At 35.3% G+C, this 68,265-nt stretch overlaps 8 protein-coding genes and 1 long non-coding RNA gene across 12 annotated transcripts; 4 read left to right on the top strand and 5 right to left on the bottom strand.

Moving 5' to 3' along the window:
* Positions 1–3,465: 3,465 nt before the first annotated feature.
* Positions 3,466–5,360, bottom strand: LOC112283930 (rab GTPase-activating protein 22). The gene is made up of 2 exons (XM_024523351.3): positions 4,903–5,360; positions 3,466–4,764 (listed from the first exon to the last, which is right to left on the bottom strand). Exons 1-2 carry the CDS (start codon positions 5,194–5,196, stop codon positions 3,889–3,891), a joined length of 1,170 nt encoding a protein of 389 aa, XP_024379119.1. The 5' UTR covers positions 5,197–5,360; the 3' UTR covers positions 3,466–3,888.
* Positions 5,361–5,575: 215 nt separating this feature from the next.
* LOC112283944 (bet1-like SNARE 1-1) lies at positions 5,576–7,708 on the top strand. Of its 2 annotated transcripts, none has more exons than XM_024523362.3 (5): positions 5,576–5,809; positions 5,962–6,112; positions 6,713–6,769; positions 6,993–7,052; positions 7,234–7,708. In XM_024523362.3, the coding sequence occupies exons 1-5, from the start codon at positions 5,796–5,798 to the stop codon at positions 7,321–7,323; spliced, it is 372 nt and encodes a 123-aa protein (XP_024379130.1). In that variant the 5' UTR covers positions 5,576–5,795; the 3' UTR covers positions 7,324–7,708. The 2 variants fall into 2 exon arrangements, with proteins under 2 accessions (XP_024379130.1, XP_024379137.1); XM_024523369.3 differs by having other exon boundaries at positions 5,971–6,112.
* Positions 7,709–8,597: 889 nt separating this feature from the next.
* Positions 8,598–11,733, top strand: LOC112285219 (uncharacterized). Its single transcript, XM_073532517.2, has 8 exons — positions 8,598–8,727; positions 8,903–9,202; positions 9,423–9,475; positions 9,787–9,879; positions 9,992–10,215; positions 10,355–10,421; positions 10,775–10,899; positions 11,144–11,733. Exons 1-8 carry the CDS (start codon positions 8,598–8,600, stop codon positions 11,169–11,171), a joined length of 1,020 nt encoding a protein of 339 aa, XP_073388618.1. The 3' UTR covers positions 11,172–11,733.
* Positions 11,734–14,779: 3,046 nt separating this feature from the next.
* LOC112287709 (uncharacterized) lies at positions 14,780–18,941 on the bottom strand. Its single transcript, XM_024531022.3, has 7 exons — positions 17,647–18,941; positions 17,345–17,503; positions 16,949–17,149; positions 16,539–16,793; positions 15,766–16,274; positions 15,372–15,638; positions 14,780–15,237 (listed from the first exon to the last, which is right to left on the bottom strand). The coding sequence occupies exons 1-7, from the start codon at positions 18,689–18,691 to the stop codon at positions 15,148–15,150; spliced, it is 2,526 nt and encodes an 841-aa protein (XP_024386790.1). The 5' UTR covers positions 18,692–18,941; the 3' UTR covers positions 14,780–15,147.
* An 11,187-nt stretch (positions 18,942–30,128) lies between these two features.
* Positions 30,129–36,855, bottom strand: LOC112291289 (DNA replication licensing factor MCM5). The gene is made up of 19 exons (XM_024538476.3): positions 36,399–36,855; positions 36,178–36,292; positions 35,704–35,847; positions 35,274–35,453; positions 35,038–35,136; positions 34,653–34,789; positions 34,433–34,538; positions 34,082–34,216; positions 33,777–33,854; positions 33,324–33,428; positions 33,065–33,156; positions 32,784–32,916; positions 32,537–32,632; positions 32,282–32,373; positions 31,888–31,978; positions 31,642–31,748; positions 31,380–31,509; positions 30,863–30,964; positions 30,129–30,623 (listed from the first exon to the last, which is right to left on the bottom strand). Exons 1-19 carry the CDS (start codon positions 36,554–36,556, stop codon positions 30,540–30,542), a joined length of 2,184 nt encoding a protein of 727 aa, XP_024394244.1. The 5' UTR covers positions 36,557–36,855; the 3' UTR covers positions 30,129–30,539.
* A 150-nt stretch (positions 36,856–37,005) lies between these two features.
* Positions 37,006–37,833, top strand: LOC112291296 (uncharacterized). The gene is made up of 2 exons (XR_002972397.3): positions 37,006–37,274; positions 37,601–37,833. It is a non-coding gene; the product is annotated as an uncharacterized LOC112291296 (long non-coding RNA).
* Positions 37,834–46,303: 8,470 nt separating this feature from the next.
* LOC112285886 (gamma aminobutyrate transaminase 1, mitochondrial) lies at positions 46,304–51,807 on the bottom strand. Its single transcript, XM_073537163.2, has 19 exons — positions 51,696–51,807; positions 51,406–51,530; positions 50,991–51,075; positions 50,803–50,875; positions 50,565–50,662; positions 50,136–50,228; positions 49,896–49,969; positions 49,557–49,595; positions 49,310–49,398; positions 48,917–48,993; positions 48,684–48,758; positions 48,206–48,253; positions 48,002–48,085; positions 47,672–47,759; positions 47,435–47,513; positions 47,162–47,252; positions 46,920–46,998; positions 46,689–46,804; positions 46,304–46,586 (listed from the first exon to the last, which is right to left on the bottom strand). Exons 2-19 carry the CDS (start codon positions 51,522–51,524, stop codon positions 46,512–46,514), a joined length of 1,482 nt encoding a protein of 493 aa, XP_073393264.1. The 5' UTR covers positions 51,525–51,530; positions 51,696–51,807; the 3' UTR covers positions 46,304–46,511.
* A 2,204-nt stretch (positions 51,808–54,011) lies between these two features.
* LOC112294083 (glutathione S-transferase 2) lies at positions 54,012–57,040 on the top strand. 3 transcript variants are annotated; one of them, XM_024544348.3, is made up of 11 exons: positions 54,012–54,197; positions 54,551–54,621; positions 54,818–54,905; positions 55,024–55,080; positions 55,205–55,290; positions 55,596–55,670; positions 55,894–55,947; positions 56,072–56,147; positions 56,290–56,351; positions 56,456–56,512; positions 56,769–57,040. In XM_024544348.3, exons 2-11 carry the CDS (start codon positions 54,598–54,600, stop codon positions 56,865–56,867), a joined length of 678 nt encoding a protein of 225 aa, XP_024400116.1. In that variant the 5' UTR covers positions 54,012–54,197; positions 54,551–54,597; the 3' UTR covers positions 56,868–57,040. The 3 variants fall into 3 exon arrangements, with proteins under 3 accessions (XP_024400116.1, XP_024400037.1, XP_024400194.1); XM_024544269.3 differs by having other exon boundaries at positions 54,012–54,117; XM_024544426.3 differs by having other exon boundaries at positions 54,195–54,373.
* Positions 57,041–59,668: 2,628 nt separating this feature from the next.
* LOC149989948 (uncharacterized) lies at positions 59,669–60,012 on the bottom strand. Its single transcript, XM_090249111.1, has one exon. The coding sequence runs from the start codon at positions 59,990–59,992 to the stop codon at positions 59,669–59,671; it is 324 nt and encodes a 107-aa protein (XP_090105237.1). The 5' UTR covers positions 59,993–60,012.
* Positions 60,013–68,265: the final 8,253 nt, after the last annotated feature.

Raw genomic sequence — 68,265 nt, forward strand, 5'->3', positions numbered from 1 at the left:
CTTCATGTGTATTATTTCATCTTTGATTTCTTTTCAAATGAAGTATTCTTATATATAAATTATATTTCATATAAAAATAGGTTTTGATTTTTTTTAAGAAATACCATGCATCTTTGGTTGTTGCATATAATAGATGTTACCTTTATTTTATCAAATAAAAATATATCATAATATTTTTAATCAAAATAGCTTCTATAATAAATTATTTTGTTAGATGTACTTCATATTTATAGTAGAGTTTGAATTTTAAAATTTCTTCTTATAATTCTATGAGATGACATTTATTTTTATTATTTTTAAATATAAAATTTATATTTTTATATATATTAGATAATAATTTTTTAAAATATAATATCATTTTGTGTGTCTCCTTTTATAAGCATTAAAACTCTACTACTATATGTCATAAAAATAATTGGCACTTATAATTATCTAGATAAAAAGAATTAGATAGAGGTAAGTAATAATATATAACTTTGATAATATCTTTTGGAAAGGCTTTTTAGAAGCTTCATATACTTGGATTTGACTTTATATATGTTTTTAGGTGATTGATATATTAAAAACTTGGCCAACAAGTTGGTCATATGGTACACACATAAGAAACTTGTCTTGCAAATAAGAAATGTGTCCTATAAGTTGGACACATGTTGGAAGTCCTAAAGAACATTGCCATGTAGATCCTAGTTAGATAGTATATATGGATGCAAGAGTGAAGCCTTCTTCACTCTTGTGAATATTGTTTTTTGCTTTTAGTCTTGTTTTAAGAATCTCTAGTCTTTTTATATTTAACAATAGCCATTCTGGTTCTAATATTGTACTCTCTTTGAAAAAATATATACTAGTTTTTAGTGACAAAAGAGTGTATTAAGACTTTTATTGTTTGCAATTCATATCCTTGATACAATATTGTATAGATTTTATTATATTATATTATATTATATTTATTTATTTTCTTCTAAATTTGAATCTATATATGAATATTCATATATAATTTAAAAAATATATTTTATCCTTATTTTTGATCATTAATCATTTATTACTAATATTAAAAAGAATGCAAAAAAAATTATACTATTTTATATACAAAAATATAGAAAATATATTTATATTGATTTATAATTATAATTTTTTTAACTATAAGATTGAATAAAATAAAAAATATAATTGCTCAAAATTTATTATCTCATATTATTTTGATTAAGTCTTAGTTTTTTTTTTTTTTTTTTTTTTTTTAATTTAAAATTTAAAAGTTTTTGTAAAGTTAATAAAAAATTATAATTAATGATAAAAAAATTAATGTCTAAATTATCATATGAATTTAATATTTTTATTAAAGCTATTATTCTTGAAAAAAAATTAAGTATTAAATTAATTAATATATTTGAGTACAAACACTAAAACATTAATTAATGATATTAAGGATTTTTCTAAAAATTGCAATTAAGAATGTATATATAAAAATTATTTCATAATATTTTTTATATAATGTTATAATTTTTTTAATTATATAAGCAATTTTTTAAGAGTTATCTTATTTATATATATATTTATTTATTTATTTATGAATAATATCTAATATATATAAACTCATATAAAAAACTATTATATAACTAATTCATAACTCATATAAAAAAATATTATATCAGTTCAACTAAAAATACTATTGAATGCCTTTTAACTTTGATACAAAAATCATAATTATTTAAGGACTTGTACCTTGTACTACCTTAGCCAACCATATAACATTTCTTAAGATATTTAAGAGTGATTAATCAAAATAACTATTCAACATACAGTAATACCAAATAAGATAAAATAAAGATACAATATTAGTTTGTAATTTATTTAAAAAAAAAATACTATGAACATATAAACCATACTAAGTTTAAAGTGTCAAGTTTTTATATCTATAAATTTTAATTATTGAAATCAAACAAATAAACAAATAAACAACAAGATTCTAATAGATGCATTCTATCAATTCTTTTTGATAGATGAAACTTGGAAGATAATGTGTATATAATGGTATTTTTTATTACATAAAAATATCTTCAATTTCTACTATTTAATTTATATCCATAGAATATGTGTGTGTGTATATATATATATATATATATATATATATTTCATAATCACACAAATATGATGTTCTGAAAATTGCTACACAAATGGTAGCTACCATTATAGTTGTGGATTTATACATTTTTTATTTTATTTATTTATTTTTATTGCAATCTTTGTAAGAGATGTTAATATTCATATAATTTTATAATATTCAAAATATTTTTAAAAGAATAAAAAGCACTGAATTAAGACTTTAACCTTCATTTGCAATTTTCACCAACATTGATGTAGCAAATATATATATATTTTTTGACATATTAATTAATTAATTATTATTATTTTTTATGCATTGTATTTCACAACTAATTACATTTATGGTAATTTGAAGTAAAGACATGCAAGTATATAACAACATTGTATCAGGTTGCTCAAAGTGGAAATATAGTAAAGCCATTTATGATTAGGTGAACAACTAATGTCAAATTAAGTTTTTATTAATAAAGTCTAAACAATAAAACTCACATAACAAGTCACTCATAATGTCATTTTTTTACATAATTTGGTTTTTTGCAATTTGATGAGGAATTAAAAGGTTGAGGTAAAGTTATTATTTTTTCTAATAGATGTCTCTTGTCTAATTAGCATTTTACATATGATCTTTATCTATTAGTAATTGGAAAGCATCAATAAAAGTATTTTTAATTTAAATAATTTGTGCTTTTATATTATACAATTATTTTTAATCAAATCATTTTCATACCAAGTCTTAATTCTTCATGTAATATTATATATATATATATATATATATATTTGCATCTTAAGACACAACTATGAATTTCACAATTACAAGATGTAAGAGAAATTATATAAAAAAAAATATACACAATTTAAAAGAAGAAATTATGTGAAAAGAAATTTTATCTGATTCTTTATTTATTTAATTAAACATTAAAACCACACATCTTGTAGCTACAAATTCAATCATGGTTGCTACAATACTCAAATCATTGCTTCAACTCAAGTTATTGCCATGGTTTATTTCAGTTTTTTGCCTAAAAGCAATCTACTTTTTAAAAGATTTTAAATATTAACTGAATCTAATACTTCTGTCATGTTTATAAGACATTGAAATTCTTCACCGATTCAGTTACCACTATAGTCTTCAATACTGAAAGATACAACTACTTCATATTTAAATTATAATAACCCACTATTGAATTTAAAAAAGACAACATTCATCAAACTTTATTGCATATATACAATACACACACTTGTACGTAAACAATTGAACATTCCAATATTTTGCACAACCTGACGAAGTAATTGCAATATCAAAGCACACAACTTCGTCTAAATAACACAGCCTTACAACAAAAAAACTCAAAAAGAAATCCAAGGTTTCCAAAATTTAACCCTCATTTTATAAATGAAACCATTGTTTAAACATAACCCGTTGCAGGAACTCTAGAAAATTACACCACTTTACAGTCTCTCCGGAACAAAAGAAGCAGATCTTCAAACACCTAAAGTTGATGATCTGACAATAGACTCATCTTCACAGAAACAATACCAATCATGCTTAAAGTTCAGTGGACATGCTGTGGATAAGGTCATTTCCTGTTTTTTTAATTTTTATCCTGAACTCGCAAATGAGGGATTTACGCTACAACCTCGAGCATGTTGAGGGAGATGAGATGTGCAAAACTACTGAAACCACAAGAACGGATAAAAAAAGATGGGAAAACACAAATAAAATGTTGCAGAAGTGGTTCTTGTTTAAAGCATACAAAAAGAACAGATCAACTTACGGCTACACTTCGCTCAATCGTCCTTTGAAGCTTTGGATCGCACCAGCTGCAGCAATTCTCTGGCATCCGCAAGCAGCTCCCAGATATCGAGATGACCAGCCATGCCATTGCACTCCCTCACAAGATCATCCTTCTCGGTGTAATTGAGAATGTTTTTCCTCTTCGTGCGCACAGCAGCTGCAATGGTGTAGAGCAGCAAATCTCGTGAAGGTGGACCCAATTTATCCCTCATTTGGCTGTCACCACCGCCCTTTTTATTCTCAATGGCTGCCCAGTCAGCCCACATGACTTCCCACAAACAAAGTGTCTGCTCAAAGCTCAGCTCCCTTCGCATGAGCACCACCACCATTCGGTAGACAAATGGACAATCCTCGCACCCTAAACTCTTGAGATGCAGGTAAAGCTCAGGGTCGGCAGTCTTGATGATGGAACTGACCATGTTCAGCTGCCGACGAATGCCCACCTCATCGACGCGGAAGTTGTGACGTGCAAATTCCATGAACTTCACTAAGCACCAGAATGCTTCATAATCCTTGTCGAACAAGGCTACAAAGGGGGACAACAGATCACTCATCCCTTGACAATACCCCGTCTCAGGATCATACATGGTGTAAGCTTCCAGAATGAGCACTACCCGTGCCGCATGGTGTCTCATCGGTGGTTCCAGATGCTCGTCGTCCATGAGTCCCGCTTCTTTAGACAGCCGCTCTGCCTCTTGGGAAGTCACACTTGCCTGCGTCGCTGCATACGGAATCCACTCCGCGTTCATCCGCACTGCATCTAACTTAATGATCCGCCGCCATGTCTGGAAATTTTCTTCCTCATCAGGCACCTTCTCCCCTGCTTGTGTGCCATCCACTTGCTCGAAGTCACTAAGAGCCTCCTCACCCTGGTCATTAAGGGTTTTGGCTGCCTTAGCACACTGAGCACGCAGCTCCTCGTACTCCTCATGCTTTGTAAATTGCACAACCTCTCGCTCCGCCAAATTGCTGTCTAAATCATACACTCCAAGCAGGAATGGCCATACCTGAGCTCGGATGGCGGGCTCGACGCCTCCGGCACGCACCTTGTATATTATCTTCTCCCCGCCATCCAACAATTTACCCTCCTCCGAGTCGAAGCTGGCAATCCAGTTCTCATTACTCAGAGGCGAATGATACCGCTTCGGTGTAATTGCAAAAGGAAGATCGAACGGCAACCTCCCCTCGTTATAATAGATAAATCCTCCAACAGCCGCAGCAACGGCCACGCCCGCTACGGCCGTGACCACCCCAACTCCCACAGAGGAGACATATCGTTGAGAGCTTCCTGAGGACGGCATCTCCCCAAATGCAAACTCATACACCGGAACCCAACTCCTGCTCACACCAAATGTTGCTCCTCCTGCATCGATCGACCTGCTTTCCACGGAGACACACCCACCCAATGCTCATCATCGGGTTTTCAAGCTGCTCACGAGGAGGATCATCGTCGCAGCATCTTTCGCCACCAAATGGCAGATGGCAGTCAGAATTGCACCGGTACATCGTAAAAGAGATTGCTGTTCCGTCGTTACTGTCCAAGTCATCAGCCACGTTGGACGCCACGGATGCCGATAGATGCATTATTTTGCGTCATTTTGGTGGGTTCCGTTTCTTCTGCCACCCCTTTGCCTTGAAGGGCTACCAGCCTTATCACTCTAAAACTCATTTGCTTTGCCTTCCTGACTCTGCACTGCGTCTGTAGGTGTAACTTGATTGTCATTAACACATTTTGTTGACCTACTTTTGTTACTCGTGTTAAGTGAGTGATCGATCGGCAGGTCAATATTTATCAGGGAGCTGCTGTTGGGTCCAACCATTGACGAAGGAGTAGAGGAGAAAATATAGGGTTGGGTGGTGGTCGTCGTGGTTTTGCTGCTACACTGAACTCCAAGCAATCATGAATCCGCGAAGGTGGTTTTGCGTCCTTTGCTTTTCTTGTTTTTGACTGCTTCTTTGCCGTCTTGGGGTTGTTGTATTTGGAATCAAGTTATTACAACCATTGAAATAGTCGAATACGGCGGAATAGGGTTTGTTGGTCTTCCCAATATCTGACGTCTTGACAGGGATTATAGGGGTACTCGGAGCCAGCTACTTGAAATGGAAGAGGGAGGGCTTCGAACATCGGCACCCTATGCGTCCAGTGCTGAGATTGCGGAGCAGGAGAATGAGCGGAGTTTAGGAGAACTGGAAGATCGTGTGAAACTTTTTAAAAGGGTGAGAGGCTTTCTTTGTACATATACTCTGCACAGCGCCGAAGCATCGTTGCATTTGTCGGATCGAAGAAAAAAAGTATTTTCCGTTATCGTGTTTACAGAGTAATAATCGTACTTTACTTGAAATCGACATCTGAGGGGATCAAATGTGGCATTTGGAAAACATTACAGAATTTGAGATAAGGCATGTGCATAATTTCGGCGGAACTATTTCGGCTCTCGTTTGAAATCGCAGAAACAGATCATAATATTCAGCGAACAGGGAACTTAGAAGGGCAAGTCCATGACCATGTCCTGTGTATAGGAAAAGAATTGCGCAGGAGCCAAGAAAACGTATTGGTCCTCACTGTGAATGTAATCCTTGACCAACATAACATTTTGTGCTCTACCTGCAGTATTATGCCAGTCTAATGGCTACATTCTTGATCCAAATCGGATTGGACCTATAATTTTTTAGCTGCAGACTTCACCTAAACCGGTAGAGGACACTTGAAATCTGTCTGGATAGACAGTCTATGGGTAAATTTTGGATTTCTTTCTTTTGTTTGTAGTTACAACTTGTCCAAGTGGATTGAGGCTTTCAAGGTTATGTTGCTTGTAGTTGGCAGGTGATGTACAGGACGAGGTGGACAGCCACAACAAGCTACTGGAAGGAATGGTAATTCATTACTTGTTGAGTGTCAATCCAAATTTTTTTTGCCCCTTTCTTTCGCTATTGCATTCTCATGTTGCGGCTTGTGGAAATCACTTAATTTGGAATGATTTTAATGATATTTGGAGAAAAGCTGCTTCAGGATTGATAAATATATAGAGGAAGGCGTATGATTTTGGTTCTTGTATGTATACGGCTTTTAGGTTTATTTACATTCTCCGCTTTGCAGGGAAATGCTATGGATGCATCGAGGTCAATGATGGCTGGAACCATGGCTCGATTCACAAGGGTAAGGACTAATGCCTCCCCGAAACGCTGCTGCTACTGGAACCTTGAATAGGATAGCTGTTTCTGTGATAGTTAAGTCGTGTACGAATTTGTTCGAGGATCACTGTAATGTTCAACGGTTTGGCTTGATTTGATGTGTTAGCTTTTGTTGTGTTAACTAACCAGTCATTTTTGGTGTGCAGGTTTTTGAGACAAAGTCATCTCGCAATATTGCGACAATTGTTGCATCATGTGTGGTGATATTCCTACTTGTCTATTATTTAGCAAGATGAGTAACCGCCGTCAAGATTCAGATACTCTGTAACATATGGATTTGCACTAAGTGGTGTCCTCTAGTCCTTCCTGCCATAAAATATCGTACGTATATGATGAGCAATCACTGAACTTCAACTACAGAAACTACAATAGTTTTGGAGATAAGGGCAAGCCTCTGTCCATGTGCGCCTTGAGACAAGATCCTTCAATGATTTTGTGGGGCCCGCTCTGTAGCAATATTTGACTATTACTTGTATTATCCACTGAACAAAGTTTCCTTTGCGGTGCTTCAACTTTGATAGGACAACAAGAAATTCACGCTTTGTGCTGTATTCTCCCTCATATCTGTGAACGGCGATGGATTTTGTATTTGTTTTAATTTAATTTAATTTTTCTGAAACACGCAGAACTTGCTGATTTTTTTTTATACGTTTTATTTGCTGAACATGCAATCTTGTTTAGACCTATCCTTAGTAGTCTCATAGCTTGTATGAACCTATGTGACGTTTCTGAAATCAATGAATGGTTTCTAATTATCACAGTCGGATACAATCGTACTTTTGCCGCATTAACAAGAGCAAGAGTGTATTCCCGAAAGCCAATCCCCTTTTCCAATATGAATGAAACCAAGAACTGAAGCAAGAGCAAGTAATGGTGCAAGCAATGTCCGCTGCGGCGGAAGCTCCCATTCCTCATCAAACTCGCTCTGAGTTGAGAACTTCAGGCCGCTTTCTACATGCTGGAAACTACATGTAAGACCTCATTAAAATGGCGTTGCAGCATAGAGGGAACTGAACAGGCATCTTGAAAAGTAGCGGAATAATCACAAAGCATCATGCTTGATTCCTCTATGTGTCTTTTCCAAATGAATCCTTATGGCAGGAGCATAGCCTCGGGGATAGAATTCCAACTTCGTTTTTCATTTCATTAAACTTAAACCCAAAAGTCACATCACAGACAGCCGAAGGCATATTATTTGCTTGGGTACTTGGGGATATTCCGGAAAGGAGGATCTCGAGGACCAGCTGCAGGAAGAGGGTTGGAGAAGTGGTGGCGATGCAATGGAATATGGTCTCTGATTTGACAAACGGATCTGGCATGACCATCCGCCGTCGTCGTCGTCACAGCAGACCAGTGTAGTTTTTCATTTGCTTTGGAGGGTGCTTCTCTCTCTCCTACCAGCCAGTGCTGCATTGTTGCTGTTGGAGCTGGAAAGTATACAGCAAAGTCATCAAACGAAGATTTGTATAGAATTAGCCGAGTTGGGTGTGTGGAAGAGAAAGAGAGTTAAATGGCAGCGACGCTCTTCTCGGGAACTCTGTCGTTTCATGCTGAGGTGCAGCAACACCGATCTCATGTGAAGTACCAACAATTGAAGTATTCGCTTGAGACAATTGCTGGGGGGAAAATCAGTGACGATGGTGTTTTCGTCACCTTAAACTGCTTGCCTTTCTCCCTATCAGTAGATAACATCACCCAGCATACTCGAACTGTTCTCCTACTTAAGAGTAGAAACAGAGTGCAGCGCAGCGTTTGCGTTGCATCTCTCAAAGACCAGCAACAGGAGGTATTCCATCCCCTGGATAAGCAATTGAAACCCATCGAATTGCTTTCGCCAACTCCTTCTTGTGGAAACGGAATTGCAAAAGGGGAGGAGACTGCATTCTTCCAAATCTCCCCAGAGGACAGTGGATTTTCTCGCAGCAGAACCCGATGAAAATAGCGTCAGCTTGGAGGAAGAGGTCAAGTCCGAGGAGGCCATTTCGGGAACAATCGCAAGCACCGTCGTAGCCATTGTTGCGCTTCTCGCAGTCGTGGGAACTAGTGGAGCTCTGGGCGTTGTGTTCAAAGTACAAATAAATGACATTCTCACTCAATTCTCGGATTTTCTGGAAGGTTGGTAAAATCCTCTGAAGCATGCAGAAATGTTTTTGAACATCTCATTTTATTGTACTCAATTTTCTGTGTATGAGTTCGTTGAGATTGCCTCCCTACAATACAAAGTTGTCAGTACGTAGACTGCTTCAAATAACTTCTTTAATTCAGCATTCTTGAGAGTAAGTAGGATTATGATTTGATATTGTGCTGATTGTTCTACTGTGGCTTTGGAAACCAGGTTATGGTCCTGCTGGATATGCCCTCTTTGTGATTGCGTATGCAGTATTAGAGGTTTGCCTCCTTTCATCACCTTATGTATTTGCCGGTTGATACTCGTAGACATTTGGCCTATATTAAGGATACAAATATGCCCAAGATCGCAGGGTTGTTTCGAATGACCAGTTAGGAATATCACAGTTGCATCCAAAGAGAAGAATTGGGTTTGCTGCTGCGAGTTTTTGTGTGAAATTGCGACTTCCAAGTGTTTGGATTCAAATCTACAACAATTTTGCATCATTTATGATCGCTTCACCTAGTTTAAATGAAACTCATTGCTCAGTTTTGCTGAATAATGGTCTAGTCTGATTGTGGGCAAATCTCAGGTTCTTGACATTCCAGCTATTCCATTGACGATGTCAGCTGGGTTGCTGTTTGGTACTCTATACGGGACAATTCTGGTCTCCATTTCAGGCACGGTGTGCTGATTTGAATAAACCAAAACTGTTTCTATTAAGTGCATCTGCTCATGCAATCTTTTGTATTTGAATCACATTTTTGGTAACTGACTTTGTCTTAAACAAACTTCAGCTTGCAGCAACAGCTGCTTTTCTGATAGCGCGATATTTTGCGAGAGATCGTATTTTGAAGGTGGCACAAAATAATCCGAAGTTTCTGGCAATAGATAAGGCTGTTGGTGCAGATGGCTTCCGGGTGGTAACTCTGCTGCGGCTCAGTCCCTTGCTTCCTTTCTCTCTTGGAAACTACCTATATCGTCTCACGTCCATCGAATTAGGCCCCTATGTGCTTGGAAGGTACAGCATTTTAAGACATACCAACACCTAGGATTGTGGTTGTTTGCACTTTCCACTATCTGGGGTGTTCTGGTCAGTGCGTTTCTACTGTTCGCTGCACCACAGAATGTCCCTTAATTGTTTGTTCCGTGTTATGTAGCTGGTTGGGTATGTTGCCTGGGACATGGGTATACGTGAGCGCAGGTGCATTTGGAAGGGCTTTCATCGTAAGTTACAATTGTACATTATATTTGCAACATGTGTTTTTCTCAGCTGTTGTGTCTCTGCGTAGTGTGCATTGAGACATTTGCAAACGTTGTGTTGAGATAATTGCAGTTTGCCATTTGTTGAATAGAAGTTTTATTAGTTGAGGGTTTCTACTTCTAAGACTGTTGTAAAGCGACGATCTTACATGTAATCTGATTGGTAGTTGGAAGGTCAAACATGCTTGAAATGCCTCACCAGTTGTAGATTGTATCAGACTTGCTTCTGAAAGGGTCTGTTCGATGATTTGTAAAATTTCGACTTGAATGTCGTTTTTCTTTTTTTTCCCTTTCTTTCTTTCTTTTTTCTTTTTCAGAGGAAGCCTTTCCAGAAGCAAGGATCAGAGGCAGCCTTCCCAGAAGGTCCAGAAAGTTACTGGACACTAGGATTAGGCTTGGTGGCCACCATTTTGCAGCGTTGTATGTTGGTAAACTATCCAAGGTTTGCCGCTTTCTCTCTCTCTCTCTCTCTTTTTTTCATTTTCATTTTTTTTTTTTTTTTTTTTTTTTTTTTCCATTAATGAGCTACTGGACATGAAGAACCTTTTTGGTCAAAACCTGAGGCAAACTTGCCACACCTGCTGTAGTTTTGTGTCACTGTCCATAAGGAATTTTTGCAGTGGCTGATTTTATGTATATTGTACATTCTTACATTCGATCCTATGTGACTCTGCATGTAATGGCAGGACGCAATGGACATGGAAGATGTTTTAGGCCGACTGTCATGTGGAGTCTGTACAGTGCTACTCAGTCCTAGCAAGGTGGAGCTTATCGAAAGGGGCGTCAGGCTAATACTTATCAAGCTGACACTATTGAAATAGTCACAGTGTACATATATTCATTTGTGATTCTTCTCACATATGAAACTTGGAACTAGATGGTAAAGCAATAGTTTTGTGGTAGACCAACAGTCTTTATCAGTCGAGCTGACTTCTACAATATGATCTTACAATTTTGCATGTTAAATTCGAGTCATCGTAAGTACAACTGTAATTTAACGACGTTCATGTCGATGTAGGGTTATGACTGCCATGCAGAGTTGGATTCTACTTATAAGTTGCGACATGAGTCATAGGTGGAGTTGGCAAGATGGAGCACGTAGTTCGGTATGATTTTTGGCTGTTAGGGTGCTTGTTCTCATCGGCCCTTTCAAATACTTGGAAGGATTTCAGTGTATTGTGTTGAAGCATTTGCAACCCTCTTGGTTGGGAGCAGCTGAGACAGATGCAAGCTGCTTTCAGGAATCTTACTCGTTTTATGGGGCAGCTTTGAAGGATGTGACCCGTTGATTCTCATCACCTACTTGTGCTGTCTTCTGTCAGGGTTGTAAAGCTTCAACAAGACATCTGCCCATGCACATCAGTAGGTGTTTTTTTTTCTCTGTCGTTATCTTGCTCTGGGTTTCGCTTTTCTTTTGTTGAAGCTGGTTCTGACTGCTTGGTATCTTCTCAGGTACTGGAAAAAGAATCTTCGTTTTCTAACGGATACTCTCTTGTGAGTTGTCTTAAGTTTTTATTTTTGGTTGACAACTATTATGAGAAAACCTTTACTACAATAAGTCTCTTCTCCCAAGCTTGGTGGAGTCGTTACTGACCGAATAATCCCTACGAAGCTCTAAAAGAATCAAAATGCACGATTATTATAAAACTTGATCTTGCTTAACGGGAAGAGTTTACATATTGAGCTAGGCCTCAAACATAATGAGTTCTTCATGCTTGATGAAACTTATGTTCTATTGGTTAAGAAATAATGTATCTTGAATTAGAAAACTTTTAAAATACAGTAACAACTTGAGGAGTATTGTACATACAAAGAGATATTTATTTGGAGCACATTGTAACAAACATTTATACAAGACAAAGATTTAAACTAAGGATGTGTTTTAAATTCTAAGATTGTAAAACAATAATGTGTTTAAATTGGTATTATATTATAAGATAAGATTGGTGCAAAGAGGATATTAAAAAATGATGTCAATAATGCAAAATTTGATTTTTTTTTCTTTCTTGAAACTAAACATTTATATAATAAAATTAAGGAGGTGTTAAAGCCACACTCTAATTTTGTTAAAACCACAACCCTATTTTTCCACTAAATGGTTCAAATTGTATTAGTCCCATGTCCTTGACTCCACCATCCTATCCCGACCCTCCCTATCCAAATGCCACCCCAAACCCACTCCAAACCTGCCCTAACTCCACTCCATTCCTATCCTTGTCTCTATAGTCAATATTATTTTATGGTTGTCCTTGAAGTTCAAATTTTTCACATCTATTGTAAATCTATATAATTGGATGTGAACAAGAATTTTTCTCTACTTAACTTGATGGTTGCATAACACAATCAAGTTTCATTAGAATTTCTATTGACTTTGGCTTTGAAATTAAAGAATTTCCATGGACTAGTTGTTATCAATTTTTTTTTCTTTTTTTCTTTTTTCTTTTTTTTATCTTTCTATTAAAACATGAACACCATAATTTAAAAATCTAATAATCTTGAATTATTATTAAATTATAAATTTAATTTTGAATATATAAAATATTAAATCAAATCAAAATATATATTTTGCAAACTAATAAAAATGTACAATATCATTTAAATGTTAGATAGGTTACTTGATTTATCTAAATTACTAATTTTTAGATTTCTATTTTTTTCAAAAAATATTAGAAGATTTTATCATATTTTTTTACAATTATGCATAAAATATTGAATTTTAATTAATGTTTTTTCAATCTTGAATAATATTGTAATTTTTTTTTTCACAAAACTTCAATTTTAAAACGAAATCCTCTTTAGAAGCTCCACATTTTAAGTACTTAAAAATAGTCATTATCCAAAACATTTTATGTAATTTCTGAAAGCTATTGGAAAAAAAGCTACTGGGTATGGAGTGGGGATGGGGGGTTGGAGACAAGGATGGAATCAGGGATGGTGAGGACAGGGTGGAATTGGAGTGGAGTTGAGACAGGGGGATCAGGGACATGGGACTAGTACAATTTGAATCATTTAGTGGGAAAGGGAGATGTGGCTTTAACAACTTCTTAATTTTATTTTCTTAAAACACTATTTATTTTTATTTTTATCAAATTCACTATATTAAATTATAAGTGAAAGTTTAATTTATAATCAATTACTATTGCATAAACATCTTTCATTTACTCTTTTCTTTGTCATTATTTTCAGCTAATTTTACCCTTGTCAATTATCTATTTTATCCATTTATGGCTAAAAAATAAATTATCACAAATAATTCTTACATTACTTTATTACATTTTACATATACCTCTAACAACTATATTTGGGCTAATTCTTTTTCTTTTTCTTTTAGAACAATGAGAATTTGTCCAAAATGTATGTATATATATATATATATATATATAATTTATTCTAAAAAACTTTTTATAATTTAAATTTATTTTGTAATTTTTTCTTATATTGTAATGATACATAATATGAAATAAGAATAAACAGAATTTCTACAACTTTTGGAATTCAAACCTAAAACCTCACATGCCATACTAGTCTCCCTTGTCTCACACTCCAAAGCTTCCATTTCCTTTTCATCACTCTAAAAATTCAAAACAAGTGATACTAGGCCCACTGACTACCTCTCTACAAGAGCAAAACCATCCATCTAAATGACATCATCTAAATGACATTCATCCACAATGATATGTGGTGGTTCTATGTATCTATTGGTGGTTCTATGTATCAACATGGCATAGTAAAACCTTATCAGTGCTTTGTCCTTAATAGAATTAGCTCCTGAAAATGAGATCTTGACTTCTTATCATCCGTTGTTTGAGGTCGGGGCAAGGATCCATGGTCCTCGGAATTGTTCTTCCAGATCAACAATGCGAGTGAAGGATTGAAGGAACAAGCATGAACACAATTTTGAAGCCAAGCAGACGATCAATTCGAGATCGCATGCACATCTAGTGGACATGAAGTGTAAGTATGGGACTACAAAATTGCGTTTCTGTGAAGGTGTTGTCATCTGCTTGTGGTTTGAACACTTCATATCAGCGTTTGGTGCATTATAATGTTGAACATATATTTTGTAACTCAAAGCAACCAAAAGTGACATTTCACATGGAGCATCTCTACAAAGCTTCTTGACTGCTTGGAATATAAGCATACACCTTGACTTCATCCCTAAACAATCTGAGTCTTTCTGAAGACCAAAGACTAAGGTGATGCAACATTTAACCACAGTTTTCAACAATGTATATTCATCTATCCAGCCAAATGCCTCCTGATAATACATAATGAGCGCCAGGGACAAGATCAGGGAATGTAACCAGTGATCAAGATGCATGTGAACTAAAGCGAACACACTCATAAAGTGCACTCAACCTTTGTAAAAATAGAGACACAAGTTCATAAATCTAGTCCCAACTACGAAGTCAAACGTGGTCTAAACAATCCAGTAACAATATGCGAACATTGGAATGTCCAAAGCAAAAATAACCTTGTCGGAGTCAAAAAACCAAGAGGATAAACAGGTAGTTGTATACATCTTCGGCATCAATCAGCACCTGGAGCAATGGCTCCCAAAGTAAATCCTCTCTCTACATCACTAAGAACCTCTATTTAAAAGATCGCTTTCTGCAAATGTATGTTACAAGGGGCAAAAAAGCCGCAGCTGAGTAACCCCATAGTCCTCGAGTCGACGCATGGTTTTCCGTCACGCCATCTTTGAACATGAAGTCTTTGAACACGAACTTTCCACTCCATACCGCGATAACAGCTGTACAAGTTTATCTCTTGACAAAGGCTGAAACACAACAGAAAGATTCACTATTAGATAGTCCTTCAGAGCTTCAAGCACACATACTTTCAACTTTTTAAATCAAAACAAAATAAGAATATGTAATGTTTCAATGCACTTGAGAAGGATATGACAAACACCTTAGTTTGGAAATCATCTACACCCGCTTCGAAAAATAATTCTCTATCCGAAGTCAATGCATTCCCAGTCAACGCGACAATCGGAGTTTTTACTCCCATATTCCTTAATTGCCTTGTAGCCTCATGGCCATCCATTACAGGCATCTCCTTGTCCATGAGCACAAGATCATATGTCCTCCCTTGTTTGTGCAGATCTACTGCAATTTGACCGTTCTCAGCTTCGTCACACTGCAAGTTGAGGTTTAGCAACACCTTCCGTAAAATTATCTGCAAACAAGACATACATTTAGAACTTAAGGATAAAACACATTGATAGAACTTGTGAAAAGTTCATAAATCAAAAGAAAAAAAGACTACAAACACCATTAGCAGTGACTCTGGATAGATATATTACCCTATTAATCAGTGTATCTTCAACAAGTAGCACTTTCCTCCGACATCTATCAGCCCCATCATGCTTCGAATTTTTTGTGCAGCTACCAGGAACATCACTATTCACATCCGGTACTTTAGTTGCCGGTTTCTTTTCCACTGCCGGTTTCACATCCTTCGTATGATTGGACCGCCTTCGGGATAGCGTGATCGATTCGTGTACAACTGTCATGCCTGAGCTATCCATTGATTGAGTAACCTCTGACTTCTGAAGCACAGGTGCTCCTCCATCCAACTTCCCTTGCTCCCGCTCATTACTCACATCCACTGGAACAAGAGGAAAAGGAATGGAGAAGAAAAAGGTGCTGCCACTGCCTTCTTCAGATTCTACTCCGATACTGCCGCCAGCTCGCTCAACAAATCTCTTCGCCATGCTGAGACCCAATCCAGAAACACCAGCCTTCAGAACCCATCCTGAAGTGACAAACGAATACGGTTCGAACAGATTTGCTTGATCTTGAGCGGATATTCCTGCATGAACCGACACTCTAAAACTTCAGAAAATACACCCCACACAAGAAATGCAGCTCAATATATAAATAACCAGTCCTTAAATTGAAGGTCCAGCCGGACGCTCATTTGCCAAGATTTACAGGTTTAAGATTAGAAAAATGAGAGACGCAACCACAGCCGTATACAATCCGCTAATCCAAGAATAACTGCCTGAAGATAGGCACCCTTGCATCAGTAACAAAGACCACCAAACTAAACGGCAACAAGTCAGACTTTGCTTACCGATTCCATTATCTTTCACAGAAAGCCGCAACCTCGCTATTTTCGCCTCACCACAAATCTTCTGTGATGGAATTTTTGACAAAATTTGGATGCCGGCAGCTCCAAGTAACGAACCCTCGCTGGTTTGAGGAGGCGGATTAGAATGCACGATGAGATCTTCATGATTCTCGCGCTCGGCGACTTCTTCGCACTGTAAGTCCAAATCCAATTTTCCCCCGGATGGTGTAAACTTCACGGCGTTGCTTAGAAAATTTCCTGTATCAAAGGAAATAACAAGCTCAGGACTATATGCTCCTCACTCAGCAACCCTAGGAGTTAAGAATCAATAAAAATAAAAATAAATAAATAACAGCCAACTCTTCCAACGTCTCCAAAACACTAGAACGAAAAAAGATCAAGAACACACTCACCTAAAGTCTGCACTACTCGCTGCTTATCTCCAACCACTCGATGCGATGTAAGCAGTTCGCTTGCCACACTGTCGATGTTCATGTTAAATACAATGTCCTTCTGCTCCAGCAGATCCTTAAGGCCCCAGGATAAGAACCTGATCACGGCAAGAATGTCAAACTCTTCCTTGTGAAGTTCCATTTCACCACCTTCCCATTGACCTGCACATAAAATGCATCTTAACCTTTAAAATCATCACGAATCAACTGCAACAGGACGGGCAAAAGAAAGCTAATTCCAACTTAAATATAATGAGAATAAGAACAAGAGAAAGCAACACCTCGAGTACACTGCATTTTCATCCCGCCAAGTGAATAAGTTTCAACCCAACGAGTGACAGGAAGCTTTCACCATACCCATATCAGTGACATCGTCGAGCACGCTTGTCATCGTCTCCGCACAGTCTAGCATCATCTGAACCAAGTCCATCTTGTCTGCTGCGCTTCCTAACACGCCACCTCCATCTCCGAGAGCTCGCATGTGACCGAGTCCGAGGACGATGGCGTTGAAAGGCACTGTACAAAACAGTTAAGAACCATGAGAAAATGAATTGAAGAATAGTATGATGTGAAAGAAACATGTGAGTCCAACATCCATATTGTTTCGGAAAGTTAAACCTTCAAAGCTTTGGGGAGGAGCACGTTCCGCATATTCTTACCTCTTATGTTATGGAAGACGTAAGCCATAAACTGCTGTTTAGACCGATCGGCTTGTCGAACCTTCTCATCGGCTTCTTCCGCCTGGCGCCGGTTCTGGTCGTAGTCATCACAGTGGCCACAGCTCGTCGTAAACATCGAGGCCCATCGCCACGACCGACCCGACAACCATGTCCCAGCCATTACTACGAACCCCGCAGTAAACAGGCCTAACAACGAGCATGCCTTAGCAAACAGCTTACAATGAAGATATCCAGTGTTACTGCTGTCACGAAGAGCACTGGAGTTATTGCAGTACAACTTAGACTCGTCTACATAGCGACTGCCCGTAGCAGATGTCAAGAATCGTATGCACAGATACAAAGTAAACATGGCCCCCACGAAGCTGAGCAGTGTCGACCCAGCCTCGAAAACTAGAGTCGACTTGGAGTGTCTCTCAGCTTCAATGTCGATATCAAGTGTACAATATCCATCACTGCCGTCGCGAGTCGATGAACTACTCACGCTTGTGCGTCGCTTAGAGTATGTTACATTCCTAGGATTGTTGTCACTATCTACATGCGTCTGAACCTTGGTCGACTGACCCACATACTGGCTGATAGAGTATTCCTTGCCCACAGGGAGGCTCAAAGTGCGCCTGTCATGCAACGAATAGTTCTTCAATACAAAACTACTAATGTGACCGTTCTTCCCGGGAGTAGAAGACGAAGAGTACGTCTCCTGCGAGAACTCGTGAGACTCTCGCGAAACTTGCCTCACTAGCCCACCTTTGCCATTGTTTTGCCCTGATTTTCCATCACTTGCGCATCCATCCGATTTCATGTGGACCCTGGAGCCGTGTGACAACCCTAACTGCATCTCTTCTCTCACCTCGCTAACTGTATGGACCAAACTACTAAGGTTGGAACCAAAATCATGCTCGAACACTGCGCTGTTGTGGCGTACTAGCGAGTAGCTGCCTCTCGTTGGCTCCCGCATCTTGCTTCCTGCCAAACCAGCATCTCCACTGCAGTCATTCCCTTTCCCGGCCCTGAGAGAATATTTCATACACAAACTATGCTGTTGGAGTCGTCGATTCCTCGATGTCGTTGGTGCCCCAGCCTGCTTGATTCTCTCACCGATGTGAATCCACCTTGGCCTACAACTGAGAAGCCCTTCCTTCCGATACGTTTCAGTTCATCTTGCCAACTCCGAGCAGAAAACAAGTGAAAAACCTAACCGAATCTGAGCGGAACCATTGTTCCGCTTCAAGAGTAACCTGGACAGAAACCGTACAAACTGGTGTATAGACACAGCAACGGACTAGATCTGCGAACTGTGCTGGACGGGGTTGCTTTGAACTCCTCGACTTGTCCCGTGTGAGGGCGCCGAAACGACGCGGGCATCTGAGTATCGCCCCAGGAATTCTACCCAACCCTCGAGTCAAACACACACGCGTCCGTTGCCCATCTGCGCAATCCTCGACGTCGAATACCCAGTACAGATCTGCTCCTATCTTACAAAACACCCTTCTCTCAAACCCGCCCGACAACTGCTTTTCTATCTTACTCGCACACACACGCACTCACTCTTTTACTCTCCCCGTGTTTCCGCCTGGTGGTGCTGCTGCAAACTTCCTTCGATGTCTGCACTACCAAAGCTCTGAATGAAATAATGGGTGGGGAGGGGGGGGGGTGGTTGTGTGCGTTGTCTGGGTGCGATGCAAGGGTGAGTGTGTCCTAGCGTGTGTGTTCCAACAGCGTGGTCCCCAGTGGCAAAATGCTAGTAAGAAATGAGCAGCGCTCAGGTAGAAACCCAGTTCAAAGCAGCGTAGAAAGGAAAGGAAAGAATAAAAAAAGGCACCAAATTACCTGGTAAACCCCACCCCCCACAACCCCCTCCTTACAAGTAGTAGTAAGAAAGTAAGCAAGTGAGCAAGCAGTCCTCAGCAGGCCAGGAAGACACGTGGGTCTGCTTTGTCAAGCACACACACTCACTCACACCCTCTCTTCGTTCTCTTCTTCTTCTTCTTCTTCTTCCATTTCGGGACATACCGTATATTTACGGAATACAGGCTGGCTCCATCTCCATGCGAGAACAACAACATTCTCACTCTGTCTCACTCCCTCTTCCTGATTGATACGTACACCGCTTCACCTGTACACACCCATAACGTAGCAGAGCATTCCGTGGATAGATGGATGGATGGATTGATGGAAGGATGGGTGCTGCTGCTGCGGCACTGGACGGACCCTACGAAGAATCTCCCTCTCAGCCAGCCAGCCTAGGCGGAAGGAGGAGGGAGGGAGGAAGGGGAGAGGTTGTGGCGATGGGAGGCTGTAGCAACCCCCCCGTCCGTCGGCATGTGCTTGATATTGAACGACAGAATATTGAATAAAAAAGAAAACCCACCCTTGGATCTCCGCGCAAACCAAACGAATCAGATCTCCGCGGGACCAAGTATTCCGACACCCGTTCTAAGAGGTTGGCGTGCATCGTCAGAGTTGACCGTAGCGGAAAAAGCACGCCATGGGGTGCAATGGGATGCGGAGATTGGTGAGGAAGCGAGGGAGGGAGGGCCCGGACTGCAATAAAGGAAGGAAGGAAGGAAGCAAGGAAGCAAGGAACTGGGTGTGGGGCGAGTGCTGGTACTCACCCAATTGTTAGATTATTGATTGGGTGAGTACCAGCAGCACCACACCAGCAACCATTCCCCACTAGTTACTGCATTCCTTCCCGAGCTGCTGCTGCGTCGTCTTCGTCCCCACTCCGCCGCTCCACATTTGCCAACACGGGTCTCCTGGCCGGCTTTTGTTGGGTTTTACTATTATATTATTATTATTTCATAACTAATTGTTTTCCTTCCTCCTCCTTGTTTCAAACAGCGATTCCTCGCCTGCAATTACTCCTTCCGATTGGCTCTTTGTAGGGCGATGCCGTGCTCGGACTCCATCGCCACCTCAGTCTTCTTCGTCGTCGTCACATTCTCCGACAGTCCATCCCCCTCCATACGCAGTACGAAAACGTCATGTGGTCTTATTGCTGCCATCACGCTTGCTCCTCCCCCCCTATTGCCCTAAACCCGTGCATGCATCCCTATCAGCTCTTCACGCTTCCCAAGAGCTTTTTGTTTTGGGAGTATTCCCTCCCCTTTCTTAGTAGGTGTGGAAATGGGGAATGGGCTTTGTGCGTTCTTCCCCACTCCAGCACACACGCGCAGTAAGGGGGCGAGGTGGGGGGGGGGGGTGTGTGAGAGAATGAGTGAGCACACTTCTACAGATTTTCGAAAGGGTGGTGCTAAAAAGTAAAAGTGAATCCCACTGCGTGGGATTTTTTTCACTTTGTATAAACCCTCTCACTGAAGCAGTATTCGGCTTTTGTTTGCATTTAATACTTTTTGCAGTTTATCTAGACTCTATCCAATGAGGATTCTGTGATGTTTCTGCTTGTGGGTTATTGTTTTAATCCACTGACATGGTTTCAAAAAAAAAAATGTTGGTGCAAAAGTTTGCTGTTGGTGAGAAAAAGTTAAGAATTACGAGCAAGTGTATTTTCTCGTAAACTAGTATATGTAGAGTTGTAAAGCATACTATGCACATGTGTCTAATTACAGGTATACGGCAATGGGGGGGAGGAGCAAGCGTAAGAAATATATATTGCAAAAATAGAACAAGACACACAAGGACTTTTTTATTTTATATTTTTTTAATACTCTAAAACTTATTACCAGACATATGATATTGAAGGACTTACAGTTGTAAATATCTACACTCCCTGTGCTCTTTACTAATGCTTTTGTATTGATTTCCTACAGAGGCTTGAAATTTTGCATTAAATCTTGCACCACTGCAGCTTAATGAAAATAAAAGGACAAAAAAATAAAAAAAATAAAAAAAATGTAATTGTATATATATGTATATATGTATTCATACAAAAACCTTTAAGAAAACATAAATATCAAAGACATGCAACTGGTCAAAATACAATGTTTTTTTTTACTGGAACATGATTGGTTAACAATATTAATAAATTGGGTCAATAATACTTTGATTTTTTGTGTTCTTATTTTTTATTTTAATATTCATCAGCACATCATTTAAATATTTGTTTGTGTTGTTGAACTATCATGATATCAACTATAATCACCTCCTTCAGTTCTTTTGGTGTAAAATCCAGTAGACAATTGGTCATCAACTAGTGTCTTTCTAATAACTTGAAAGCAAAATTTCACCATGTAGCCAGGTGATCAAATCTGAGTTTATAGTATGCAAAAAAAAAAAAAAAAAACAAAATAAAATAAAACAAAACAAAAAAACAGAGCCAATTGATTGAAAAAGAAAGATGTTGTAATGGGCAATAATAATGCTTCTGAAAGAAAAAAGAAAAAAACAAAAGAAAAAAACAAAAAACAAAAACAAACAAACAGGAACATAGGATCTGGATGCATTCAGACCAGGAAGAAGTATTGCTCCTGTACATTCATTTAACCTTCCCCAAGCATATCCCCCCCTACAGTGTTGGCCTTTTTTTTTTATTGTTAAAATGATTGGAACATGATCCAGCTAGAAATAGACTGAATAGAATCCAATATCTAGTATAGTTGTAACACCACTTGAAGTGGGGAAAAATAAAATAAAATAAAATAAAACTTGATTCAGTGACAAGCACACGCTCTCACACTCTCGTGGATTACAGACAAGTTGAAGTGACCCTTGTGTACATAATCACAGTGGCATGATCACTGTATAGATCAAAGTGCAAAGCACGGGTCTTTGTGGAGTGGAATATTAAACAAAGACGAGAATGACAAACATTCAAATAAAATAAAAAATAAGGGGGAAAAAGGGAGAAAAAGAAGCCAATAGGAGTGAATGGAGATGTGCAACCAATCATCCCCCCTTCCCCGCAGTTCCATCACCCGGAATTCCACATGTGCTGACTCAGCACAACCAGAGTCTCCAGCAAGGACTGATTGGACCCCTGTTGAGAGGATGAGGTGGACCGGGAAGGAGTTGGCCAGCGTGTGCGCCACCTCGCGATGCACATGTGATGGTTCCCATTCCAGGTCTTTCAAGAGGGGTTGGATCTGGCATTCCACGTGGCCAGCGAATTTGCTGAGTTGGCAAATCCCATGCCCTCGTTTGCTTGAACGAATATATTTCACACTGCAAAGCTTCATTTTTTCTCATCCGTGTCAGCATTTAGTGGGATGTGGGTAAATATTTATTATTGAAATTCATAACAAATTTTCACGAGAATGCACTTGCATGTAAAATTTTGGTCATCAGGATAAAACGTTGTTGAGGGTGAAAAAGGAAGAGCTGGGAAGTTGGTGTGTCTACTCTTTTTATATTAGTATGTGCATATATGGAATAAAACACTACCAACGATTGTGATTTGAATGGATTTTGTTTTGAAATGTTAGAATGGAGGACTGTGGTATCATATCGAATAATATTTTTATGTCGAAAATGGATTATATTGCATTTGGTGCCAACAACGATATTATTTTCTTATTTTGGTGTTCTTTAAATTTTCCAACCACTTTTTGCTTCTTGGTTCAGAGTTAAATTAAATCTGATCCAATTGGGTAGGGTATTAACATTCACTCCACAATTTTGGTTGCTTTAACCATCAAATTGTTAACGACCCCTACGTCTGTTGACTGCCAAAAGTTACTGGCTTATAGTTTTTTCACGTGATTACAGTTTAATCTTAGAAGGTTAGTGTACATTTTTAGTTCAGTACAATCACATTATTTCATTAATATATTCTTGTTGAAGATTGTCCACTGAATGTTGTTTGGCTCAATTGACAAAATTCAAAAAAACCAATTCAATTCAGTTTTATTGACTTTAAAATCATGCAATTGTAGTGCATGGACTACAGTAAAAATGTGAGCCCGTCTTTGAAAATAGTGACTTCTATTTGATTGTGACGATCATTATTTAAATGTTACATTAGATGCAATTCAGGATGGTTTCAATGTACTGTGAAATGTACAATGCATAGATCCACTGGACACTGTGACATTTGTTGGGTACGGTTTGTACAAGTTAAAGTTCACAGTTTTATAGTTTGTTAAAGAAGAAGCACTGCTATACTTGTTCATTATTATAAGCCCAATATCTTGTCAAACAAAAAAGTCAAATTCATCCTTCTACATTAATTTTGGGCAACAGAAGATATGCACCAACAAGTGATTTGAACTAACAGAAGAACATTTTAATTCGAATAATCTTGTAATTTTATGAGTAATATTATCTAAACAGATAAACAATGTTTTCAGGTGTCCTTCCCAAACGCTTTTTGTTATTTGCATATTACATCACCTTTTTTTGGTAATTTAATTGTAAATAAAGCATACCTATGAACATTGAGCAAGCAGCATAGTTACCTATATATATATATATATATATATATACACACACATATGTATAATTTAGTTGGGGCCCAAAACTTTCCACCCCCTTTTGAGATGGTTTTGAAATGAGAGGAAAAATCTGTTTGTTGTTATTTAAAATATCTTCAGGAAAAAGACAAAAAACAAAACAAAAATCCCCAAAAATAAATAAACTAGGGGGGGGGCACAAGACCTGTTTTCATTTTGTCAAAAGACTCTATCTTCAACACACACACATACCTGTAACAATAAGTCATAACAAAGCATTTCCCAGTTCTTAGATTACTACTATGAATCTCCAGAGTTTTGAAGTTGTTTGAGAGGTCGATGGAGTTCAATGCAAAACCCATATTGTTTAGTGTTACTTTTCTTTCCAAGATCCAGCATGTGCAGCAAATGACCCTTGGTTAGCATGACGAGGAATCTCGCCCTCCCACTGTTTGTTCAAAATACAAAAGTTCCAATTATTTATTTCTAAATATCACCACTTCTGGAGTCTTCATCAATTCCAAATTCAGGATTTGAGTTGAATTGGCATCACCAGTGAGTAACCTAGTTGAAAGCCTTGCAAATATCAAGCATGGATAGATCATGCATGGATAGTGTTAAAATTATAAAAAGAAAAAAAGAAAAAAATCTCTGCATGAAAAAACACAGAATATCTCTCCAAGCCAGTATGGACCCAATTCTACAATTATCAACAAATCTCTGACCACCTACATGGCACTTAGATATGTCACACCCTTTCCCATGTTCCACCATGTCATCTATCATTTCTTTCTTTCTTCCCCAAGCAGACTTGTATCCATTTTGAAGCCCTGGATCCCTACAAGAAAACCCTATCTCCACGATCTGCATGTGTGGTCCTTCTCGAGCACATATGGACGATTTTTAGGGCTTATGTCCCCACATGGGGGAACGTTGAGGAAGGAAGGGTGGGATCTAGAAGGTGGGGAGATGATGCCCTCCCTATACGACGTGGCAGGGAGAGTATGGGGCACTTTATGGCGGTGAATTAGATTTTAGTTGTTCAGCTCTCGCTGTCATGCTGACAGCTCGGATCGCGTTCCGGGGTTCTCGTACAACACCAGGACTGCCCCACCGAAATATCTATCGCCCTCCTTGCTCACACTTCCGATGCCGACCCCTCTCTCTTGTGCTCTCCCTTCGTATCCTTCGGGCCACATGGATGAATGAATATATGAGAGATAGATAGTGAATGAAAGGCGAACGGATGGATGAACATATATATCGGACTGACTGACAGACTTGATTGGCTGAATGTAGTGGTAAGGTGAGGGGGGGGATGGGGGTTGGAAGGGGGGAATCGAAGGGAATCCATTCAGGGGGCCCCAAGTTGTGTTGAACTGGGTGGTGGTGTCTCAGCTTTATCCTGTGGCTGCTCTGACATTGTGGAAAACAATATTTGGATGGCTTCATCCAACTGGTCTGTCGGTTTCATGGATGAGACAACCCGTCACCATCCATCCACATCTCAAAAATTTCCTCTTCAAAACTCACAGGGAGTTGTTCACACACATTCTCTCCAACGTTTTCACACATTCACTCTCCCCCCCCCCCCCCCTTCTCTCCTTCTTGTTCTTTTTTTTTAGTGTCACCCACAAATCCATAGCCAATAAACTACAAAGGTTATTCCAGTGAAGTTCTGAAACACATGCACATGACCATTGGTTTTTGGTAACTCACTTGTAAGTGCAGCATGGGACTGCAAGGGGTAAAAAGTATTGAGTTGCCTGAGGATGGCCATGTGCCACAGATATATAGGAAAAAGACTAGGGTGATGCTTCACTAAAAGAAAAGTAGCTAGAGGAGAAAGTAGAGCTCAACTGGGAAGCATCTAGAAGCACCACCCACCATAGCCAAGTCTCTCTCACTCACTCACTCATTCATTAATTCATAGAATAGAGTTGACTTAACATACACATACATTGCTTGTTCTCATGCCAACATGGCACTTGTTGCTTTGTCATCCCTGCCCAGAGTCTAAAGGAAATTAAATATATCAGCAATACTACAACAAGGCTCAAAGGTGAAGGCTTTTTTGTCTGGATTGGGGGGGTAGCGCAGCTTCGACGCATCTTCCAGTTGCGGTGCAAAAAGTCAAAACTAAAGCTGCATTCCTTTTTATAGAGCACAAAGGGAGAGGGGAGAAGACCATGCAAAATGGTGGATGGATGAATTATTGCATGTATGTATGGATGGAACCCAAAACGAGTTCCCCTTAATATCTTGCATGACAAAAGTGAACTAGCACTTTTTTCTTTTTCTTTTTCTTTTTCAGTTTGTAGCTTCTAGTATCATCAATTGGTGTCCACAGTTTGGGCCATGCCTTGACTTCTCAAAAGATTGGTTTGCTTTGCTTTGCTTGTACTGTCAATTTATTTGTGGCTTTAGAAAGGTTTACCTATTTGTTTGTGTATGTGGGTTTTTAGCCACAACGAAGATCAATTCTTGGCAAAGATCCATAATGTGTGGAATTAAGCAATTAAAATTTTTTTTGTTGATATTTTTCAAATTTGGGCAGTTTAGGATCACTTTATTGCATTTGTTTTTTGATTTTTGTTTTGTTTTGTTTTGTTTTGTTTGTTTGTTTGTTTGTTTGTTTGTTTGTTTTTTTTTTTTGTTTTTTTGTTTTGGAATGCTGGCTTTAAGTGATGTAATTCATTATTTGGAAATCTGTTGTAATGGTATTTATACTATAATCTTACTCAAAATGTATAACCCAAATGGATTTTTGTTGATGATATGTGAAATGAATGTATGTAGATTCAATTACATTAGGTCAAAGTTGATCATTGGTTTCTATGTTCTCCAAACTCTAGAAAATTTAGACATTTTTTCAAATCTAGTTTGATTCCACTATACAAGGTGCACTTGGAATTGATTATATGCCAAGATGAATCTCTTTCTTCTAATTTCTGCATTGAAGGATAATAGACAAGGCTTGAAAGAAATTTTGTACTCAAATTATGCAAACAAATTGTGTGGTTTGGCACATCAAAATTTTGGATAGAGAACCTTTTATAGGCCATGTTTTTCTTCATTTTCATTATTCTACAATTCAAATGTTAAGTTACAAACTGCTGAGCTAAACTGACTTTTCAACAAGAATATATATATATATATATATATATACACACACACACACATATATATATATATATATATATATATAAGAAAAATAAAAAACCCTGAAATTTATCTCATTTTAAGAAAAACTCATTCTAAATTTTAAAGACATTTCAGATGGTTCCATGCCATGAAATCTACCCTCCATTTTGAAATGCAAACTGCAACCTTGCTATGCAAAGGTTTGAACAACCAACCCCATCACTAGTCTACAACAACCCAAAATCCAACAAAGAAAAGTTGATAACATGACAAAAAAAAATCAACAACAACAATAGCAACAGCAGAGCATAACAATAATAATAAGAATAATCAACCTTTTAGGGTTCTATGGATAAAGCTGGATTACATTGTCGACCCACTGCATGATGGGTGTGTGGGCACAAATCCAAATTTTCCATCACAACTACCCATATCTCCCAATTGGGTTATATATATATATATATATGTTTGTTTCATTGAATAGGATGATGTAACTTTGAAGCAGTGGTGAGAGGTCCAGCTAGGGTGTTTTTGTGCAACAGCAAGAGGAAAGCAAAGCAAAGCAAAGCTATGAATATGAAGGAGTAAGAGAATATTCGTATTATTATTATTATTATTGTTATGATGCTTTGAAGTGTTCCCCCCCCCCCAGACCCATGTCACCCTCTGAAACCATCCTTTGGTGGACCATGGCTGCTGAAGGGTTCTCACTCACTTAGACATTCATCCATTTATTATTCATCCATCAATATCATTGGCTGGGCAGTTTATTCATTAATTCTATTATTAATTTATATTTTAGGCATCTACATTTGTTTTTATTTTTTATTTTAATGTTTAAGTCAAATATTAGTGTTTATAGTGCATTAATAAAATAATTTGTATCAAAATAATAATTAAAAATGTGTTTATATATATATATATATATATATACATAATCCTAGATTATTCTATAATATTTATATAGACAATGACTAGAATCTAAAATAAAATATGAAAATTTGTACTTGTAATGAAAAAAAAATTATATTGTGTTTTTAAATTAATTTAGTAGTTGTTGAAATGTTGACTAATTTAATTTTTATTTTTTTCATCTTTGTATGATTTGATGTTTTAGCTATTTCAAACATTCAAATAGTTAACATAAGGTCTTCTCTACCATTAATAGAATATATATTATTTGATAAATAAAATATAGTAAAAATTGTCTTACTTCTATAGAATTTTTTTAATATCATTTATTTAATATTATTAATTAAAAAATATATTTTTATAATTTTTCCTTTATATCTTCATGAAGGCTTTTAAAAATACATGAGATATAAATTGTAAAATATTATAATAAATATTAAACTTTATGATTTGAAGATATTTCTTCTTTTTTAATATATCAGCCATGTAAACTGATTATATTTAAAATTTAAAATTATTCATTAGAATTTAAATCGTGATTTAGCAAACCTTATAATTTCAGTGACATTTAAATTTTTCTAGTCTTCTTTGGATTTGAACTTTTATTACGAATAATTTATACTTAATTTCATTAACTTACACATCTATAAGATCTTATTTTATTGCATTCAACTTCATTTGGATGTAATTCTATTTTGATGCTTACAACATGAGTTTGATGAGGAAATTTAATACTAATTTTGGTATATCAAAAATTCTAAGAATGATCATTTGATACCAGTACTTACATGTACCATACATGTGTCATCAGTAATAAAATTAAGATTTTTATTCTTTAAAACACATGGATTGCTCAAACTGTTAAAATCTATTAATATAAATACAACGATATTTATAAATTAGAATATACATACTTTTTTCCTCTAATGAACATCTGACTTCTTTAAAAAGCCTATTTCAAGTATATAGTAGTTATTTTGCAATGTTTAAATGAAAACATTAAAAAATACTATGAGCACATGGTTCTTAAGTAAAATTCTAATCATTACCAAAAGCTAACACAAATCAAATCTATAAATGGTTATTAAAATTTAGGGGGTTTTAATGTCTAGAAGTGAACTTAGAAAAACTATGGTGCAAAAGTCTTACCAATGTCTCTTGCTTAGTGAAAAAAAATTCTCTTTTAGAAATCTTGGTTTTTGGAGATAGTACAAAATAAGGAGATGGTATAAAATGGACTTAAATATTCTTTTATTATAATCTAAACATATCAATTTATACCTTAATTTTAATATTAAAAATAAACATTAAAAAAAGTTGATGGATTTTTTTAACAATTGATAACACAACTTAAATTTTTGTAAATACAACCTCTTGAAATGGACTTACCACAAATTTTGCAAATATTATTGTCAATGCTATATAGAAAAAAATTCTACCTCATCTTTGATTTTTAGAACTTTAACTTGATTTTGTTACATATAAAATTAAGTGAAGCTTATCAATTTCAACCAATCAAAAAATTCAAAATATGTGTACCATTCTTCTCTCCTGAGTATAAATATTCCCCCCCCCCCTCCCCAAGTTAAGAAAAAAAAAAAAAAAAAAAAAAAAAAAAACTGCTTTTGAGAATCTAAACAAGACAATTAAATTTCGTTCTTAAATCAGATGTTCCAAATTCCATTAAAGCCCTTGCGAGAGTTTAGGGCTGCTGGACATATAGGAGATCGGGATTCATGAAGTGAGGTACCCAAATGAACAAAGATGTAAAATACTCTTTCGAAGGTCAAGGTAAGTAGTCAAAGAACTCACATAGATGGATGAAGTATTACACATCAAATCAGCGATTTAAGATTGGTAAGAAGTGGTGCACTTAGAAACAGAAAAAATGCTTGACGTTGGATAATGTTATACCTGACAGGCAAGCCAGAAGACAAATAGACATTTAGGATTAACGGAAAAAAAAAAAAAAAAAAAAAAAAAACCAGAAAGCAGAAGCGGCAAGAGGAGAATGGAAGGACGAACTCCATGCCTGGATTGTGGTAACTACCCCATGAATGCTGAAAAAGACGATAGATTTTCAAGTTGGGTTGTACAATACAAGTTTTTGGGCTTACGAAAGTCCTGTTTCTGGCATCTAGGATTGATTTAGGGTAGAAGTTCTGGCGAGAGTATAACCCAGCTAGTTTAATCTACATTTCCAGAGCTGTAGGTTGAGATTTACCCAAGCTAATTTCCGATTGAAGAATGGTCATGAAATATTGAAGTCGAATGTTGGCTAAAACAGAATCGATCCAAAACAGGTTCGGACTAAAGAACGTGAGCTCATTGCCGTTCATTACAGTGGCCATCATGAACGTATAGGTGTAAAATCTTCAACGAGGATATTGTTGTCAAGCATTTCGTAGAACGTTCAAAGAAATATATTACTCCTGTAGAACGTCTAAGAACATCACAACCAAGACGTCCTTAGGCCTTTCTGACAATCACGCGCCTTTCTCTCCTATACTCGATCTCATCTCGTTGAGCCATCACAATGAGTGCTCGCCGTATCTGCAAAAATTGTGGGCACTTGGTCAAACAAAGTTGGATATTGAATTTCAAGAGAACTTGAATTTTACTGCTGTGAAGGATATCACACTGCGGACATTGAGACACGTAGTAAAGGGCATCTTAAATATTATAATACAAGACACAATTTCATGTACAAGACAACTAAGATACCAGGTCCAGACATAGCAGCAGATATTTAGGCTATATGCTGGCCGCCACAGGGTGCAGAGCAAACTTACAGTTGACTCTCCCAGACCGGTTCGCATAATTTCATCTATGAGGCGTCGCTCCGACAAGAAGCTGCCGATGCCCATGCGCCTTTTGACTTGCAATTCCACTTGCTGCATGGAACCAGCAACCACTTGTGACCAAATGAAATAAACGCAAGCCGCATTTCATGCCTTAAAAAGTTGGAAATCAAATTACAGTACGATCAATCAGACTAAAACTAATCTGTTTGTAATAAGCATTGCTGATAAATCACAAAAATGAATCGCATAGCAGAGCATGGAAGCATAGAAAAAAGAAACGAAAACTGACATTGATAAGTAGTTGTGTAAATATAAAACTTTAATTAGTTGAGAATTCATACTTCAAAATTCAGGACAAATTCTGAATAGGATTCTTTAACAATATTCAGCAAAGAGCACATAAACTAAGGCACCAAGTGAGATTCTTGATGTCCCTTTTGACATAAACGTCGTGATTGAAAGATGGATAGTTATGGTGAAGCATGAAGAAAGTCTGATGTATGACCTGAATCTCTGCTCTCATTTCAGGAGTGACAACAAGATTTGCAGTAATTCCAGATCGAGCTGCATCAAGAGTAGAAACATGAAACAGACGAAGCGCCTCAGTGACGTGCTCTTCAGTGGCCACTGCTGACCTGCAAGGCAGCCGATAGGAAGTAAGACACTTCATCTGGCAGTGTAATATCAACCAAATATGTGGGCATCTAATGACTCAGAACTGTCAGCTAGACAAACCGATTGATACAGAAGTAGAAATGTGGACTTACAATTGCATCCTTGCTAAGGACTCACTGATGCGGATAATAGCCTCTAGTTGCCGAACGGTGATTGGTATTGGTGAGCCTCCATTCTCATCATTTTGTTGACGCATTTGCTGTAAGGTGAGTACCAGGATAAAAATTAACACCTCCAATAAAACCATATGAATATGCAACCATAAGAGGTGGAGACCTGCCGACATGCGTCTTGAAAAACAATTAGGAGTAGCATCTGAAAGAGCACATGTCTAATACCTGTCGAATCTTGACATAGTTACTTTGGAGAAGTTGCGCTGCTGAATCTGATAGGCGAGGGCTGCATTGGGATTTCGAGTATTCAATATACCTGCTCAAACCATAAAAAGCATAGTTCAATCAGCAACACAATCAAATCCAACGACTTGGGTAAGACTGCGTACATTTTCGAAAGCGAAACACTACAAAACAGGTATCAGAATCTCGATGATCCAGAATGCAGCTGAAAACTAGCCACTAGAAAAAATTAATACGGACTATGCTTCTCTGGTCAGGTAAAGATCGAAATTGTTTTCATCTTGGTATGACTTAAAATGCGAAGGTTGAATATAACCATCATATTATTACACCGAAATCCATGCAATGTAATGCTTTTGCTTCACAATGTTCATACCGTCTGAGCCAATTCTCCTTGTCCTGGACCTCTGTACCTCGTACAATTGAATCTGCAGTTGCATGAACATTGACAATGTGCCGTGCAATTTGCTGCAGATTCAAAAAATAAAAAACCAATTGTCAATGACGTTCATCTCTAGGATGAACACAAAGCTCGTCAATGTGGTAATTTTTCTTGCGAGAGTGTTATGCTGCAAATTGGATCAGCTTCAACGGCAAAATTCTACAATGGAAGTGTAAGATAATGGCTAACCATGTCTCTTGCATAATCTCGCGCATCCTTGACTATAAAAATTAAGTCAAATCGAGACAAAATCGTTGTCTGCAAATCGATGTTTTCTTGTGCTGTCTGCATAACAAGGCATACCAAGAAGGTAGATAAACAATTGTCATAATGTCAGGAGAAATACTTGATGAACTAGTAAGAACCGGAACAAATCACGAGTATCAAGTAGGCCAAGGAACTAAAGCTACAAATAAAAGCAGAGAAGTATTAAGACCTTCAGATCATCATAGCGGCCCGATGGAGGATTAGCAGCTGCTAGTACTGAAGTCCGGGAGTTCAGTACAGTAGTTATACCAGCTTTTGCTATAGAGATCGTTTGCTGCTCCATGGCTTCGTGTATAGCAACCCTGCACAATATTGTCTACAAAATAAATGACGACAATTTGTGCCATATATCTATCATGTACAGATTGACGGATCCACAAAAATCTTGGTTTTTGGCAAAGTGGATCCTATTGCTTTTTCAAACGAAAAGGCCAGGAAAGAGGCACCCACCTGTCTTCAGGTCGCATTTTGTCGAACTCATCAATGCAGACAACACCTCCATCAGCAAGAACCATAGCACCTCCTTCAAGGTAAAACTCTCTCTGTGATTTAGGACACAGGTGTAAGCGACTATTAACATTTCGATATTTCAAAACACTTGCCATAGATGGTTTGCTATGTGAAACGAGAAACGTTCAGTAAGCAAAACATGCTCAGGTGAGAGTTTGGTAGAAAGATAAAAACACGGGGCAAATGTAAAATTGCATACCGTGCTAGAGTCACGAATAACGGATGCAGTAAGCCCAGCAGCTGAGGAGCCCTTTCCAGAGGTATAAACAGCAATCGGTGCAGTCTTCTCAACAAATTTTAGGAACTGCATAGCCAAGGCAATACACACACATCCTTCGTGGGTATTATGTACAGCTATTGCCATCCCAGTCGACGGACCCAGAACTTTACTGAAGGGAACTAAAAACATGTATTCAAAGGCATTCGTGCACGATGTGCCTTTTCATAAGCATTCTCCTATCATTACGCAGAACACTTCACCTATGGAGAAGAAATCATAATATCCTAGATATCAATTTTAGATACCTCAATTAACCAAATACTGAACTGTGTCTTGAAAAAGGAGAAAAGAAAAGATGAAACAGCATATGACAAGAAGTAAATTAATGTAGCACGTCAAACGTCTCGTAAAAATTTATTTGTAATATCTCACCTGAGACTTCGCGGTAGAGGGATCTCCAAGAAGAAGCACGTTGATGTCTCCTCTCAGGCGTACACCGTCAGGCAACCTCTGCTCTTTCAAATAATACAAAACGTCAGCAGAAGTTCATCTTGTCCTGTAGTTCAGCCTTACAGTAACTGAAGCACAATGAGAGAGAAGAAGTTGAAACTACTAAAAAATTGTAACCATCAACCATATCCAGCGGTTAAGAAATATCAAATAATTTTTTGATCAAGGACAAAACCGGAGAGGTAGATAGATTCTAGACCCCGATACGTGCTGAAAACGATAATCACCTTGCGAGCTCCACCAAAAAGTAGACATGCTACTGCCTTCTTGACATCATCGTGACCAAAAATTGAAGGGGCGATGAGCCCACATACTTTTTGATACGCATCTGGTCTACGAGCAAATTCTTTGAAATCCATGTCCTGGACATGCAAACCATTGTGAGCAGCTGGAAGACAACACTATTCAACGTTGATGATAGGATGCGAGAGATATTAGTCAATGAAAAGAATAAATAGCAATATCACTGCAAAGTAGAGGCAAACGAGACCATGAACATCCACTCTTACTCACTCCAATCCAAGATATAGTCCCTCGTAATACAAGCCGAAGTAGATATAATGTTAACTGCCACAAACCTCATCAGTATTGTTCATAGAACCTCCAGCTTTGTGTGCATCGATGGCTTGCTCCAGGCCAACAACTCGTAGGTAAGGTTGCCGAATTGCAATTGCACCCTTCTGCCTGCAATCTAAATAGTCAGCTAACCAAGCAAGACTGCACATCAACCTTGAAGTTTGACTTGAAGTTCAATGTATGCATTCTTACTTCAAAACACAACAGGACGGTGGTTCTCACTCTGGTCCGCTGCCACCAGCCTGGAAAATACTATAAATGCCCACTACAGTGACGCGAGTTCCAGGTACAGTCTTCTGAACCATGTTACGATCAACTGCTAGCAGCAAATTTCTAGGTAGCTCTCCTGTAGGAACATCCTGCCGATATTTCCAACAACCATAATGCTTGAGATAGAAATGGAATAGAACGGAAGGACAACACCACAGTAGAGATCCAAGGCTGCCAAGGGAAGTGGTTGACATTACGCATCGTAATTACAACCTTTAAAAGAACACAAGGGACCTCTTACTCAGTACGCAGACTACTTGACAAATAGTACTGTAAGAGTGTGCAATGACTTCTTCAATTTCATGAAGCGACTAATTACGACACAATCGACAATCACCTCAGGGTTCTCCTGTAGCTTCAAAGTTTGCTGGTCAACATATTTACTCTTGTCGGGAACCACAACAAATGGGTCTAGCGGACACGGCTCTTCCCCTGGCTGACAAAATCCAGACAGGAACACCTTCATTATCAGAGCGTTTATTACAATGGTGAAAAAAGTAATGATGAAAACGTGTGAAACTATCTGCATCTCTGCGCTAGTTGTAGGAATAAATCACTCTCTTTGACACGCACCTGAGTTACATGATCACAGCTCCTTGGCATGACCGCACCCCCAAGACCTGGCCTGCAAGCCACGGATTTAACGTTCTTGCAATTTTTACAAATCAATGTGACTGATGTAGCCTTAGCCTTTGTTCTCGATGCTGCGATAATAATACCAGTAATCTTCACCAGTCTCGAAATACTGTTCGCCTGTGTTGATTTCAAGTTTGTGAGAATACAGTGGGTGGAAGCTGAAGATAGCGATAAAAGCAGAAGTTTAAGAAGATGGAGTAATCACAAATAAGAAATGTGTCTTGCAACAAGTATATTCAGCCGATGTTCGCAGGTCAGTACCACCAAGACGGTGCTGTAATTTGTATTAAATGGCATGCGTTCGTGCTGTGCATAATTTCCTGTTCTCAACGCATGGGCAAGTCAGAAACAAGGATCTCATACTTACAGCAAGTCCACGAATAGAGGCAGCCTTCTCTTTGGATGTCAATAGCACTTGGACATCTCCAGTATTTGGCTCTTCCAGTTCACCATCTTCGCCCGCAACTTTAGATTTAAGTCCGACCAATACTTCTGCAGCCGCTTGTTCAAACTACCCACACAGCACCAGCATTTAGAATCAAACATATAAGCTCTCACACACAGTTGGAGCTTTTCACAAAACTCTCGTGATGTACAGAAATATCCTCTTGTCAACGTAATGCTAATTGTTAATCAAACAGAATCGATCACCAGAGGTTGTTGAAGAATGCCATTTTCATAACAATGCGCACTCCACCTCCTTTGATCGGCCATACTAAAGTGTCTCAGAGGAGGTTAACGTGTCAATGACGACAGCGACGAATGAGAGAAATGAAGATGAGCATAGCAAGTGCTGATAAAGTAATGCTGACTTGAACAAGATGAGGGTTAAGGTTAAAACCAGAGGCAAGTAATCAGCAGGCATAGTCCGAAGTCTTTCAGACAGTTCATCGTCAAAATTGTGAAGGTCCTCCAATGCAACTTGCAGAACATTCGGATTTTGCAGCAGCGACTCCCTGCCACGCTTCTTGACATGAGATTACAGAAAATTTGGGAACCGTGACATTTAGCTGCGAAATGCCAGGTCGAGAGACACACATACTCGAAATACACAACACAAACCTGTAAGGAAATGGTCCCTTCACATCGCCAAAGCTACGGATAAACTCCTTGAACTTGCGCTGAGCTGTGTGCCGAGTAGCTGCATCTGCCACATTAACATCATTGTCCTCCAATTGCTGATCGCTGTAGAATACATTGCCCTCATCCCAACCCGCCATCCTGCCTCCACTCCTTTGAACTTCGTCTACACCACTTCAAGTCGCCTTCTCTACAACAATCTTCTGGGGCAGATTCAACTAAAAGCTCTCATTGACACTCTAGACCACCTCTCTTAACTGAATACGACTCAAATGGAACCGTCAACCTCGGCTCCGATTCCTCTACAAATTTTCAAGCCAGCAACTCGATCCTTAAGATACTTCATGTAGCCACCTGGGGCTCAGACTTCAATGCTCCGTACAAATAACGCATGGAAATTCCGCAACAATCAGAAACACAAACGCGTGCAAATGCAACGGAAACAAAACCCTCGGCACGGCCGAGAGTATTGGCGCCAATGCTCTTCCCGCCTAATGTCCTCATCCAATAAAATCATCCATTTATTTCATTCATTAATCATCGATAGGCCCTTTTCACACTGCGATATGGCAGGATCCGCACCCTTGAGTTCAATGGTCGCGAAGATGAGTCCTTTGCTGTGGAGAATTTTGTATGGCCTGTGAAACTGGTGTGTTGGATCTCGTGGTGGAGCCTCCAGGAGGTTAAAGGATTGTGTAATTGGATTCTGGAGGTGTTTTTAGGGTTTTTGCGGAGAGTGTTGAGAGGTTTGAAGGTGAGGTGGAAGTTTAAGTGGTGGTGGAGTTGGTTTGATGACATGGGGGGAGCTTTTTGGCTATGGTTGTCGACGACGAAGAAAGAAAGCCAACCTCACTCATGGTCCGAATCGCTCATTGGAAAAGTAACCCAAATTTCTGAGTGTAGTTACGTCCATTAGATACTATTGTACTGTTATGCTACCATAATTTCTGGTGTAGAATAGCTATGAAACAGTCCTTTGTAAGTCGGGGTTGTCGAGGGCTTGGTTGAGGATCACTGGCGAGATGAATGGACAACTTAATTAGTGTGAAGTGGAGAGTCGAAGTTATTGGCGTGACCTGAATAGTGACTGGAAGTATTGTTGATTTCAATTCTATCTGCGATCCTGATTTCCTTGACCAATGGCATGTATGTTGATTGGCTACGTGGGAAATGGTTCCTTGCAGATGCTTTCAAGCTCTACCATTTTAACCTCGAAACAGAGTTCTCAACCGTCGATACCATTTCAAGTTGCGAGTGTGTTCAAAAAAACTATGGGATTAGACAATTTCAGGTTTGAATCAGAAATTCATTGGACATGTTGTGTAGAACTAGGAAAAGACTCTTTATCAATCTGCTGTTTAACTTCATCTAAGCAAGCATCTTGATCACCACAAGGTACCTCAACGTGATGGCCTGTAATTAACGTTTCATCACTCGAGTCAGCAAAACGTACCAAGTTCCCTTTGCACTGCTAAAGAAGATAGAGATGAGACTGTCATATCTGGAAAAAAATACCTTGTGAGTGTGAGACGCATTCATTCTGCATCAAGGGGTTCTAGTCAGGTCTTCTAGGTTACAGAATTGGGAGTCATAACTTGTGACAATTTCAACGTGCCTTACTCGGTATCACTGACAAGAGCACTGAGAAAATGGTGTTCGTATGTTTAAAAACAATGATGTGTCAAAATCAATTTAGAGTATGAGAGAAACCCTTTAGCTCCATGAGAACCTCTGCAGAATCAGTATCTTAGTGGCGCGCTACTAGCTGCATGTTACGATCTCCAATCCAGATGACAGTAATAAACATCCTTGAGATGTACAGGCATTCCGATTATCGAACACCGCCATTCTCTGGCAAACATTAAAATTCACAGAGCTTCCTTAATATGAAAAACCTTCGAAAATCATTTCCATGAATCAATTATGGACACTCTAGTGAACATACTGCAAACCTCACAAAAGTATATTCACTTTTCACAGTCTCAAGATCCAACGTCTAGTCTTCATCGACCTGCTATGCCAACAAACTCGAAACAGCACAAAGGTAAATCTATATAAGCTATCCTCAGTCCGAGCTACAATTGACACTTGTTCAAGATCAGAAGCAAAACAATACCGCTCAATAAATTATACTGGCAGCCGCGTTTCCTTCCCTATAATATTGCCACGCAATGACCAGTTCAGTGGAAATCCGAAGTATGAAATGAAAGTAAATGCAGACACTTCAATAGAACAAATTGTATCCAAGACTCACCGTAGTGGCGAACAAGTGTGTCTACACAGACAAAACATTCCGAATCAATTTGAACAAACGTCTCCGCATGCATATGTGCACAAAAAAACATACAAACCTCACTTACAGGTGTGGAATCAGTATTGTTACAGAGTGCGGATCCACAGCTGCATTTACTGTTGGATTGCATAGTACACTAGTATTGTATTGATTGTGTCCTTTAATAGACTTATGTATTTATGTATTTTAGGGTCGTGACCCTTCCAAAAAAACGTTACAGAAGGACACGTGTCAATCAGTTGTATGATGTAATAATAAAACCTCTATAATTTCCACATTGTACCAAAGCAAATTTGATTTTTTTTATGAAGTTATAATAAATCTACAGAGGTTTCATTGAACCTCACAATGGAGACAATAGTTATCAATGTAGTCTTTCTACAATCCTGCTGCAATTTAAAGTTCAAAAATATTAAAAGGAAAGTTTTCACTTCTAAATTTAACATGTCAAATATATGAAAGTAAAAATACATATGAAACTTTCAGATTAAAAGTGGAAGTTTTATATTTATAAAACATCTATAATATGTTAAAAATTGATAAACAATCAACCAATGCTTAAAATAAAAGAAAAAACATTTAAAATAATATATTTATGTTCTATAGAATAATTTAAAGTTTTTTTTAATAAAATTTTAAATTTTAAAATTATTATTTAAATAAATATCAATCATATTTTTAAGTTTTATAGTACTTGTTTTAATATATAGAAATACAAAATGAGATTAATTTTCAAAGAAAAAAAAATTGGTTTCTAATAAATGATAGAGAATTTTTATTAGTGGCACTAATAATAACTCAAATCGTTGTTGGAATTCTAGTTTTACTCATCAAAATAACAAAAAGTATAAGCAATTAGAGAGATAGAAATGCCATTATTTTAACCATTATTAACAATTGTTTTAAAAATCATATCATTTTACATCTTCAATCATGCCAAATTTCACATCAAGCTTCAAAAGAATTAATAGATGTATTTGAATCACAAGTTATAGTGACAAAAATTCATCTTAAAGAAATGTTACATACTTTCATGATAAGAAAAAATAAAATTATTTTTAATCATATTCTTAATTTTAGATAAGAAATTCAACAAATATTTGTAGCACGATTAGAAGTTTTAGATGATGAAGCAATATTAACCCTAATGAAAAGCTTTCTTTCCAGTTATAATACTTATATTTGATTTAATAAATTAAAAAAGCTATCATTTTATAATTGTTAATAATAGATTTGATATAAAAATAGATATTGATAAAAAAATTAATCTTATATTAAAAAAATAAATCTTTAATTAAAAGATGAAATATCTTAATTGTAATGAAAAATTATTTTTTAATAAAAAATTTAAAAGGTTCTTAAGTTTAAATTTAACTTTAAAAGGTAAAAGTAGATTTTGATTTAATAAAAAGAAAGAATTTTTTAATGCTAAAAAATATTTCTATTACAAAAAATTGAATCATACTATTTAAGATTGTAGAATACAAATTTTTGCTAAAAAATTAATTAATCAATCAAATATAGTCATACAACCTTACAAACTATATATGATTGCACTCATTACATTAAGAGACTCTATATCTACATGATATGTAGATTTTAGAATAATATTATACATGTATTATCAACTTTGTGGATTTATTGATTATACAAAGAATAATAATAAATAATTTATATATTTAGAAAATAACATGAAATCATACCAAAATATTAGATATGATTATATTAAAATAAGACTATCCAACACTGAAGAAAAAGTCATACATGAAGTCTTCTCCATTCCTATGCTTGAAATAAAAATAAAAATAAATTAAAATAAAATTAAAATAAATGCTAAAGAATTGATTAAAGATTGTATAAAAATTTGCATACAATTTGAAAATTTTACACCAATAAATAAACTAGGACAAATTATTACAATATACAAATCACAAAATGACTTGTACAAATTAGGTGATACAATAATATTACAACATAACATAATTATTATATATGCAACTATAAATTTCAATATAGTTGAATTTTGACATCTTTGACTTATTTATATGAATCAATACAAATTAAAAATACTTCAATCTATGGAATAAGAAATTATATATTTTGATATTTAAAGAATAATTTATATATACCTTATATTAAAAAAAATAATACAAATACAAACTTTCGAAAGAAGTATTGCAAAGAATTCAAGAATCTTTAGATTTAATATACTTGATTATATGTAGTTTAATACTAATTAGAACCTATTCCAGTTGTTGCTTCTTTATAACAATTATAGATGACTTATTTAGATATAATTATGTATATGTAATGCATTACAAATTAGGAGGATTTGATAATTTTTTATATTGTAATAATTTTTTAATGGAAAACTAGATTAATTATAAAATTATGATATTAAGAACACATTGTAGAGGTATATATATGTATATATATATATATAAAATAAAATTTTAAACTTTTATATCAAAAATTAATTAAAATATATTTTACTACTTTATATACATTTCAATAAAATGGTTTTTTGAATGCAAAAGATTAGACTTTTAGATGAGAAATCTTAACCATATTATTATATACCAAGTTATCAAAAAGCTTTTGGTGAAAATCACTCATAATAACAAACTATCTTTAAAACAAGAATCCCACCAAAGCAATTCTAGTAAACAAAATACCTTTTAAAATATGGTTTGACAAACAACCAAGTTTATTTTAGAATTTTTAGAAGCAAAGCCTATGTTCTAGCTCAAAAAGAAATAAGACAAAAGTTGGACTCATATTCTATTGAAATTATTTTCTTAGGCTATAGTAATGAATCTAAAACATATTTTTTTATAATCTCTTTTAATTAAAAGATTATTATGTCTTAAGATGTTATCTTTTATGAAATTATTTACATTGAATAAGAGGTTGATACATATAAAGGTAAAGAAGTCTCAATAAATCTTAATCTATTCATTATTCCTAAAAACCTAAAAATCCATAAATACCTTCGGATCTACTTAAACAACCTCCATCTCAACATATTAGCTCCAATCAATAAGCTCAAACTATGAAAATGCACCTATCACAAGATAATTAACAACTATAAAAAAATCACCAATATTTCATTTAAACTGATTTATTAGATTATTTTTACACTTTCATTTACAAAGTTATCAACAAGACTTACATTAAGAAGAATCTTAATATATTTTCAATATAAAAACTTATATTCAACCACCAAGTTCTTCTTGCCTTTAAAAAAGATTCAATTATCTAAAAGATTCATTGAAACAATGTTTGGTAGTCTTCCACCACATTTCTTTCTGTCCCTATCATAAAAGACAACCTTAAGTAAACATAACATGCGTATTATCAAAAACCCCTACCACCCTATAAAATACTTTAAAAATAATTAATGCACACAAATGATAAGCTACTATATACTTAAAGTTTAATTCTTCACTTACAAATAAAACCTAAAAATTGACTCTATTAACTTTAAACAAAAAATAAATTGATTGTAAATTAATTTTTAAAATAAAAAATCATGCTAATAGAACCAAAGACAAATACAAGGCTCAACTAGTGGACTAGAGGCAATACACACATTCAAGGCATAAGATACACGAAAACCTTCTTTTTTGTAGACAAATTCAATTCTATAAAATTATTGCTACTATTAATTACACAATATGACTTAGAAGTTTATCAACTAGATAAAAAAAAATTCTATATAAAAATTAAGATGAAAAAAATATTATATTATTTTATAAGAAAAAATACCATTAAAATAATTTTAATTTAAATATATTTTAACTTTAGATATTTTGCTTAATATTTTAAGCAAATATTTATTTCTAATAAAACATAGTCATTGCATAAAAAACTAAAGTATATACATCTAATACCTAAAATTAAAGAAAATCTAATACTTATAATTTAAGATTTAATAACTTATTCAAATTACAATCATATCTACCCTTCTCACTTATATGTGAGAAATTTTCAACCATACATCTATGACTATTCAATGCATTTGATCAATTTTATAATTCTCTTTTATATTCTCTTCCTTAAGCTAGGAAAATATATTTGTAATTTGATATGCCTTAGAATCAAAGTCACTTCAATTAACAAGATGGCTTATCTAAGATCCACCAAAATATAAGCTCTTTATAGTATATATTTATCTTAAATTATTTATAATTTAATGGAGTACACTTAAACAAGCCTGAAAAACAGTTTTGTAAAAGATATGCATAAATTAAAAGAAGAATGATACTTAATCAACCTAATTATTATAAAAGCCAAGCTTTACAAAAATGCCAATCATTGCAGCAACACAAAAAAAAATCTTGTGAAACATTGTTATCATCTTTAGTATAATATCACTTCTACTTTGAGAAAACAAAAGAATTTTTATTTCTTTCTCAACAAAACACTTCAATAGAAATCAAAGCAAGGTAACACCTTCACAATAATTAGAACAAATTCAATCAAGTCTCTTACAAAATGTGTATGCTTACAATCTATGTCACCTTATTAAATAAATGAATAAATAAATAAATAATTATAGAGCTCTAGAACATAGAAAAAGAAGCACAAGGTAGCAACAATACATTGCAAAGTTCTTAAACACAACAAAAAGAGCACAAGACAACAAAAAAAACATTGCAAAGCTTCAAAAATTAATAGTAGAAGCACAAGGCAACAACAAAACATTGTAGAGCTCTACAATATAATGAAAGGAGTACAAAGCATCAACAAATGCTTGTCTTGAGAGTATAATTGAAGAAGATGGATGAAAATATGTTCATAGTACAATTGAACTAGTATACTAATAGAAATGTTGGATATATTTATAATAATTGGTATAAAATATTTATATTATATAAATTGCATCTTTTGATAAAATTTATATAAGTATATATTCTAGACTTTGTGACTCTTTTAAATAGAAAAAATCATCTTTATTATATAAAAATACATATTATGCATTTTTATAATATAATAATTGAATTTGTATAATTTGTACATTTATTCTTAAAAGATAGAAATTCTTTCAAAAATTGCTTTTCTAAATCATTACCAAGCCAAGAGTTTTCCTTATCCATATGACATGTATCCAATACTGAACAATATTCATAAAATTATATTTTTTATTTATAGGTTGTATTATATTAAAATAAGAACATTTCATTCTACAAATTCTTCAACAAAGAAGAACAATGCAAGAAAGGATTATTGTGTAGAAAAATTTAGACAAAGACAAAGTTATAGAAGACTAGATTCTTCTTTTGTTTATTTTCCTTTTGCTTTTGTATTGCATTCTAAGCTCAAAAAATAATTGGATATTTGTGTATCAATTATTAGATTTTATTAAGTCCTACATCCCTTTTCTTTCTAATGTTGCTAATTTTTTAAACTTAATTATTGTAGATTAAAGCAATTGGACACAAGTTTTCTTTATAAATATGTTTTATTGTGCAAGGTGTCAAAATATGCTTATTTTATTATTAATAATTTTCTTTAATACCACTTTTGTGTAAATACTTAAATTTGAGTTTATTTATTTATATATTGCATTGTTGTTGATAAAAAAAATATAAAAAGAAAATACAAATTTATTTATCAAAGTCTTAATATTATACTAATAAAAAAGAAAATAAACTAAATTAGCACAAATACCTATAATATGATTATTATGATTTAATTGAACCTTATTATTATATAAGAAATGCATAAGTGACATTAGAGAGATATACTTTGTTTTATTTATTTTTCTTTTAGAATAAATTAAGTATATGTTATTTCACTAGGATTATTAAAAAAATACTATCTTTTGAAGTTAATTATTTTTTTAACCAAAATATTTTTTTCATGATTTTATAAAATATAATTTATTTTTATTTATATATACATAAAAAATATTTATTTCAACCAACTATTCAAAATTTATCAAAATTTATAATATACATACATAGTATTTGTAATTTTATAATATAAATAAATTATTAAAATAATAATAATCATATTAGAATTATATAAAAAAATATAATACTATTTATAAAAAATTATAGAATTTGTATTATAATCTTTGGAAATTTATTGTTAGTGGTTTAAATTTATAGGATGTCTAATAATACTTCTAAAAAATATTTATTTTTAAGTTGAAGATAACTTTTTAATATCTTATTTGTCTTGGATATTAAAGTATTTTTCTAAAATATTTTATAAATTTAACTTAAATAATTTTTTGGTAACAACAACATTTCTAAAATAACCAAAAGCAAAAAGATTAGAATTCAATGAAGAACTTATTGCAAAAGATCACAATGTGTATTGCAAGTATAGCTAAGGCAATTGAAAAGCACAACCCTTATCAATCAAAGGGAGGCAATAGCAAAGTAAAAGAAATAGTTGGACCACCAAAACTTGTATCACAAATACATATTATTATCTAAAAGCATTTTGTTCTGAAAATTTTTTATAAAGGAAATGCAGGGTAGAAAAAACATAAGTTTTGCAATAATAAGACAATAATATACAACTTAGGGGTGGATATATAAGCCCACTCTAAAATAAATTTTTATAATAGGTACAAGAGTGACTGTTCAGCTATTAGAAGCATGTTTGGGGTATTTAATTTTTCTACCATCTTTGAAAAAAAAAGATACTATAAGTTTGATTGTAAAAATTGTTTAACACATAGTGGCATGCTCTTGTTTATATACTCCAATAATCCCATTTTAAAAGATGGTCCTTCAAATTTTAAAGTACCCATGAAAAACATCCAAGAACAAACAAAAATATCTAACCAAACTTAGAATGTGCCCAGTAAATGATAAAAAGCAACCAACGACAATATTTTTGACGAGATTGATGCACGAACGATTGCCACAAAGTTGTAGCAAGGAGCCTATCCTATCCCAAAGGCCCACTCCCCTTCTAAAAAAGCCACGATTGCCATGATTCCATATCTAAGCAATACCGGTATGACACCACATTCCCTAAAAACCAAGCAGAACAGGAGATGAAATTGCATTATAACAAGTCCTTGAAATAAAAGTGTCATCGACAAAAACTTTCTTATAATGGCAGCAAACCTCTGAGGGCAATATGCCTGATGGAGAATAATGACGCTCAGTTCAACAGGAAGTTGCATTGCACAAAATGATTCCAGACTCCAACTTTTCGATGATTTCAACAAATCCTAACGTTCGTTGCAAGGAAATAGTAATTTGACCTTATATAACATTTGTAAATCTTCCTTGATTCTAGTGGTTGAAGTACTTTCAAGAATATGCTCAAATACACACTTTCCTCCTCACCTTCAATTGTTTATTTGCAATCAACATTTTGATGTCTGCTACATTGTGTTTTGAAGATTTTACACTCTATGTGTCTAACAAGTATCAAGCTAACTGTAAGTTTCAAGGTCTTCCAAAGTTATCATCAACCGCAACCCACAACGTTTGATTACACTTTTGGGTTGGTGTAGTTGAGCTCAGGCCCAGATGCTGTATTAACCTCCTGAAGTCGCGGGAGAAGGAAATTTGCAGTTTAACATTGATGTTACAAATTGGACAAGAAACTTTCTAATCCAACGTTTAATGAAAAGGATGATCCATAAGACCTGTATTACATGTCGATTTGGACTAATTTATCCCTCGTACAATAATCAATACATATGTGTACCATTGTAAAACTTGCATATCAAATTTCCTTCATCTCACTAATTGCTCGCCGAAGATACGTACAAGTTGAGTCAAATATTAGTAACGCAAACAAAATTACGATGTATATGTTACTGCTCATCAATCCTTGGAGGACTGCTTCTCAGCCACGTACTTCTCAGTCTCAGCCACTGCTGCCAAGGCTGTTTTCACCATCTACAATAAGTCACAACACAAATTGCAAAAACTTGTCAGTCCCAACTCACACATGCTCTAGAATTGACCATCCAAATTGAGAGTGAAGGTTTGAGCACTTACAAAGTCAATTTGCTCAGGTGTGATGATAAGCGGGGGAGACATCATAATAATGTCACCTGCCACACGCACCAACATACCACGTGCAGCACATTGACCAGCAAAATGTGTTCCCACAGCTGCAACATAGCCCACAACACAAAAGTTATTACCAAGTCCAACTGAAACAACTGACCCGCGTACAAATTTACAAATATACTTCAACTTGTACAACCACAGACATCCAGTTCATACCCCATTTAGCTGGATACGCTTCACATGTCTCCTTGTTTGCGGCGAATTCAATCGCCAACACTAATCCTACTCCTCGCACCTTCAGGATCAAAAGCCATTTGGCGAATGTTATTTGAGGATCGGCAAATACTTTCATCAGCATGCAGCAATACTAAGAACCTACCAAGCGTGGAAAATTTGTGCAGTCACGCACCAAATGTACTACTTCAGGATAAACAATCAAATGGTTAAGAATATGGCACCTCTCCAACAATGGGGCTCTTAGCGAGCTGCCTCATGCCGTCCTGAAACGGAGGGATAATCTTCCGAACTTGTGCACATATATCTCTTTCCCTAAATTCAAGGCATAGGGGTAACCAAACATCAGTATTATCATTGAAGGGAGATATTATTAACTAGTAACATTTCGAAATACTGCTTCATACTTCAGAATCTTGTTTATAGAATGAAGACTTCTATAAAGAGGAAAATTTGCGCAATGTAATACTTGCCAACACTTCGAACCAATCACTCACTTGTAAATCTTCAGTGCCTCCAGTGACACGGCACATGGCACTGGGTGACCAGAATATGTGAACCCATGTCCAAACGCCCCTAAAAACACAACGTCATTCAATAAGAATACTGACTACCAGATTTCTTTTCAAAGGGTCTCCGGCTTATGCACCAATTTTAAATGAGGAACAACTGTTCCATGTGCCAGAATTGTAATTGCAGAACTTCTAGACGTTAGCTGTTGAACTCAAACTTACCATATCCATCACTCAATTTCGCAATTCCGTCGAAAATCTTCTGACTAACAAGGACAGCTGCAATTGGCACGTATGCGGACGACAGTGCCTATGGCCCAACCAACAAATGCAGATATCAATTGTTATAGCATATAACCACAATAGAGCACAACCTGCTTAAGCTCCATTATTTTGGATGTGGTCTCTATCTTATGAAAGGTTAGAACCCTCAGTAACTAATATGAATATTTAAGCCAGTTCAAAGGAAAAGCTCAATTCTTGATAACCTGATACTTGAAGCTGCGGTAAGATACCCAAAAGTAGTAAAACAACAGAGAGAAGATAGTTTACCTTGGCAACAGTCACGAGGTCTGGCTTAATATCGTAGTAGTCACACCCAAACATGGTACCCAATCGGCCAAACGCACAGACGACCTAAACCCAAAAAAATCAAACTGTAATAAACATTTATTCATGATCATATTCATCAAGTCGCCATTTTACGGAGCATCCTCAAACGCACGTAGAATAAAGTAATGTATGAGATCGTGATACCTCGTCTGCAATCAAAAGAATATCGTATTTCTTCAAGATAGGTTGAATCTGTAAAATCAAGGTCATCATGAAATGAGAAGTAGCCCAAAATGGAACATAATAGAGGAGAGAATGCAAATAGAAACGAAACCAGACATAATCGGAATATATCAAAGGAATGAACTGCTCTAGCCTAAAGATTCATCCTCTACATGAAGATCTGGTGGAATCCTCCTATCGTCCTCATCCATAACAATGCAGGTTCGACAACCAACTTCAACAGCTTTGCAAATGACTTCAGAAAAAACTCAGTATTTAACGGAAAATTAGAAAAAAAAAAAAAAAAAAAAAACTATTCAAGAAAATTAGACTTCCACTTGAGTGTATAAAGCACTTGCATTGGCCTAGTCAAGAACGAGTAAACATCTCTAAATTTCGGTAGTCCATATCAAAAACAGAACGCGAGTATACTAAAGATTTGTGCCCATGTGATTCTCACCTTCGCCCAGTATGTCGCAGGAGGTGGCATGACACCTCCAGCACCCATCACGGGTTCGCCGATAAAGGCTGCAATCTGCACAGAGCCGTAAAATACTTCTGAGATTATTCAATTATCTCCAATTGATGGGTCTGAGGTGCACGGCATTGCACACATTGGCTAATAAAAATAATGAGTTTTTAGCAACTATACATAAGTGCACAGAATGATACTCAGTAAGAGCTGCTACTTACAGTTTCGGGACCCTCTTTCAGGATTAGCTTCTCCAAGTTCTCTGCTAAACGTGTCGCGAAATCCTCTTCAGATTCGCCTGATTGATATAGAGGACAATCAATAGTGAGTAAAGCTACGTCGTGAAAGCTTCCTCAGATACAAGCACAGTGCTCTATCCTCAGCTACTGAAAATCCAACTAGAAAATAGCAAAGATTCCAACTGACAAATTCATCGTCTCCTCAGCTAATGACAGATTACGAACTCACGATCGTCCAAAATCACCTTTCCCAACAAACATTTTGTGACCACAGAACAGTATCGACTTGTAACCAGCGAGGGAATAGAAACAAAACATGATTCCAGTGGTATAGAAGAAAATTTGGATTGTGAAAGAGCTGAAAAGAGTACTGACCCGGCAAGTGGTAGCGCCAATAGTGGGGGCAATCGGTGTGGAGGACAAATGAGACTGGCAGATCAAAACCATTTTGAAGAGATGGCAACCTATCACCAAGAGCAGCACAATACTGCACTGTTTAAACAAGCAGTTCGTGGCAAAACGGAAAATAGGATAACTAAGCTTCGCTCAAAGCGACGCATCTCCGTGAATCAGTAAATGCAAACAGCTGCACAAAATGACTACGAAGGGTAAGAAGACACACCCTGTAAGACTTGCGGATATCAGTGTGGATCCATGGTACCTGTAAAAGTATGATAGAAACCTCGAGAGTCAGCACAGACATCGGACATGAAAGAGTAACTAACTATTGTCAGCTATAAGTGCATATTCTGTAAACTATCCAAAAAGCAGTCTAATTTGTGTACTGTACTATTCAAAGCTAACCTGTCACAACTGGGGTATCAGTCAAAGTACAATTTGTATAAAAGCAGAAGATGATTGAGTTAGACAGCCTCCACATTAACGGACACGGTATACTTGAACTTTCTAAACTACACAACAAATTATCATGAATACAAGAGGCTAGTAGATGAGATCATACGATTTCTGACGAGCAATGAACTTCTTTTTATTGGGACGCCCAATAGCGTTGTTGTAGTACCACACTAGTTTCACCTGAACGATCACAAGAACATTGATACAAAAATGATAAAAGTACTGGTGAGAATTAGGACATGAAAATGCTATCATTAAATACCACAGAGAAAATGCAGTTGGTGGTGGATGACTTCCTAAACTTAGAGAGTGTGAGACTGATAACGGAACTATTTTGACAGCGTACCTGAGTATCATTCGCCTCTGAGCCACTGTTGCAAAAAAAGACTTTGCTCATTTCAGAGGCCGTGAACAACTTGGACAACTCTGATGCTAGGTCCTGCATCGCCATCACGATCATTACCAACAAACTAGACCTACGAACAATTCATGCTGTCCATAAACATCAAGCTCTGAAAGTATAGCTAATTTGATTCATAAACTGCTGTTATTTGATTATTCTGCTCCTTTTAACATATATATATATATATATATATATATATGTGTGTGTGTGTGTGTGTGTGTAAGATTTATCCAATATTCTAGTGATATGGTGATGATTCAATATCTTTTACATTCCTGTTACCATTATCTATGCATCAATTTCATCTCATTATTGGTCTCAATTTCGAAATAGATAAAAACTCGATAAAGAAAAGCGGAATAATAGACGAACCAGAGTTGGCTGTGATGTTCGGTTCCAAAAGTTGTGATAGAAAGGCAATGTACTCAACTGCTTCTCTGCGGCTGCCACGAGGCGCTTCTCGCTAAAACCTGGCCAGGACAACTAATAGAGATTAATGTTTTGAAATCATACAAGAGGAACAGATTGATACCCACAGGGATCAGCTCTCGCACATTACATGAAATTCTGAAAGTCTGGACATTAAAATTAAAGATCAGGATAGAATTACCTAAAGCTGTACACCAGAGGCCCGCTAATGCGTCCAAGTATTTATTGCCTTTGTTATCCCAAACGTACACTCCCTGTATACAAACTCACAAGATTACTGAAAACTCTTCCAGTCATTAAACATCGTCTGCTTGACAAATCAGCAACATAAATTTGAGTTACTGTAGAATGATAAGCGTGAAAATGCACCTCTCCTCTTTCAATCACCAACGGTGTGCCTGCTTTCATTTGCCATCCCGCTGTGAAAGGAGCCAACATGCTGTGCTGGCTAGTTCTGAAATCACATGAATCAATTCGCACAAATCAACAAATTTCCTAACAATCTCATCATGTCATGTCGGAGACAATTTTTAGAGTCTCGGTTCGTCAAGCACAAGCTTAGGCATCGAAGCGGTTGGAAACTAGAAACAATACTTCCAAAGTCTTATACTCTCCTATTACTGATCACATCCTGAAGTGTACCACCCGAGGAACCTTTTGTATAAAAATAGACGGTGGAGGTTCAGATCCACGACCACACCGTCACTTCAAGTACGACTTCGAAGCAGTAATTTCGTGCAGCGGGTGTCGAGAATTTACACTCAACAACCCTAATGTGCAGTACCTGTGTTCCAAGAGTGCTTCCTCTGTGCCTTGAATTACATCTGCTGTAGATTTTTGTGCCTTCTTGTCATCGTCATCATGAACGCTCAAGTTTTGGATTCTTTCTGCGACGGACGCCATGCTCTCCTAGCTGAACCAAACGTACTTACATCAGAAATTCAGAGGGCTTCAGATCCAAACTTATCCACTGAAGAAAGGAACTTATTGCAATTAACAAGCTTCTAAAAAACACCCTCTCTCTCTCTCTCTCGCAAACATAACCCAAGCATCCAAGGTAAGCGAGACACACACATGTACACTCAAGCTCACACCTGGTAACCAGGTCAGGCAGTACACTTTCTCCTCTGAGGAAGTCACAAAGCAGAACTGCAAGCTGCACACTGCAATGATGGTAGAAACACGGACGTGAGGAGAGTGCGGAGGAGCACCAATTAAGTAGAATTTATTCTCAGACTCATCACATGGGGTCCCAGCCAACCCAACTGAAAGGATGGATGAACCACCCGCAAAAGACCAAAAGCTGTAACAGGAGAAAGAATCTTCACGATAACAAGGCAGAAGCAGCAAGACGACTAAAACCCCAACTCACAGAAAATCCAACAAGCGAATTGCGGCTCCAGGAATCCTGGCGCACAAACGATGGCTCTGATGATGGTGTTACAGGACAATAATTCACACTTAGCAGAGCGAAACCATCCCAAGCGCTCGACTCATTTGTCCAGATATACGGATCAAAAGCTCAGATTCCGGAGTAAGAGTCGAGGTCAGGGCGAGAGTGAGGAGAAGGAGGAGACTGCGCAACGGTGTTGATGAACAACAAAATTGTCAATTATCCCCCCCCCCCCCCCCCCCCTTGCAACTGAGTTTTTACGGCGCTTCGAGGTAGTGAAAAGGTGGCTCATTGAGCATGTACCCACAGCGATTTTATCTTTTTTCCCCCTTAAAACCAGTTCAACGATCAATAATCCCCAGACCCAACCAGTCTCTCGTCATCATCATCCCCCCCGCACGGCAAATTTACCCACCAACCCAGTGACGGCTTCTTAGCAACCGAGAGCCGGCTGGGTTATGTTCAGCTACTTACCGCGGTTGCTGCATGGCTTGTGTGTTGGGGGTGCCACGAGTACATTCCACGTCACGCATTTTCTCAAGCGTGTCGATGCTGACGCATCCTCGGAGTCGGATGAGGGGGCAGCAGTTAGAGACTCTCTCTATCCTTAAAGTGTGAAGCTTGCCTCGGTAACGGGACCTTAGATGTGTTGAACATGTGCCGGGTGGGTGGTCCCCCTACTTTGGGACCATTGCCCCATTCCTCAACAAGAATGTGGCCATGGCCATGCCTTTGACGAGAAGAATAATAATCAAATATAAATAAATACATATATATATATATATTATAAATTAGAGTCGAGATTAATCTGTAGGAATATAGTTTCTTGGATTTGGAAAATACGAAATAAATAATAATAATAATAATAATAATAAAAAAAACAGCGCACAACCTTCATCCTGTGCCTTTCAAAACATTTGTCACTATGAGTATCAAATGTATTTTTGTTTTTTTTTTTCAAAAAACCAGGATGGATTTGTAAAAGAAGTGAGCATGATGCCCTGTTATCATTTCTTTAACAGATGTGTTTTTTTTGGTACAACCATAAGATGTGTAAATGTATTGCTATTCTGTCGACTACTTTAAACTTTTTCTTATTTGCTGTGATGATGATATTTTTGGTCACATGTTGATTTCATTTTACTTAAAAAAAAGAAAAATAAAAAGCATGTATTACATTGTGACTACGTAATATCAATTGTGGTACAAGATAACGTTTTTATTTTATTTTTGTTGTTGTTTTTATTATCTGTCTTGTGTAGAAAATGGGTCACATCCATTCTCCCAAGCTATGGACGAGTATAAATGCAGGGGTATGCTTATGCAATGATTATACTCTTAATTTGCACAAAAGCACATGGTAAATAATGAGGGGAACGTTAAATAGACCCAGATTTTTACTAAATCAACCCACCTCTGATGAAGAATATGGTAATTTAGACGTCTCTTTCTTTCTTTCCCCCCCCCCCTTTTTTTTTTTTTTTTTTTTTCATTCGTGATGGTTAGGGGTGGGTAAATTTAGTAAAAGTATCTATTTATCATTCTCCAAAAATTAAGCACCAACAATTCACATGAGTAGAAAAATGCATTGAGATGGGAGTAGGAGGAGGATCAAGGTGAGGAACTTTCCTCAGTGAGCATATATTGTAGCAGCCTTTATCTTCAATTCACCTCATTATCTTTTCGAAACTTTTAAAAATATGACAAAAAAAGTTTAAGATCTGAGTTGGAAGATATGGTCAGTCCTCTGCAGTGGACCACGGTAATGATAAGGAGTACGGGAACCCATTCCCGTGGATGTAACATGGAGGTGCTTCCCACTAAGCTGTCGCGATCGGAAGGAAAAGTGGAGATAGCTTCCCGGTCCACAGTTCCGATCAATTTGTTCCCTATGTCCGACCCATTTTGTAGACCTCCGTGGCATACCACGTCATCATTGTATTCAACCTACTTGACAAATACGTGTCAGTGCTGGTTCTTCCTCTAGTGCTTCACCTCGACAGGCTGGGACTGCTCGTTTTCGCGGAGTTGCGCTTGGTTCCCACACAATTTTAGTGCAAGTTTGTCTGGATTCGGATCCGCGCAGATCCGAGTTTTTCTGACGTGAGTCCCTTCAATTGTGCTGCACTGAACCTGGCAGGGAAATTGGCACGGAAGTAGCTCTCTAGTGTTCGAAATTCGTGGTGGGTTGTGACTGGATTGTAGAATTTCGTAGTGGGTTGTCAACTCTTTCAGTGGTTGAATTTGGAATCTGGATGTTGAGAATTCTCCGCAGCGACGTGTTGGAATGCGTGTTGTTGGTTTTTTGGGTTGTGGGAATAGTTCAAAGCTTCTCCAGAATTTCACGTTTTATGTTTAGGTAGGATTTCGAGAATCGAGTCTAGGGTTCAGAGAAAGGGCAGAAGGCAAAGCAGTACCCGGAATGATCAGTCGTATTCCTACTACTTTCTCATTCACTTAATGTACAGCTGGAACGTCTAGTTGCATTTCGCATTTGTGTGGATAATCATTTTGACTTGCGTTTGTGAATTCGCAGCGATTGAGTGTCGTTAGAAGTATCAAGCAATCGTTGTTAACCTCACCATGGCTGCGGCTGGTGAGCCTCAGGTTAATAGCTCATACCATCGTTTCTTGTGCTTGTAATTTCGTACTTTATGGTTGCATGGCGAGGTTGTTGATGGGTAAGAGGGACGCATATTGTGCGAGTCAAGGATAAAGCTGAAATAGTTTGACTGTAGAGAGAATTAAGCTGACCAGAAATCACAGCTCGGGTTCACCGTTAGAAAATTCTTTTGGTTTGCAGAAAGGAACGGATGTGGGTGCAGTGACGTTATGGGGGTTCTATGCTAGTTCTTGCACATGGCGGGTGCGGTTGGCGCTTGGACTCAAAGGTTTGCCAACACTTTCACATAGCTTTGGATCGTTGATTTACTGTATGTTTTAGTACTCTTTACACGAAAATACAGAGGAACTCGTACCTGGATTCTTATTCTGAATCTGAATGAGCAGGCATTCCCTACAAGTACAAGGCACTCAACATTTCTAACGGGGAGCACAAAACTGAGGGTACGTATATTCTGTGTCAAAAGTCAGGCGTACACGACACCTTCGTAACTACAGCACTCCTGCTCTATGGCAGATTTTAGGTGTTGCTTATGAAGTGCTTCCATTTGTATTGTGGTGCTGGCAGAGTTCAGAAAGATAAGTCCTCTGCAGTATGTTCCTGCTGTGGAAGTTGATGGTGGTACAATTGCCGATTCCCTGGCTATCATCATGGTATTTTTACTATCAGTTTGTGCTCTTATTTAATTTTACACTTGCTTTGTTAATGCATACGCACTTGAAATTGGACGGAGAATAGTCGATACACCAATTTCTGTCGAGTCTCTGACTTTAATCCGAATTATACGCTGAAGTGGTTTACCTTCACAGCTGTAAAGAATGAGTGTGGTAATGTGTTCGCTCAGACGGTATGTGTGTGTGAGAGCCAGAGAGAGGGAGAGAGAGGGAGAGAGAGAGAGATAGAGGGGTCGGGCTAAGGAGAGCTAACCAACTCTATGAGTTCTCTAATACTCTTGCAGTACTTCGAAGAGAAGTATCCTGATAAAAAGCCCTTATTACCTGCGGACTTATTAAAGAGAGCAACTGTGCGTCAGGTAAAGATTTTATGTTATAAACATAAAGTGTTGTGTTTATTTCTGAAGTGTCTTGTGATTTAATCCTCGTCACGAATTTGGATCTTTAGTATAGCTGTAATATTGTAATTATCAATGGTAGGTGTTGTAGTAGTGAGGTTTGGATATATTTGAGGAATATGTGTAACTTTTTATTTTATCGATTTTTTCGGTCACCAGAGTGCTTGACATCCAACTGTGGCAGGTGGTGTATCTGATCGCATCAAACATCCAACCACTGCAGAACCTGGGAACCTTGGTACTCACATTTTGAAACCCTTCGCAGAAACGCGTGTTTGCAAGGAGCTGATTATTTGCATTTGTATCAATGAGGTACAATGTACACTGTAAACTTTCGCCTGACATTTACAGACGTGGAGCAGAAAATGATTGAGGCACAATTTGGGGCGGATGCGCGACCGAAGTGGGCTCAGGATCATATCATCATTGGATTCACTGGTTAATGGCTTTACATATTCTTTGCACCTGAAGTTGGTAGAGCGAATCAAACTTAGGAAACTCGGACTTGTATCTATTCATTATTCCAGCAGTTCAATTCATTGACTCGAACACTAAAATTTTAAGTGGTGTTTGGGTTCAGCGCTTGAGCAGCTTTTGCAGAACGTAGCTGGCAAGTATACAGTTGGCGATGAGCTGACTCTAGTAAGTGTAATTGGTCTCCTTATATGTTGCTTGTAAGTATCCTATTCTTCTCTTTTATGCCAATACATAGTTGAAACGCTGATACGTGGCAATGGACTCTGCAGGCCGATGTTGTTTTGGTACCGCAGATCGGCAACGCTAAACGGTTTCAGGTAGACTTGGTAAGTACGAATTTCCTCTTTCAGCATTGTAACTACTTATAAGGTCACTAGGCATTAGTGATCTTATTTCAAAGAGGATTTTGTTGCAGCGTGCTATTAAGAGCAGACTAGTCAAGTTGGACACTCTGATCGTTCTTCTACAGAAGAAGCTACCGAAACTTTTGCGTCGTGGTTAGGAGAATGTCATAATTACTCAAACACGGATTTGTAAGGTTTAATCAAGGAAGATGAGCTTGTTTTGTGTGGACTTTTTCAGACTCAATTCCCTATAATTGATCGCATCGGCAAGGCTTTATTGGAGCTGCCAGAAGTCCAGGCCTCTTTACCAGCCAATCAACCGGACGCTCCTAAGTGAAGTTAACTTCAATTTCTGTCGCATAGTCACCACGTGTGCTTGAAGAATTATGGTGTATAAGTAGAGTTGAGTGGAGTTTAGCATATTAGAAGACAACTTCTAATATGCTTATGTCTTATTAAGAAAAAGATGTAATCTACTCATAATCAAAAAAAGACAAAGCTTTGATATTATAAGTGTATTCTTCTTAGAAGAATTTGAGGAATGTAAATAAAAAGAAAAAGATGTATATTAAAGTGATATGACAGAAAAAAATTGAAAAAGATGTATATTTGAAAGAAACTAGAATGATTATTATAAAAGCTAAAAAGACTAGATATTTTTTAAATTACAAGAAGAAAAGAGAAGACACTTATAAGAGTGATATTGATAAGAAAATTTTATTCTTATTTCCATATGTATTATTTAATCAAAGATCTATGTGGTAACATCTTATAAGTTATTTAATATGTGTCTTACTTGCAAGACAAGTTTTTAATATATACATCATATAGTCAACTTATACTACAAATAGATAACATGTACATGTACAATATATGGTTAATTTGTTGGTCAAGTTTTCAACTTATCAATCACCTACAAACACTTGTAAAATCAATTTTGTGTTTATGAAGTTTCTAAGAAGCTATTTTATGAGATATTATCATATTTACTTATTTTTATTTACTTCTATCTACTTCTCCTATCTTAATAATTATCAATGTCTATATGTATGATAATATATGTGCATATCAAAGAAATTATTTATAATTATGTAGAAATTTTTATTCAAATCTCAAATACAAAAAATTATTTGAAATAGATTTAAATAAGAACAATAATAAATTATATAATTTTAAATTTTTATAAAATACATATTTTTTATGGAAAAAATTTATGCTAAAAAAAATTGTCTTACAAATAAAATTGGTTTTCAATTGTTTTATTTAGAAATTATAACTTTACTAGATCTAAATAGATATGTAGAATAAAAAAGATAAAAAAAATATATATTTTATTAATTTTTTAAAATTAGATGAATATGAAAATAGATGAATTAATTAAAAATTATATTTAATGATATTTTTAAATATGTGGCCAAATTTACTACAAATATATATATGCTTGTAATTAAAGGTATATAATATTATTAAATTTATTATATAAATGTTAAAATTATTTCTAAAATTGTGACTTTAAAGAAGATGTTTAAATACATATATATACATATATATATTTTTAAAATATATAATATTTAATAAAAATAAACTATTCTTTCTTTGATTTTTAAATCAAAGAATATAATAATAAGCTACTATATACATGAGGTAATATGAATTTAGTTAGATGGTAGTAGATATAAGATTTTTTTAAATCATTTAAAGTAATATATATATATATATATATATATATATATAGATCATTATTTTAAAGGTATGGATATTTAAATATTCCTCCTTGTTTATTTTAGTATCCTTGGAGTTATTCATTAATTAATTGAAAATAGATGAATAAATGACAAAAGAACTAGTGGTACCTCAAAGTATTTTTACTTTTTAAAAAAACAATAAGTAATTCCATAGAATACGAAATTGACAAGGAGGGGTACCAAAATATCTATGCTCTATTTTAATACCAAAAAGTTTGAATGTAAATAATATGTTTGAGCTATTGTCTAATAAAGCATATAATAATAACACTTATATAAGATAAACATAAATAATTTACAAAAATGTTTATATGCAAGATTTTGGAAACTTTAAAAAAAAAGGGTGTTGTAGATTATTGCGTTTTTTTTTTAAAGGGATATTAAAACACTAAGTTCAAAAGAAAATACCCTTAGCTGTTTGCATCTCTTGAACACATAATATAAGATGAAATGCATAAGAAAAAGATTTGTACAAGTTCTAATCCATCTCACTTAATGCTTATGCATTTTAACAGTATTTTGATCTAAGTAAATAATTATCACAAAACCACATATAATATTAATAATAATTTTGAAATATAATATAAATTAAGAATAACAACAATAACAACATGACTTTGCACAACGCTGGGCGATGTAGAGCTGAGCAGCCCAGCGCAAAGCGTTGCCCAATTGAGGCAGAGTAATAGAAAGGGCCACCCAAAAGAAAATACGAGGAGAAAGATAGACGAAGCAACTGGAAAGAAGTGAGGGGTCAAAAAAGAAATAGATTCTGGTAAGTAACGACATCCCATGAAAGATAAAGAAAAGAACGAAGATAAAAAAAAAAAGAAAAAGAAACGGCGGCAGCGAAGTGGAGGGTGGTGGGTGAGAGACGCGATGCCGAAGAGGCATATCGACAATGAATGCCAAACACTTTGCAAAATTATTAAATTCTCTCTCTCTCTCTCTCTCTCTCTCATATTATGTGGAGCGGGGATTAACAAGAGCTTGATCGACACGACACAGTCATCTTTGGAATTTATGCACGACGAATGCCTGTGGGCAACTGCGACGTTGTAGGGCCGAATGGGCTGTTGCAACATTCGAAGCTGCGCTTTGCAGTGATGTTTGTGCACAAATCGGAGGCCAGGATACCTGGTTTGTGAAGAGAAGAGGGATGGAAGTAAAGAACTACCTGAAGAAATGTATACTGTGCGGAGGAAGGAACCACCACTCATCCTATTCTTGTAGCTTGGACCAGTGGATGTCGATGTCGATGTCTTCCCGGAAGCAGAAGCAGACGAGGCGAATCGTGCCGACGTCTCATTACTTAGCGTCTCTAGCGAACGCAGCCATAGGGAAGGTCTTGCCGATGCCCGTGGAGGTCTTGAAGTAAATCGTGTGGGTCTTTCTACTGCACCGTGATGTCCACCACGGTCATCCGCAGTAGCTCCTTCGCCTTGACGCCCGTCAGCTTCTTCAGCCGCCCCTTCTCCAGATACGCCGTAATCTTTTCACCGTAGTTCACTTGCTTGGAGATTTGCTTGAACACGTGCGCGATGGTCTTCTTCTGCGTGATCCAGACGTAGCCTGTTTCTTTGAAGCCGCACTCGATCACATCCTGCACCGGCAACAGACCATCCGGCAGCCCGAACTGCACAAGATGCTCGATGGCTTTCTCTATGGAATTTGGCCCAGTCGCCACCACAATTGTGCTCTCGTCCTCCAGTACCATTCCTAGTTCAGGTTCCACCACTATCACTTCCGTCGCCATCTTCGCAATACCACAAACTCGTGGAAAATATAAACGGCAAGCCTCACTTCGATCAGGACAGGAACTCAGCTAGAACATGTGATCACCAAATTCGCAAATGGATTGGAAACTCAGCAGCAGTGGGGTTGCGAAAGGAGAGGGTGACTCTACCAGATCATACAGGAACGACGACTGAATTGCACTATTCTAATAACCAGGTCGATCATGGTGGAGTTGATGGGTTGCTGAATTTCAGCTTTTCATTATAGTTCTGAACATGTACCAGGTCCGTGAACGATGCGACCACAATTAACCGCGGCGTTATGTTCCCTTTGTGCACGTACTCTCCGTGCAAGGCTTTGAATTTGTTATCGATTTGTTTCTTTCTGTAGCATGTGGAATTCGAACTTCACCCTGTTCAGATGATTGGTTAATTGACGGACAAACTCGCTCTTCCCTCTACGCACTAGCATTATACGCCACTCATGCTCGGAAGCACCAGCGACAGGCATCACAAGAAGATCAGCGAAGGGTGGAAATGCTAGTTACTGGATGATTCGCCACCCACCGCACAGGGCACCCACGATAAACTCTCCTTGAGCATGGAGAGAACCTGGAGAATGTGCAGATCTTCAACATCAGGAAGGTGGAGAACCACCCCACAATCACCGCCCATCAACTGGACGCCTTGCTGTTGCAGGTACCAGGGGGCAAATATTTAAGTCCAGCTCCACTCACGCTTACTGATCCATAATATTTCAACGCGAATGTGTACCTGGTACACGCTTGACTCGTCGAAAAAAAAAAATACCTGGTAATGACTGACTCTCTTCGAGCTTTCCCATCTCTGATTCGAGGTTCATCACCCTTCAAGCATAGCGAGGATTGCCACACCTTTCAAGTTTGTAGAAGCCACTTGGGAAGCCACATCAGCTGCGCTTGAGAGCAGTCTGTGTTCTCTCCGCAAATGTTTTCTTTCAAACATTACTCTTACGGATCCTCAGTGAGTATGGTAGCTCTTTCTGAATACAATGCTGTATGTTATTTGTGTATTTTGTTCTAACACATAGTATCATATTTAGTTGGAATAAACAACATTGAATGGATTGTTTCTCAAGAAATTAGGTGGAATCTTAGACAATTAGGTTAGTTTTTTTGTTTTCAAAGGATCCATATGTTCATTGTGGTTTTAGATTTTTTTAACAAGGTCAAACAAATTTGGTAGATTGATTTTGAAGATAGTTTGAAGTCAAGCAATTGTCATAGCCTTTTAAAATAGGAAGTTGATTTGAACTTTTGAAGAGCAATTTATATTAATTTTACGCATGTTAAGTTGTCAAAATTTGATGTTTGATTGTATGTTTAAAATGTTGAAACAAAAATTGCAACATGCATTGAATAATAAAAAGATTTTTATTTATCAATCATATATTCTTGTATGTTTGCTTAACAACAATCAAGAGATTGTTGATTCCTATCTTAAACATGTTTTGTTCTACAAATATCCCACCATTAAAATGTAAAAAAATAAAAACTATGTTTTATTAAAATTAATGGTTATAATGTTTATTGTCCCATGGTTTTGCAAAGATTTTTCTTAGTGTTTTAGTAGATTAATATATAAAAGGATATTATTATTCCATAAAAGTAACTTAAAATAGTAAAAGAAGTCATGTAGGAATCTACAAAAAAGTCAAATGGGATCCTATTTTTGTAATTTAAGATTTGGTATTTTGAATGTATCTATTGGTGGATCTTAAAGAATGACAAAGTCTTATTTGGATAGAGTTATAAAACATTAATAATGTACAAGGTGTTACAAAAGATTGTTTAAATAATAATAATAAGTAATATGTTTATGTGTGTGTATGTATATATATATATATATATATATATATATATATAATAGATAAAAAATTACAAATTTATTGTAATTATATTCTTAATAGATGTTTTTTGTATAAAAAAAATTTACAAAAAAAATCTTATCATTCCAAGTAAATATTTAAAGATAATATTGTTTTTTAGTACTATTTTTATTATTTTATATTATCATAAAATAAATCATAAAATATACTAATATATTATTAAATAAAATTATATTTATAGAAATAAATAGATATAAAAAATGATGATAATAATATGATATTTTAAAAAATATACATAAATAAATATATATTTTAAATAAAATTCTAATCAACTTCATTAATTGTCTTATGGAATCTAGATTGAATTATATATGTTCAATCAAAGTATCTCCAATATATATATATATATATATATATATATATTATAATATTATGAATATATATATTTATTTTAATTATTATCTAGAAAATATAAATAGATAGAAGTAGGTAAAAATAGATTAATTTCATAATACCTTCTAGACTAACTTCTTAAAAGCTTTATAGATGTTGCTTTGATTTTACATGTATTTGTAGTTGATTTGTAGGTTAGAAACTTAGTCAACAAGTTAATTACATACTATATATGTTGATAGCTTGTAAAACAAGCTAACTACATAGCACTTATATAGAAAACTTGCCTTGCAAGTTAAGATATGTATTGTGCAAAATCAACATGTTTTGGAGGTCCTATAGAACATCACCACATAGCTTGTAGGTAGAAGCAAAAATAAAGTCTTCTTCACTCTTCTTAATTCCTTTCTTGCTTCTAATCTAGTTTTAAAAAGTCTTTAGTTTTTTTTTTTTTATCTTTTGATAATAGCCATTCGAGTACCTTTTTAATATACAAATATTTTTATTTTTTATTTTGTCATACTTCTTTGAGAAAATCTCACTTATTTATTTACTTTCATTAAGTTCTTGTCCTTGACCAATTAACAAGAGTACACTTATAATACCAAAGCTTTGTCTTTTCTTGATTAAGAGTAGATTATTTTTTTTTCTTGATAAAACATAAGCGTATTAGAAGTTGCACATTATCCTCTTCTCAATTGATATTATTTTTAGTATTTTTTTGTTTGCAAGTTCTTTCTTTTACTTGTCTTAAGCAATATTAGACATCTCTTTTCTCCTAAATATTAGTATGATAAAACTTGTTGAAATAAAGAATGCAATGGCATAAATGCAAGAACAATTGAGAGAATTAATACTTGTAATGCATTAATTCAATGTACTACCAAAAGAAGAAATAAGAATGACAAAAAATAGAGATACAGAGATGATTGGAGCTACTTCAACATGTGTACCAAATCATGGCTCTTTTCCTATGATAGAATACTATTCAAGCACTAAAGAACTAAGAAATGCGGTACTTAAGAAGTTTGATAGTACAAAATCAAAGTTTTGATGATCCATTAATCATGTACAAGTAGCAATTGAACTTCAACTCCAAAGCTATTCAACCCTAAGATGATAAGTTAGGTTGATTCAAACACTACTTTTTGGTTTTGCGTTATTATCGTTTTCATCTTTTTTTTAAATGACATGATCCAATATTAGACAATTTAAAAGCTTTCTTCATAGAATTTTGATTTATGTATGGAGAATATGATATAGTTTGTGTTGCAATAAATAAGATTCATATTTTTCAACAAAAAAATAAATTTGTAATATTGTATACTTCATAATTTAAACAACTTATAATTGATATTAAGTGAAATGATGCTTCACTCATTAGCCAATTTTTTTTTGGATTATAATATGAGGTAAAGAAATTAATTCTTAGTTTATTTGATTCTCAAACATTGAGTCAAGCAATTAATTTTTTTGTAAACTAAAACAATTGATTTTTTGAATTTTGATATGAGAATCACATAAATAGACCTCATTATTATTATAATTTAATGGCAATACCAATGTCTTTTCAACATATTTCTTTTGAAGTAGAGGATATGTAAATTGATGCGGTACATTTTAATCTACTTATTGAACAAAAAAAGACTTATTGTTGTAAAAAAAGATTATGTTTATATTATGGAGAATCAAAGCATATGGCTTAATATTGTCTAAAAAAGCAACATAATTATAAAATAAGAAGTATGATTGCCTCTTAGTTTCTTTTTTAAATGAAGAGTTTGCTAAAAGATACAATGTATTTTTAATAATAATAAAAAATCTATTCATATAGAAGTCATAGATTTGGCCAAGAATTTCCTACACTATTCCAAATCTCTGATAAGAGCTCCAATTTTATTTGTGAAGAAAAAAGATGAATCATTACAAATGTGTATTAATTATTGAAAATTCAATAAAATCATCAATAAGAATATGTACAAGCTACCTTTGATATCTCGACTTCTTAATTAATTGAATCAAGGTAAGATCTATATAAAAATAGATTTATAAAGGACATATAATTTGATATGCATTAAAAAAAGAGATGAATAGAAGACTGCATTTCAAACCAAGTATAGACATTTTGAATATAATGTCATATCTTTTGGACTTATAAATGCACCTGTAGCTTTTCAACATCTAATGAATGATATCTTTTGAAAGAATTTAGATAATTTTATTGTCTATTATCTAGATGATATCTTTATTTATTCTAAGAATACAAAATAATATAAACTTCATATTTGTTATGTGTCACAAAAATTATAAGATACGAGAGTCTATGCTAAGTTAAAAAAGTATATATTTCATAATACTTAATTCAATTTTTTAGGATGTATTATTTCATATGATAGACTTATGATGTATCCCAAGAAAATTTAAACCATCATAGATTAGAAGATTTTAAAAATGATAAGAGATATTCAATGCTTTTTAGAATTTATTAACTATTATTGGAATCAAGAAGCAGAAGCAATGTTTGAAGCTTTGAAGACAACCTTTGTTTCTACACCAATTTTATATTGTACCAACTTCTTTAAGCCATTTCTTTATAAAAATAAATGCATAGACTTTACTTGAGATGTCGTATTTTCATAAATAGGAATAGATGATAAGCTTCATCTAATAGCTTTTCATCCATTTTTTATTTTTAACAAAAGAGATCAATTATAAGATCTTTGACAAAGAACTTCTTACAATTGTAGATTTCTTTTAAAAATGACGCCATTATTTAGAAGATGCTCTTAATCTAATCATTATATATACAAATCACAAGAACTTTGAGTATTTTATATCAACACACGTTTCAAATTGTTGTCAAGCCCACTAGATCATGTCTTTATTAAGATTCAAATTTAAGATCTTTTATTGATAAAAAAAAATAACAAGATTTATCAGATACTTTTTTTAGAAAATCTTATCTTGCATCAAAGAAAAAAGATGTTTCTTTTGATCAATATGGATAATTTTCTTGAAGCCACAATATCTTCATCTTTAAGTAATAAAATCAATACTAATTATTGATTCAAATTTTATTGAGCAAATTCAATAAAGTATGTCTTTTGATCATTTAATTTGTAATATTAAGGAAAATCCTTCAAAGTCTCATGATACTTTTAAGTTTGAATTTAAGAATAATTTACTATATTTTGAGGGATACTTATATGTTTCAAAAAATAAAGCTTAATTACATGTTCTTCAAGCTCGTTACAACTTTTCAATAACAAGACAATTTGGATACAATAAGACTTTAGAACTAGTATCCAAAGACTTTTTGTGGCTTCAAATGTCGAAGGTATTTAAAGATTTTATACAATTCTATGATGTTTGCTCAAGATCAAAAATTCCTCGTCATCAATCTTACAGACTTCTTCAGCCATTATCTATTTTATAACAAATATGGTCTTCTATTTCTATAGATTTTATCACAGATCTTTTAGACTTAAGTTCTTATGACTCTACATTCATGATAGTAGATCGTTTCACCGAAGAGGCATATTTTATACTATATGTAAAATCAATCACAGATGAAGAAACAACCAAGCTTTTTCTTGACAACATCTATTGCTATTATGGATCATCTAAGGATATTATATCAAATATGAGAACTTTGTTTGTATTAAGATTTTGAAGAATACTTTTCAAGATTCTAAAGAGAGACGTAAAACTATCTTTGGCTTTCTATCTTCAAATTGATGGAGAAACAAAGCATGTAAATAAAGTTTTAAAGTAGTGTTTGAGGTATATTATCAACTATCAATAAGATGATTGGACAATTCTTTTACTATTGGCAAATTTTGCTTATAATAACATGGTACATTCTTCTACACAATAAACATTTTTTTTGTAGTGTTATAATTATCATCTACAACTTGATGTTTTTAACTTTTTAAAAGTTGATAATCTTGCAAGAAAGACTTGGCAAATTATTTCTTTGAGTTATATATAATAATGAAGACACAACTAAAAGAGACTGAAGAACAATAAAAAAATAACGTGGATTCCTATTGCAAGGAATAACCTCATTTCTACATTAGTAATAAGGTATGATTACTTTATAATAATATCAAAACTATTTGTCCTTGTCACAAGTTGGATTACCATAGACTTGGACTATTTTCTATTTATAAATAAGTAAATCGAGTTACTTATTGATTACACCTACTAGAGTCTATAAAAATCCATCTTGTATTTCACATATCTTTTTTTGAGCCATATAAGAAAGTGAACATCCCAAGAAGAAGACAAATACCACTGTCTCTTATAAAAATGGATAATAATCAAGAATTTGAGGTAGAAGAAGTCTTAGACTCGACGTGGCACCAACTTAGGTTGAAATATCTTATTTATTGATATGGATATGATATTAGCAAATGTACATGGAAGCTAGTAAAATATCTTACAAATGTAGTAGAAAGAATCAAAGCTTTTTATCAATAATATCTATCAAAATTAAGATGAAGAATAACAAATCTTTGCTATGAAAGAAATAAAATTTTAAAAAAATTACATTCTATCTTCTATTTTTAATTGTGGTATTAAAGAGATAGAGAACAATAATTAGTATATTCAACTTAAGAACCATCATTTGCTAACTTACCGAACACAAAATTGTAATTATTATAGTCTTTAAGACCACATAATAGAGATGAAGATCTTCAAAAATGATATGTTCTTTCTTAAATAGATGGCAAGTTACAATTCATTTGATATCACAACTAGGAAAGAAAGTCTCAATGTTTGGTGATTTTATTAGACATAGGAATGATTCTTGAAGGTATTACAAATATTTTTTTTTGAAGGAAGTTATAAATGTCTCAACAATAATCAAATAATAGGATGATTTTTCTACCTTGAAATGAGATATTATTGACAGTTGAGAGGACCTATCAACTACCTTTAAAGAGAAAAAAGATCAAAGTATGTAGCAAATACAATTTGCCATATCTTATACTTCTTCAACATGTGATCATTGCTCCTCATGGAACTTGTCTCCAAAAAAGGGAGTAATATCATGAACATATATTTACTGTAATTGATACTTAGATAATATGAATAAGTAGAAATAGATAAAAACATATTAATTTCATAATATCTTTTATACTAGCTTTTTAGAAGTTTCATAGATGCTATTTTGACTTTACGTGTATTTGTAATTGATTGGTAGATTAGAAATTTAGTCAATAAGTTAATCATGTGTTATACGTGTTAGTAGCTTGCAAAACAAGCTAACTATGTGGTGCCTATATAAAAAGCTTGTCTTGTAAGTTAAGATATATGTTGTGCAAAGTCAACATATTTTGGAGGTCCTATAGAACATCACTACATAGCTTTTTAAGTAGATAGTATATATAGAGGCATGACTGAAGTTTTCTTCACTTTTGTCAATTCTTTTTTTGCTTCTAGTCTAGTTTTAAGAAGTCTCTAATTTTCTTGTCTTTTAGCAATAGCCATTCTACTTTCTTTTTAATATATATATTTTCTTATTTCTATTTTGTCATACTTCTTTGAGAAAGTTTCATTTGTTTATTTGATTTTATTGAATTCTTATCCTTGACATATAGTCTATTTGATTTGGTCTAATTTTTATTTAGAAAAAAATTAGTATATAATTATATTATGATATTAAGAAAATAATCCATATTATATTCTTTTCTATTTATGAAGTTTTTATTATTATTTATATTCTAAAAAATTATAAATTAATTGAAAGATAGAAAAATAATATATTTTTTAAAAAATTGGATATTTTATAACATGTTATAATTTGAGATTTAATAAATAATTTACTTAAAAGAATAAAAAAGGACAAAGATATTTTCAATTTATTTTTTTATTTATAAAAAAAGAATATTTTTAAGAAATTAAAAAAATAAAAATTCAAGGCTTTTAAAATAAAACAAGAAGATTAAATATTGAAACTTAGTATTTCTATTGTATTAAAAAAATAAG

The sequence above is a fragment of the Physcomitrium patens genome, chromosome 1, assembly GCF_059467195.1.
Source record: "Physcomitrium patens ecotype Gransden chromosome 1, ASM5946719v1, whole genome shotgun sequence".
In the NCBI taxonomy this organism is placed as follows: domain Eukaryota; kingdom Viridiplantae; phylum Streptophyta; class Bryopsida; order Funariales; family Funariaceae; genus Physcomitrium; species Physcomitrium patens.

Coding starts and splice junctions, on each gene's coding strand:
- LOC112283930 (XM_024523351.3), bottom strand. CDS start 5,196: ATGCCGTCCTCAGGAAGCTCTCAACGATATGTCTCCTCTGTGGGAGTT. Junction 4,765..4,902: donor AGCCCGCCATCCGAGCTCAG/GTATGGCCATTC, acceptor CTTAATGACCAG/GGTGAGGAGGCTCTTAGTGA.
- LOC112283944 (XM_024523362.3), top strand. Junction 6,113..6,712: donor GTGTGAAACTTTTTAAAAGG/GTGAGAGGCTTT, acceptor TGTTGCTTGTAG/TTGGCAGGTGATGTACAGGA. Junction 7,053..7,233: donor CCATGGCTCGATTCACAAGG/GTAAGGACTAAT, acceptor TTTGGTGTGCAG/GTTTTTGAGACAAAGTCATC.
- LOC112285219 (XM_073532517.2), top strand. CDS start 8,598: ATGGCAGCGACGCTCTTCTCGGGAACTCTGTCGTTTCATGCTGAGGTG. Junction 9,203..9,422: donor ATTCTCGGATTTTCTGGAAG/GTTGGTAAAATC, acceptor TTTGGAAACCAG/GTTATGGTCCTGCTGGATAT. Junction 9,476..9,786: donor TTGCGTATGCAGTATTAGAG/GTTTGCCTCCTT, acceptor GGCAAATCTCAG/GTTCTTGACATTCCAGCTAT.
- LOC112287709 (XM_024531022.3), bottom strand. CDS start 18,691: ATGAAATATTCTCTCAGGGCCGGGAAAGGGAATGACTGCAGTGGAGAT. Junction 17,150..17,344: donor CGACGATGTCACTGATATGG/GTATGGTGAAAG, acceptor TTTTATGTGCAG/GTCAATGGGAAGGTGGTGAA. Junction 16,794..16,948: donor GCGAGTAGTGCAGACTTTAG/GTGAGTGTGTTC, acceptor CCTTTGATACAG/GAAATTTTCTAAGCAACGCC.
- LOC112291289 (XM_024538476.3), bottom strand. CDS start 36,556: ATGGCGGGTTGGGATGAGGGCAATGTATTCTACAGCGATCAGCAATTG. Junction 33,855..34,081: donor TTTTTGGTGGAGCTCGCAAG/GTGATTATCGTT, acceptor TTGAAAGAGCAG/AGGTTGCCTGACGGTGTACG. Junction 31,510..31,641: donor TCCTTAGCAAGGATGCAATT/GTAAGTCCACAT, acceptor GCTGCCTTGCAG/GTCAGCAGTGGCCACTGAAG.
- LOC112285886 (XM_073537163.2), bottom strand. CDS start 51,524: ATGGCGTCCGTCGCAGAAAGAATCCAAAACTTGAGCGTTCATGATGAC. Junction 49,596..49,895: donor TTCATTGCTCGTCAGAAATC/GTATGATCTCAT, acceptor ATACTTTTACAG/GTACCATGGATCCACACTGA. Junction 48,086..48,205: donor TTCTTTTGATTGCAGACGAG/GTATCACGATCT, acceptor TTTTGGGTTTAG/GTCGTCTGTGCGTTTGGCCG.
- LOC112294083 (XM_024544348.3), top strand. CDS start 54,598: ATGGCTGCGGCTGGTGAGCCTCAG. Junction 55,291..55,595: donor ATTCCCTGGCTATCATCATG/GTATTTTTACTA, acceptor ATACTCTTGCAG/TACTTCGAAGAGAAGTATCC. Junction 56,513..56,768: donor AACGGTTTCAGGTAGACTTG/GTAAGTACGAAT, acceptor GGACTTTTTCAG/ACTCAATTCCCTATAATTGA.
- LOC149989948 (XM_090249111.1), bottom strand. CDS start 59,992: ATGGTACTGGAGGACGAGAGCACAATTGTGGTGGCGACTGGGCCAAAT.